The following is a 72,089-nucleotide window of genomic DNA, read 5'->3' on the forward strand; positions in this document are numbered from 1 at the left end:
AGCTTTAGTTGTTTAATTCCCATACTACTGATGATATCTTGAAAACAATTTGGCATAAAGTTTGATCCTTATCAGACCGTACTTTCATCAGTAGACCATAACGAGTGAAAAATGGAGAGGTTTTCTGATCCCACCTTAGCTCTGATTGTTCTTAAGGGAATAAACTCAGGAAATCAAGTAGTCATACCCATAATGGTAAGGATATATTCATTCCAGATCTTGTTTTAGGTAACGATCCTAGACAATCCACTATCATAGAATCCCTACTGTGTGGAAGCAGGCCATTCAGCCCATCGAGGTCACAATGACTATCCCATCCAAAGCCAACCCCTGTAACCCTCCATTTCCCATTGGATAATCCTCCTAGCCGGTACATCTCTGGACACTACTGACAATTTAGCATGGCCAATCCTCCTAACCTACACATCTTTGGACTGTGGGAGGAAAGCAGAGCACCTGGAGGAACCCCACACAGACACGGGGAGAATGTGCAAACTCCACACAGACAGTCACCCTAGAGTGGAATCAAACCTGTGTCCCTGGTGCTATGAGGCAGCAGTGCTAACCACTGAACCAACACGCCACCACAAGTGCACGTGAATGGGTATTTTGCTTCTGTTGCCCCCTCTCTCTTTTTTCATGGAGATTTTTCTTCGTGTTCCAGAATCTTCTGAGAAATCCTGGAAGTTGGCAACCCTGGGGATTGAGCAAACTCAAATACTGAGTACCTGAATCTGTTAGTCAAAAACAGATTCTTAATTGCTGGGGCCCTCTAAGTGATGGAAATATAAAATACAAAGGTCAGATAAAAAGAAACTATGCCACACAATCCTTTTCAGTTTCAATGCAGAGTGAAGGGCTAGCAATTTTCGGACTAGAGATTATACCACATACAGACCCTGATATTCCTGGTTAGAAAACTAATGGTGGATTTGGATCAGATGTTTTAAAATAGGTCTTACTAGTATGGCCAAGCATATCAGATCGAAAAACACAGTCAATACGTTTGCACAAAAATGCCATAGTTACACCTTGTCAGTTTGTGTAAATTTTAATGTTTTAATTGTAATTTAATTTTAATATGAGCTGGTCAATGTTGCCAAAAACAATACACCATCTGCTCGCATCTGTACAACAAGGAGAGAATTCTGAGATAACAAGGTGTAGAGCTGGATGAACACAGCAGGCCAAGCAACATCAGAGGAGCAGGAATGCTGACATTTCGGGTCTGGACCTTCTTCAGAAATGGGGGGTCCAAACCTGAAACGTCAGCTTTCCTGCTCCTCTGATGCTGCCATGTTCATCCAGCTCTACATCTTGTTATCTCAGATTCTCCAGCATCTGCAGTTCCTACTATCTCTGAAGGAGAGAACTCTGTTTTCGTAACGGTTGCCGAGGTTTTTTTCAGGCTGTGATGCTCCACCCTAAAACCTTGAGATTCTCATAGAAAACAGAAACCAATCCTTCCCGAGCATGAGCCGGAACTCATTCAGTTTAACTTTCGTTAAGTTGGAGCCGGGGATTTCGCGCACAGCGATTTGATCAGCTCTGTTGTTGTTCTGTAGCTCTGTCTCTCAGTTTCATTTTCCTGCACTAGGAGTCGCATCATTCGCTGGTGCAGTTTCGTTTCTCTCGGAGTTTTTAATTCCCATGAGAACTGGCGTCAGCATTGAATTCAAGAATCTGTGATATAGATCAGTGAGCGCTCCCCATGAAGAACATGAAACTCAACTTAAAGCATTGCAATGGATATATGAAGGAGATCCAAAATTTAACCCCGCCTCTGTCAGCAGGGAGAAAAATGATCAAGGTTCTAATGGAATTAGGATACAAATAACACCAAGGACTGTATTTTTGTTAATTGATTTGCGGGATGGGGTTATCATTGAGGCCAATATTTATTGCCCATCCCTAATTACCCTGGAGAAGGTGGTGGTGAGCTGCCTTCTTTGACTACAGCAGTCCATTTGGTGTGGTTTTGCTCGGAATTAAGGCAGTTCCAGGATTTTGACCCAATGACAGTGAAGGAACAGCCATATTATTTCAGGTCAAGATGGTTTGTGGTTCGGAGGAGAACTTGCAAGCTTTCACAGTATCTGCTGTTCTTGCCTTTCTCGATGGTGGTAGTTACACGTTTTGAATGCTGCTGTAGAAGAATACAAGGCGAGGTGGATTGGCCATGCTAAATTGCCCGTAGTGTTCAGGCATGCATAGCTTCTGTGGGTTATGGGGGTTGGGTCTGGGTGGGATGCTCCAAGCGTCGGTGTGGACTTGTTGGGCCGAAGGGCCTGTTTCCACACTGTAGGGATTCTATGATACGTGTCAAGGGACAGTTAATGTTGTAGGAATATTACTCAACTCGTAACCCAGAGCCCTTGACTAATGCTGTCAGAGACACAGCTTCAAATTCCACACAGATTAATAAAAAAAACAAAAAGCTTATCTCACTAATGGCAGTCAATTCCATGAATCATATTGTTGATATCCACCTGGTTCAATAATATCCTGCAGGGGATGGGGGCTGGAGTTCTGCCCTCCTTTTCCGGATCTGGCCTACACCTGACTCCTGGCCCAAGATGTAAGTGCACAGTCACTATGTACAAGATTCACCGCCTCTTCTGATAGCATGTGTCACATCTACCAGCTGGAAGGAATCGTGGGAATGTTGTAGATTTCTCTGAGTCACACACCATGCTGGCACTTTGCTGTTGGGGATTCAGAAGCCCCTAACTCCTTAACAGTCCCATGTGAACTGCAACAGTTCAAGAAAATGGCTCATCCCCACCTCCTGAAGGTAAATTAGGGATCGGCAATAAATGCAGGCAAGCCCACATCGCTTGAAAGAATGAAGAAATTAGGTTGGCAATTTTAGGGAAATCATTAAACGTTGGGGGAAAAACAATTGGAAGCAATGATAGATCACTGCCCTGCCTGAACACAAAAGATACCACACTCCACAAAGTTGATGAACGGCAGAGGTTTCTCCCAGCGTCCTGACCATTTATGCACCAACTAACATTTAAAGAAATGCTTATAGTCCTGATCACAATCTGGGAGCTTGCAATGAACAACTTAGCTGTTTCCTCTATTACACGTCAATAAAATTGCCATTGGTTGTAAAGGAGATCCAGGTGGATTTAAAGGTGCTTTTGATGCCAGTACTTATTTTGTCTTCATATTTATCTTAAAACATATGCACAAATAAATTTTCTTTTAAATGAAACTTGCATGGTCCCTTTAAAAGAATAGAAACTCATGCAAAGTAGTTTGGTAAAACGTCAGTGGGCGGAGACATGTCAGAGAGTATTTAACTTGTCTGTTAGTTTCGTGTTCTCCAGCACAGACTGATCAGATACTCTGTCAGGTTTGTAGCTTTTCATCTCAAGGTATTTTGTCAACTAATTGCTAATGCAGATGTGAGAGGGTGACAGTGACAGTGAGGGTGAAGGGTGTGTGTGTGTGTGTGTGTGAGGGTGAAGTGGGGAACAGTGTTTGACTGAGGGGAAAGGTGGCTGAATAAGGTTGGGGGATGTGTGAGGGAGTTGAGGTGTAGGGAGAAAGTGTAGAGAAGGAGGGATGTGAGTAAATGAGCCTTGAGATGCAATTGAGTAAGGATCAGGGGGCAATGAGAGTGGGCAAGGTTACAAGTGAGAGAGGGAGAGAATGTGGGGGGAGTGCGTGAGCATGTGGCAGAAGAAGTGAGAGAGCGAAAGACAGCACTTGAGAGAGGGAGATAAAGGGATCCTAGAAGAAAGCAAAGCATTATGCAAGAGAGAGAGAGCTTGATTGAGTGATGGAGCAAGAGAAGGAGGGTGTAAGGGAGGGAGAAGGTGTGAGGGAGAGAGCATGAGAGTGAGGGAAGGAGAGTGTGAGGGAAGGAGAGAATAAGTTAGGATAGAGTGTGATAGAATGAATGGAAAGTATGTGAGTGGAGAGTGAATGAAAGAGGGGAAGAATGTAAGTGGAGGAGAAATGGTGAGAATGTGTGTGAATGAGGGAGAGAACTTGGCTGGTAGTGGATTGCAAGTAAAGGAATTTGTGGAATGTCTATGAGGTGGCTTCTTGGAGCAGATTGTGGTGGACCCCATTAGGGAACAGGCAATACTGGATTTAGTGTTGTGCAATGAGGTGGACTTGATAAGCGAGCTTAAGGTGAGGGAACCCTCAGGAGGCAGTGATCATAATCTGATTGATTTTGCTCTGCAATTTGAGAGGGAGAAGATAGAATCAGAGGTAATGGTATTACAGCTGAATAATGGCAACTACAGAGGCATGAGCAAGGAGCTGGGCAGAATTAACTGGGAAAGGAGCCTAGCAGGAAAGACAGTGGAACAGCAATGGCAAGAGTTTCTAGGAATAATTCAGGAGACACAGCAAAAATTCATCCCTCGGGAAAAGAAGCATGGTACAGGGAGGATGAGGCAACCGTGGCTGACTGCGGAAGTCAGGGATAGCATAAAAGCAAAAGAGAAAGCATATAATGTGGCAAAGGGCAGTGGGAAACCAGAGGATTGGGAAGCTTACAAAGACTAACAGAGGGCAACACAAAAAAGAAATAAGGAGGGTAAAGATTAAATATGAGGGTAAGCTAGCCAGTAATATAAAGGAGGACTGTAAGAATTTCTTTAGCTATATAAAGGGCAAAGGAGAGGCAAAAGTGAACTTTGGACCGGTGGAAAATGATGCTGGAGAGATAGTAGTGGGGAACAAGGAAATGGAACTGAATAATTACTTTGCGTCAGTCTTCAAAGTGAAAGACACAAGTAATATCCCAAAAATTCGAGAGAGTCAGGGGGCAGAGCTGAGTATGGTGGCCATCACCAAGGAGAAGGTGCTAGAAAAACTGAAAGGCCTAAAGGTGGATAAATCACCAGGACAAGATGGACTAAACCCCAGAGTTCTTAAGGAGATAGCTGAAGAGATAGTGGAGGCGTTACTGATGATCTTCCAGGAATCGCTAGAGTTAGGAAGGGTCCCAGAGGACTGGAAAATTGCTAAAGTGACACCCCTGTTTAAAAAGGGAATAAGGCAAAAGGCTGAAAATTATAGGCCAATTAGCCTAACCATGGCCGTGGGTAAGATTTTAGAGTCCATTGTGAAGGATGAGATTTCTGAATACTTGGAAGTGCATGGTAAAATAGGGCAAAGTCAGCATGGCTTCATCAAGGGAGGTGATGCCTGACAAATCTGTAGGAATTCTTTCAGGAAGTAATGAGCAGGTTAGACCAAGGAGAGCCAATAGATGTCATCTACCTGGACTTCAAGAAGGCCTTTGACACGGTGCCGCACAGGAGGCTGCTGAGTAGGATAAGGGCCTATGGTGTTAGAGGCAAGGTGCTAGCAAGGATAGAAGATTGGCTGTCTGGCAGAAAGCAGAGAGTGGAGATAAAAGGGCGGCACAGTGGTTAGCACTGCCGCCTCACAGTGCCAGGGACCCAGGTTCAATTCCAGCCTCGGGTGACTGTCTGTGTGGAGTTTGCACATTCTCCCCATGTCTGCGTGGGTTTCCTCCAGGTGCTCTGGTTTCCTCCCGCAGTCCAAAGATGTGCAGGCTAGGTGGATTGGCTGTGCTAAATTGCCCGTAGTGTTCAGGGAGGTGTAGATTCGGTGGGTTATAGGGGGATGGGTCTGGGTGGGATGCTCTGAGAGTCAGTGTGGACTTGTTGGGCTGAAGGACCTGCTTCCACACTGTTGTGATTCTGTGATCCTCAGGATGGCAGCAGGTGATAAGTGGTGTTCCACAAGGGTCAGTGTTAGGACCACAACTTTTCACTTTGTACATTAATGATCTAGATGAAGGAACTGAGGGCATTCTGGCTAATTTTGCAGATAATATAAAGACAGGTGGAGGAAAAGGTAGTATTGAGGGTGTGGGGAGACTGCAGAAGGATTTGGACAGGTTAGGAGAATGGACAAAGAAGTGGCAGATGGAGTACAAAGTGGGAAAGTGTGAGGTCATGCACTTTGGTAAGAAGAATAGAAGCATGGGCTATTTTCTAAATGGGGAGAAAATTCAGAAATCTGAAGTGCAAGGAGACTTGGGAGTTCTAGTCGAGGATTCTCTCAAGGTAAACTTGCGGGTTGAGTCAGTAGTTAGGAAGGCAAATGCAACTTTGGCATTTATTTTGAGAGGACTTGAATATAAAAGCAGGAATATATTTCTGAGTTTCTTAGGCTCTGGTCAGGCTACACTTGAAGTATTGTGCGCAGTTTTGGGCCCCATATCTCAGGAAAGATGAATTGGCCCTGGAGTGGGTTCAGACGAGATTCACGAGAATGGTCCCAGCAATGAAAAGCTTAACCAAGTGTGGAACGTTTGAGGACTCTGGGTCTATACTCGATGGAGTTTAGAAGGATGAGGGGGGATCTAATTGAAACTTACAGAATACTGAATGGCCTGGACAGAGTGGATGTTGGGAGGATGTTTCCATTGGTAGGAGGGACTAGGACCCAAGGGCACAGCTTTAGAGCAAAGGGAAGACCTTTTAGAACGGAGATGAGGAGAAACTTCTTCAGCCAGAGAATGGTGAATCTATAGAATTCACTGCCACAGAAGGCTATGGAGGCCAGGTCATTGAGTACATTTAAGACAGAGATAGATTGGCTCCTGATTGTCAAGGCAATCAAGGGTTACGGGGAGAAAGCAGGAGAATCAGATTGAGCCATGATTGAATGGTGGAGCAGACTCGATGGGCTGAATGGTCCAATTTTTGCTCCTATGTCTTATGGTCTAGAGCATGTTCTGTATTCAGTAGATGGTGTTCTGGTCAGAATCGATTCTTTATTAAAGTACCATAAAGTGGCTGCCTACTGTGTGCACATTGTAATAATGCTTTTATTTCATACATGGGATGAGGGTGGGGGGGCCTGGCAGCATTTATTGCCCATCCCTAACTGCCTAGAGGGCACTTGAGAGTCAACCACATTGCTGTGGGTCTCGAGACACAAGTAGACTAGACCAGTAAGGATGGCAGTTTCTTTCCCTAAAGGACTTTAGTGAACCAGATGGGTTTTTCCTGATAATCAACGATGGATTCGTGGTCATCATTAGACTTCCAGATCTTTTTTGTTTTTAATTCAACTTCCACCATCTGCTATGGTGGGATTTGAACTTGTGTCCCCAGAACATTATCTGGGTCTCTGGATTAACAGTCCAGTGATAATACCATGAGGCCATCATACCCCACCTTTGGTAGACCAGGAAGCATGTTTTAACTATTGCATTTCTATTCAGACTTATATTATAGAAAGAAACCCAAAATATACATGTTAACATTACCAAGTTACCTACCAGGGGAAGTGATGGCCTCATGTTATTGTTACTGGACTATTAATCTGGACACCCTGGAAATGTTCTGAGGAGCCAAATTCAAATCCTGCCATAGTAGCTAGTAGACTTTGAGTTCAATAAAATTGTGAATTTCAGAGTCTAATGGTGACCCTGTAATCAGTTGTGAATTGTTGAGGGGAAAATCCCATCTGGTTCACTGCTGTCCTTTAGGAAAGGAAACTGTCATCTTTCCCTGGTATGGTCTATGTATGATTCCAGATCCACAACAATATGGTTGACTTTCAACTACCCTCTTGGCAATTAGGGTTGGGCAATAAATGCTGGCCTAACTAGCAATGCCTTCATCTTGTGCATGAATAAAATAAAGTTACCCAATGTTCACATGCATTAACAATTTGTTATTCTGATCAGTCTCTGCATATGTATTGCATTCATACTCTTTAAATTGGGCTGGTCTGTTAATGGTTGGTGTGGATGTCTGGAACTATGGCTCCTATGCTGGTTGCTATGTGGACGATGGGTGATGTTATGGTTCTATATTAAGCAAATGAAATTATTTTAGCCCACCCAGCAGATCATAAAAAAGCAGCAGGCAACGATTTTGAACATGCAGAAAGAAGATTCAGATTCTTCATTCCCTTTGTTTGATCTTGAATTTCAATCAACCAGCAAGGTATGTCAACCGATAGCAACACAATAAGAGGTATTGTATGGAGCTCATGGCATCAAAACAAAAATTAAAGGAAAGCACAACCTATATAAGTGGTTAGTAAAGGAAGAGTCATACAGTCATACAGCATGGAAACAGTCCACGCCGACCATGTTCCCAAACTAGACTAGTCCCACCTGCCTGCGCTTGGCCCATATCCCTCCAAACCTTTCCTATTCATGAACTTATCTTTTAAACGTTGTAACTGTATCTGCAGCTACCACTTTCTCTGGCAGTTCATCCTGCACATGAACCACTCTCTGTGTTTAAAAAAAAATTGTCCCTCACTTCCTTATTAAATCTTTCTCCTCTCATCATAAAATTATGCCCCCTAGTTTTGAACTCCCATACCCTAGGCAAAAGACCTTTATCATTCACCTTATCTACATCCCTCACGATTTTATAAACCTCAATAACTCTGGTTCGGCCAGATCTGGAATATTGTGTCCCGTTCTGGTCACTTCATTACAGGAAAGATGTGGAAGCATTGGAAAAGATGCAGAGGAGATTTACCAGGATGTTGCCTGGAATGGAGGGAAGGTCTTATGAGGAAAGGTTGAGAGAGCTAGGGCTTTTCTCTTTAGAACGACGAAGGATGAGAGGTGACTTGATAGAGGTGTACAAAAAGATCAGAGGTATAGATAGAGTGGACAGCCAGAGACTTTTTCCTAGGGTGGAGGTAGCTATTACGAAGGGGCATAGTTTTAAAGTGAGTGGAGGTAGATATAGGGGAGATATCAGAGGTAGGTTCTTTACTCAGAGGGTGGTAGGGGCGTGGAATGCATTGCCGGAGAGGGTAGTGGAGTTGGCCTCATTAGGGGCATTTAAGCGGCAATTAGATAGGCATATGGGTGATAGTATAAGGTAGGGGTGGAGGTTAGATAGACCTTAGGTTTCGGGTAAAAGTTCGGCACAATATTGTGGGCCAAAGGGCCTGTACTGTGCTGTGCTGTACTGTTCTATGTTCTATGTTCTATGCTCTATATAACATTATCCCTCAACCTCTTGTGGTCCGGTGAAAAATGTTCCAGCCTTTCCAGTCTATTTTTATAACTCAAACCCTCCGTTCCTAGAAACATGCTGGGAAATCTTTTCTGAACCCGCTCCAGCTCAATGATATCCTTCCTATAACAAGGTGGCCAGAACGGTACACAGCACCCAGAAGAGGCCTCACCAATGTCCTGTACAACCTCAACATAATGTCTCAACTCCTGTACAGAAGTAACCCTTTGTTTTATCACCTTCTTCCTGGGGGAATGAATCTGAAAAAGCCACATAAGATGAATTACTTATTCTGGCCAATTAATGCAATTCTGCCATTTCTTGTGGGTTGAACAAATGGTCAACTCATGTACCAGACCACTGACATTTAATCCTCTGGCATGATTTGATCCTAACTATTCTACAACCCTAGCCAGAGCAATATCCAGAACAGTCCTCTTCACTATATTATAGGGTGGACTGTGATGCATTTAAGAAAACCAGACACTTTCCCCCACCAGCACCTGTAATGTGTCTGAGCAAAAATGATAATGGGCTTAAGACCAGACTGGTATCATCAATTAAAATGAGCAGTGAAATTGTATTTGCATTTGTGTTTTATTTATTCCTTCCCTTGAAGCACATGTCGTTGGTAAGGCCAACATTTGTTACCGAACCCTAGTTACCCTGGAGAAGGGGCTGGTGGTTTTTTTATATCGTATATTTGGTGGTTGGTTTGCAATGAATGTCAGGTCATACTGAACTTGTTTCTTCTATAATGCTGTCATCCTAAACTTCAATCATACCTGTTACCTTTGTGCCAACAAAATCTTTTACTGTTGTCAATTCTGCTGCGGTTACCCTGAGTGCACAGATCTAGAGTACCCTATCCATTGCTACCTCATGTCAGATCGTAGAGGCTTAGGCAAGGAGGAAGCTTTTTTGATTGCAGGAGGAGATGGTGGCAGTGAGGTAAAGTCACTGGGCCAGTGATCCAGAGACATGGCTAATTGGGAATGTTACAACAGAATTTGGTTCTGAAAGAGTTAATGACGAAGAGCTCCACCAACATGATGATGTCATAGGAACTTGGGGTTTTTTGGACCTCAAAGAGGACCTATCATCCTGTGTCTCCTCATATTCTTTAGGACAATGCCTGTCTCATGAATGTAACTTGTACCTGATTGTGATCATACAATGGCCTACGTCTGGTTTAAGACAAGAACCTCTTCACTCTGGGGTAGTAGTTATATAACACCAGGCTAAGCAGGCCCTGTAGGTCAGTGTCTAAAAGGAGAATGGTGGCACCAATCTCAAGGTGAATAGTAGTATTAGGGTAGCACTGTGTAGTATGGTGGTCAGCAATCAGATAGCTCATACAAAAGGGCACATGGATTCAACTGTTGCCCCCTGTTCCCAACACCTTTCCCCACCCCCATGGGAGCTTGTGGAACTTCAATTCACTTAAGTCATGTAAACCTGGAATTAAAAGCTGGTTTCGTTAATGGTGATCATTAAAAATTTAATGTTGTATTTAAAAACCCAGCTGATTCACTAAGGTCCTGAAGGGACAGCAATCTACTACCCTTTCCTGGTCTGGCCTGCCTGTGAACCACAGCAAAGTGATTGATTCATCACAAGGACAAGTAAGGATGGACAATAATTTCTAGCTTGTCCAGCTATGTCCATGCCCCATGATCAAAGAGCTGCAGCATATGAAAAGAACACGGCACCTAGAGAGATAAAAAAGTTTAGAGGTGGAATGCCAGACTTTAGAATTGATATAAAGTGGTCAGTTAAGAAATCGAGGACTTAGTTAGCGTTAATCACGATATTAAGTTCTAACTCAGAAATATTTATACGATCATTTTGGACTCTTGAATTTTTCTCGGTTTATTTTCAGAGAATGGAGATGATGTTTTATAACTGCTATGAGGAGAAGATACGTCCTTGCATTGATCTTATCGACTCGCTGAGAAAGCTGGGAGTGGACAAGGACCTGAATCTTCCAGCCATTGCAGTGATTGGAGACCAGAGTTCTGGGAAGAGCTCAGTATTGGAGGCATTGTCTGGTGTGTCACTTCCCAGAGGGAGTGGTAAGATTGTAGCTAAGAACATCATCAATTTAGCTGTAATGTACTCAGTTATTATCGAATGTTATCAAATATAATTTGACACTGAGTAACAAGTGAAGATGGGCAAAGTGGTAGGGTTTAAGGGGCATCTGAAAAGGTGAAGAACGGCAAAGAGACATGGGGCAGGAATTCCTGAGCTTAGGGAAGTGGCAGCTGAAGACATGACCAAAAACAGTGCACAATTAAAATCAGAGATGCTCACAAGCTCAGTATTAGATCAATCAGATAGCATGGGGAATTATACTGAAAGAGATAGGAAGGGTTGAGGCCGTTGAGAGATTTGGAAATGAAAAGGTTCATTGTCAAACTGAAGTATTTCTAAATGGAAGGTAACATAAGCCAGTGAGCACCAGGATGATGAATGGTCGGGAGCAGAGTTTTGGATGAATGGAAAATGGGAGTTGGCCTGAAGTGCTTTGGATCAATCAAACCTGGAGATTAAGAAAAGATATCAATAAGGTCTTCAGCAGCATTGGAGCTGAAGCAGAGACAGAGTTGAACAAAGTTACAGAGGTGACAATAGGTGCTCTTGCTGATGACATGGATACTGTAAGATTGGGTTATTCAGCATACACTGGGTTCCGCTGGTTGCAGTAAATTAAAAACACTGGCGAATCCATTGCTGTTCATGGTGCTGATGGGAATTGAATGATGAGATTTTTTTTCCTCCAACTTGCAGGAACTTAGAGCTTTGTCCCCTTTGACACTTCTCACTGTAAACACTGAAGGGAAAAAATGTTAATCGTCCACCTGTTCTTTTGCAATTGCTTCAGACTGATAACATCAGCTTTTTACATTGTCCCAGTGACGACTGGGTAAACTATTGATGATTCGGTCGGAGAAGCATTACATTTTGTGGGATGTGAGATAACACAAATTTTATTTTGGATGCTCATCTTGGAGTTAAATATAACAAGATTGTGAAAAGTCTGGTTCAGTCGCTGGCCAGGAAAAGGGCTGGTGCTGATGGCTACAGAATGCAGTTTGTGGTGAAGACCAAAAACAATGGCTTCAATCTAACCAAAAATAATTATTAGCAAGGAATTTCTGCTGATCCAGTACTGGATGTCAAACCAATAGTCTGAGAAGAAGGGAGGTTTCCTGGTGAACTTGACTTCATCCTTCCTTCGGTTGCAGATTCGCTCCTTCCTCTTTGATTTTTTTACCCCTTTTCTGGAATCTTGCTATGAGTGAATTCTATCAGAGCACTGCTTTCCCAGTGATTTTTTTTTATATGTGAACCACGCAAAAACATTTCTGAGTGATGGGATAAGTTACTATATAAATGCATTTCTTTCTTTGAACATAAGAACATAAGAAATAGGAGCAGGAGCATCTGGCCCCTCTAGCCTGTTCCAACATTCAATAACATCATGGCTGATCTTTTTATGGACTCAGCTCCACTTATCCATCCACTCACCATAACCCTTAATTCCTTTATTGTTCAAAAATCTATCTATCTTTGCCTTAAAAACATTCAATGAGGTAGCCTCACTGGGCAGGGAATTCCACAGATTCACAACTCTTTGGGAGAAGAAGTTACTCCTCAACTCAGTTTGGATTTTACACTCAGCCATTAGCTGGTGTATGAGAAATTCCTGGGAAGGGGATGGAGTAGGATTTGGCTGTTTCACGCCTTGAGCTTATTTCACCATTCAGTTAGATTTTGGCTGAATTCTGTTTTAAATGCTCCTGTCCATCTTAGTTGCATTCCCTTAATAACAATCCCAAACAAAGAGTGATCTATCTCAGTTTTGAAATTCTCAATTTCAAACTCTCAATAACTCTTTGTGGAGAGAGGTTTAGATTTTCACTAACCTTTGTGTGACTAAGTGCTTCCTGATAACACTCCTTCACAGCTAAGCTCTAATCTTAATGCTATACCCTCCCTTGCTCTCAGCTCCCATGTCAGAGTAAATAGTTTCCCTCTATCTACCTTATCAACTGCTATTAAACTCCCCAATTAGATCAGGCTCAGTCTATTTTACAAAGGCATAGGATGGTTTTTTGATCATCCCTTCAGACACCCTCATTTGTCTTCCTAACTGATCAGCTGGGTTTCATTTTCTGTAGAATGGCTTAGGTCAGAGGTTGATTGTGGCACATTTGAATGTCAGCATGTTGCCGCACCTCAGTGCCCAGTGCTATTGTGGATGGGTAGTTAAGAGTCAACCACATTGCTATGGGTCTAGAGTCACATGTAGGCCAGACCAGGTAAGGATGGCAGTTTCCTTCCCTAAAGGACATTAGTGAACCAGATAGGCTTTTCCTGACAATCAACAATGGATTCGCAGTCATCATTAGACTGTTAATTCCAGATATTTATTGAACGCAAATTCCGCCATCTGCCATGGCGGGATTCGAGCCCAAGTCCCCAGAACATTCTCTGGATCTCTGGATTAACAGTCCAGCGATAATACCACTAGGCCATCACCTCCCCGAGAGAGTTTCCCCACAGACGAGTCAAGCAACAGTTTGCCATGGAACTGTACCTTACAGATAATATCTCAAACAGCACTGTCACTTTTGGTGGGTACACCCTGCCTCATCAACAGATGTGGCAGCACAGTGGTATACCGTCGGGGGGGAGTTGGTCAACATTGACTCCAGGGATCATGAGGTCTTATGACATCAGGTTAAAATGGGAAAGGAAACCTATAGCTGATAACTACCTGCTGCCCCCACCTCCTCCCCCTTGGCAATGAATCAGTGATCCTCTATGATGAACTCCATTTGGGTGAAGAATTCAGGGCAGCAAGGGCACGGAATATAAACTGAGTGGGGCATTTCAAAGTCGACCTCCAAACATGGCTTGGTCGCACCACTACTGACAGAACTGGCAGAATCCTGAACAATGTAACTGCAAGACTTGGTCAGTGGCAGACGGTGAGGAATGAAAACCAGGAAAGAATATACTTGAAATCGTCCTGACCAACCTACCTGTTGCAGACGCATTTGTCCATGAGACCACAGTCTCTGTCCTCATTTTAAGATCTCCTCCATGGGTTTTGTGTGGCACTGCCATTGTGCTAATTAGGACAACATTTCAAACAGGTTTAGAAACTCAAAACTGGGCATCATTGAGGTGCTGTGGTGCGCCAGAAGCAGCAGAATTGTATTCAACAACATCTTGTAAACCTATTGGCTGACATATACCCCCACACTACCATTAGCATAAGTCAGGGCTGATCTCCCAGATTCAATGAAGAGTGTAGGAGAGGATGCTAGGATCAGGAGTAAGCATAAGTAAAAACGTGGTATCAACCTCATGAATGTACAACATACAGGACTACTTGTCCGCTGAACAGTGGAAGTAGCATGCAATGGACACAGTGAAGCAATTCCACAATCAAAGGATCAGATCTAAGCTCTGTTGTCCTGTCACATCTAGTCATGAATGGTGATGGATAATTAAACAAATAACAAGGGGACACTGCTCCATAATTATCCCCATCCTAAACTGAAGGGGAGAAAAGCACAGCAATGCAAGATTTGAGGCTGAAGCATTTGCATCTATCTTTAACCAGAACTGCCAAGTGAATGATTCTCTGTGGCCTCCTCCTGAGGTCCCCTGCATCACAGGTGCACGTCTTCAGCCAGTACAATTCGCTCCATGTGATATCAAGACCCAGCTGAAGGCAATGGATACTGAAAAGGCTTAGGGCCCTGACTCATTCAGGCAATAGGACTGAAGACTTGTGCTCCAGAACTAGCTGCATCCCTGGTCAAGGTATTCCAGTAGAGCTACAACACTGGCATTTACCTGACAATGTGAAAATTTGCCCAGATTTGTCTGAAACTGAAAAAGGTAGGACAAATTGAACTCAGCCAATTCCTACTGTATCAGTTTGTAATCAATAGTCAGCAAAGTAAAGGAACAGGTCAGCAATATTGCTATCAAGCTGCATTTACACTGCAATATCCTGTTCACTGACCACTAATTCTGGTCTCTCTATCTAAGGAAGGAAAAGCTTACCATAGAGGGAGTGTAGTGGAAGTTCACAAGGCTGACCCAGGGAATGGCAGGACTGTTGTATGAAGAATGATTGGTCCAACTTGGCCTGTATTCACTAGAGTTCAAAAGGATTAGGGGATCTGATTGAAACATATGAAATTCTAACAGGGCTGGAAAACTACATGCAGGGACGATGTTTTCCCTGAGTGGGGAGTCTAGATGTACGTGTCACAGTCTCAGGGTCAGTTGGCTGGATAGCTGGTTTGCGATCAGAATGATGCAATCTGCATGGCTTCAATTCCCACACCAACCGAGGTTACCATGAAGGTCCCATATTCTCAGCCTTCTCCCCTTACCTGAGGTGCGGCGGCCTTCTGGTTAAACCACGACCAGTTGTATCTCTGTAAGAATGGGAACAAAAACTCAGAATGGCTCTGAGGAAGGATCACCGGACCTGAAACGTTGACTCTGAATTTTTTTCTTCACCAATGCTACCAGACTAGCTGAGCTTTTCCAGCAAATTCTGATTTTATTTCACATTTACAGTCTCAGGATAGAGAGTAGGCCATTTATGACTAATATGAGGAAAAAGTTCTTCTCTCAAAAGGTAGTGAACTTGTGGAATTCTCTGCCACAGAAGGCTGTGAAGACTATCTCACTGGATGCATTCAAGTTTTTATTTGGATATTAAAGACATCAAGAGGTATGGGGAAAGATTTAAATATGGCATTGAGCTAGAGGATCAGCTATAAAGAACAAATAACAAAGAAAATTACAGCACAGGAACAGGCGCTTCGGCCCTCCAAGCCTGCACCGACATGCTGCCCATCACAACTAAAACCCTCTACCCTTCCGGGGACCATATCCCTCTATTCCCAGCCTATTCATATATTTGTCAAGCTGCCCTTTAAAAGTCAGGTAGTATCTGCTTCCACGACCTCCCCCGGCCGCAAGTTCCAGGCACCCACAACCCTCTGTAAAAAAACTTGTCTCGTACATCTCCTTTAAACCTTGCCTCTCGCACCTTAAACCCATGGCCCCTGGTAACTGACTCTTCCACCCTGGGAAAAAGCTTCTGACTATCCAGTCTGCCCATGCCCTTCATAATCTTGTAGACCTCTATAAGTCCCTCCCTCGACCTCCATCGTTCCAGTGAGAACAACCCAAGTTTCTCCAACCTCTCCTCATAGCTAATGCCCTCCATACCAGGCAACATCTTGGTCAATCTTTTCTGTATCCTCTCCAAAGCCACCAGATCCTTCTGATAGTGTGGCAACCAGAATTGAACACAATATTCCAAATGTGACCTAACTAAGGTTCTATAAACCTGCAACATTACCTGCCAATTTTTAAACTCAATGCTCTGGCTGATAAAGGCAAACATACCATATGCCTCCACCTCCGTTGCCACTTTCAGTGACCTGTGTACCTGTACATCCAGATCCCTCTGCTGATCAGTACTCTTAAACGTTCTGCAATTTACTGTATATTTTCCATCTGGATTAGACCTTCCAAAATGCATTACCTCACATTTTTCTGGATTAAATTCTATCTGCCATCTCTCTGCCCAAGTCACCAACTGATCTATATCCTGCTGTATCCTTTGACGGTTCTCATTGCTATCTGCAATTCCATCAACCTTTGTGTCAATGGCAAACTTATTAATCAGACCAGTTACATTCTCCTCCAAATAATTTATATATATTACAAACGGCAAAGACCCCAACACTGATCCCTGGGGAATGCCACTAGACACAGCCCTCCATTCAGAAACGCACCCTTCCACTGCTACCCTCTATCTTCTATGACTGAGCCAGTTTTTTTATCCATCTTGCAAACTCACCTCTGACCACATGTGACTTAACCTTCTGTATCAGCCTGCCATGAGGGATCTTGTCAAAGGCCTTAATGAAGTCCATGTAGACAACATCCACTGCCCCACCCTCATTGATCATCTTCGTCACTTCCTCAAAAAGACCTCCCCTTCACAAAACCATGTTGCCTCTCGCTAATATGCCCATTGATTTCCAGGTGGGAGTAAATCCTGTCTTGAAGAATCCTCTCCAATAATTTCCCTACCACTGACGTAAGGCTCGCCGGCCTGTAATTAGCTGGATTATCCTTGCCACCCTTCTTAAACAAAGGAACAACATTGGCTGTTCTCCAGTTCTCTGGGACCTCCCCTGTAGCCAGTGAGGATACAAAGATTTCCCTAAAGGAGCGAACAATTTCCTCCCTTGCCTCTCTCAGTATTCTGGGATATATTCCATCAGGTCCTGGGGACTTGTCTACCTGAATGTTTTTCAAGACCCCCAACACCTCCTCCCTTTTGATCTCAACATGACCCAAACTATCAGCTATAAAGAACAAATAACAAAGAAAATTACAGCACAGGAACAGACCCTTAGGCCCTCCAACCCTGCACCGACATGCTGCCCATCACAACTAAAACTGCCTATCCTTCCAGGGACCATATCCCTCTATTCCCATCCTATTCATGTATTTGTCAAGATGCCCTTTAAAAACCTTCCCCAGACTCATCATCCACCAAGTCCTTCTCTATCGTGAATACTGACACAAAGTATTCATTTAATACCTCGCCCATTTCCTCTGGCTCCACACATAGATTCCCTTCCCTGTCCTTGAGTGAGCCAACCCTCTGCCTGGCTACCCTCTTGCTTTTTATATATGTATAAAATGCCTTGGGATTTTCCTTAATCCTGTTGGACAATGACTTTTCATGACTCCTTTTCACCCTCCTGACTCCTTGCTTAAGTTTTTTTCGACTTTCCTTGTATTCCACCCTTGCTTCATATGTTTCCAGCCTCCTAGCCTTGATAAGTGCTTCCTTTTTCTTTTTGATTAGGCTCACAATATCTCTCATTATCCAAGGTTCCCTAAACTTGCCATGCTTATCCTTAATCCTTAAAGGAATGTGCTGGTCCTGAGTTCCGAGCAACTTACACTTGAAAGCCTCCCACATACCATATGTTGATTTGTCCTCAAACATCTGCCTCCAATCTACATTCTTCAGTTCCTGCCTAATATTGTTGTAATTAACCTCCCCAACAAGTTAACACCTTCATCTGACGACTACAGCGATCTTCATCCATCAGTATCTTAAAGCTGACTGAATTGTATCACTGTTCCCAAGCGGCTCCCCTACTGAAACATCAATCACCTGGCCAGGCTTATTCTCCAATACTAGGTCCAGTATGGCCCCTTTCCTGGTTGGACTATCTACATACTGTTTCAAGATGGCCTCCTGGATGTTCCTTACAAACTGCCCCATCCAAGCCTCAAGCACTAAGTGAGTCCCAGTCAATATATGGGAAGTTAAAATCACCCGCGACAACAACCCTTTTACTTTTACATCTTGCCAAAATCTGCCTACATATCTGTTCTTCTATCTCCCGCTGGCTTTTGGGAGGCCTATAGTAAACCCCAACCATTGTGCTTGCACCCTTCCTGTTCCTGAGCTCTATCCATATTGCCTCTCTGTATGAGCCAACTGAGGTGTCCTCCCACAGTACAGCTGTGATATTCTTGTTAACACGTAGTGCAGCTCCCCCACCCCAATATATATCCCCCTCTATCCCGCCTGAAACAACTGTACCTTGGAACGTTAAGTTGCCAATCCTGTCCCTCCCTTAACCAAGTCTCTGTAATAGCAACAACATCATAGTTCCAAGTACCAATCCAAGCTCTAAGTTCATCTACCTTACCTGTTACACTTCTTCCATTGAAATAGATACACTTCAGTCCACCAGATCCGTTTTGATCAGCAACGACACCCTGCCTGCTCTTCCTCTGAGTCTTGCTGGCCCTATCCTCTGGTTCCATTTCAGTCTATTCACCTTTATATTGGTTCCCACTCCCCTGCCGAGCTAGTTTAAATCCTCCCGAGTGACACCAGCAAATCTCCCAGCCAGAATATTGGTGCCCCTCCAGTTTAGACTCAACCTGTCCTTCTTCAACAGGTCCCACCTGCTCTGGAAGAGATCCCAATGGTCCAGATATCTGAAACCCTCACTCCTACACCATTTGGTTAGCCACATGTTGAGCTGTACTATCCTCCTATTTCTAGCCTCACTGGCACATGGCACAGGGAGTAATCCTGAGATTACAACCTTGGAGGTCCTGCTTTTTAACTTTCTACATAATTCCCTGAACTGCCGCTGCAGGTCCTCGTCACGCACCCTACCCTATGTCGTTAGTACCAATATGTACCACAACCTCTGGCTTTTCACCCTCTCCCTTCAGAATGCTTTTTGCCCGTTCAGAGACATCCTGGACCCTGGCACCAGGGAGGCAACACACCGTCCTGGAGTCTCTTTTATGACAACAGAAGTGCCTATCTGTACCCCTAACTACAGAGTCCCCTATAACTACTGATCTGGTGCTCTTTGTCCGTCCCTTCTTAGGAACAGAGCCAGCCATGGTGCCACCAGTCTGGCTGCTGCTGCTGTTACCCCCTGATAGGTCATCCCCTCCCCAACAGTATCCAAAATGGTATACTTGTTAGAGAGGCGGATGACCACAGGGGATTCCTGTACTGGCTGTCTGCCTCTTCTAGCGGTCAGCCATCTATGTGCCTGCACCTTGGGTGTCACCACATCTCTAAAACTATTGTCTGTGATGCTTTCCGCCAGCCTCATGCTCCGAGGTGCATCCAATTGCTGCTCCAACCTATCCATGCGGCCTGTGAGGAGCCGCAATTGGGTGCACTTCCTGCAGATGATCATATTGAATGATAAGCAGCCTGGGAGGGCTGAATTCCTGACTCCTGATCCTAGTTTTTAATGTTTCCATTAAGGCAGCAATTAACCAAGTGTGGAATTAAGAAGTTCCAGCAAAATTGGAGTCAGTTCTATCATGAGAAAGTTCTTTGCTGGTTGGAGTCCTACCCATCTCATAGGAAGATGGCTGTGGTTGTTGGAGGTCAATCATCTGCAATGGAGGACAACTCTGCCGGAGTTCCTCAGGGTAGTTCTTAGGCCTAACCATCTTCAGCTTCTTCATCAATGACCTTTCCTGCAACATAAAATTAGAATTGGGAATATTTGCTGATGATTATGTAATTTTCAGCACTATTTGCTACTCCTCATTCAAGTAATCCACATCAATATGTATCAAGACATGGGCAGCAACTAACATTTGCAATTAACAAATGCCAATCAGTGACCATTTCAAGTAGAAGAGAATCCAACAACATCACTGATGTTCAATCATATTACCATCACAGGATTTCCCAGAAGCAACATCCTGAGGGTTTCTATTGACTGGTAGCCACAGTATTTATATCGCTAATCAGCAGCATCTCAGAGGTTAAGAATCCTATGAACAGTAATTCATCTCCTGTTCACCATAAACAAGGGCACAATTCAGCAGCATGATACAATACCTTACCTGGTTGGGTACAGCTCCAAAAACGCACAGAAGCTCAACCAGCCAGGCCAAGCAGCCCTATCCACCTCCTTCAACATTCACGTACTGTAGCACTAAAGCACTGTGGCAGCAATGTGTACCACCCAAATGATGCAGTGCAAGAACTGACCAACACTTCTTCAACCTTCCAAACCTGCAAGCTCTCCCACCGATAAGGACAAGTGCAGCAGATAAATGGGGAATAGCACCATCTGCAATTTCCCTTCAAGCCATCGAGACCTGGGAGTATATCACTGTTCCTTCACTGCAGTTGGGTAAAAATCCTGGAAATCCCATCCTGACAGCACTGAGAGTTGTCAAGAAGGCAACTCAGCACAGCTATATGAATAATCTTCACTATTGGCCACCTTGATGGATGAGGCTGTCTGCACTATTGTTCACCATAGGGTTGACTTGTTTCCACCATTCATTTTAAGTGCAGGGATTTTGCTTTTATTTTAGACCATAAGAAATAGGAACAGGAGTAAGCCATTTGGCCCTGGAGCCAGCTCTTTTTATTAACAATCCACAGGACTTGCTTGGCCAGATGTGGCAGAGGAAAACTTTTTCAACTTAAGAAGAATAGGCTTTTGTCTTAAACAAGATGTTGTTTGTACTATGTTAGCAACACATTACTCATAGACATTGCTACAGACTATGAGGAAGACCTGGATGGTAGGTTTTCCTCCTTCAGGGTCCTGAGCTGTTCTTCCACCAAGTCTGAACGCTAAGCACCTCCCACTATGTAGGTAATGTACTCTACACAGTATTAAATCTTTTAGACTGTTATGCCATTATACAACATCCTCTCATGGATAGTTTGAGATGGATAATGCTAATCATTCTTAGCTCTTTTAAAATGTGCTGTGTACATTGATCAAGGTTTCCAAAATCATAAACGGGCTGGATAGAGTAGGTCGGAAGAAACTGTTGCTGCTCGTAAAAGGAGCAAAAATGAGAGAGTGTAGATTTAAAATGATCTGGAAAAGGCACAAGGGTGAAGTGAGGAGAAATGTCTTCACTCAGCGAATAATTAGGGTAAGGAATGCACTGCTTGGAAGTGTGATGGAGGCAGGTTCAATAAAGGTTTTAAAGAAGGCATTGGGTGATTAGTTAGCTCAAAATAACATGTATGGGGTGAAAGCAAGAAATTGGTATGGGTAATGCTGGTCATTTACCAAGTTAATACAATGGGCCAAGTTGCGTCCTCCTGTGCCATAACAATGATCTGTACTTTGATGATTCTGCCTGGCAGTATTGTGTGACTGTAATTCACTTTGAAATGATGTGGTCCTTTTCAATATTCCACGCCAGGTATTGTTACCAGGTGCCCTCTTGAATTGAAGCTGAAGAAAGCCAAAGGGAGCAATGTGTGGAAGGGCAAACTCACTTACGGACATTGTGAACTGGACCTGACAGATCCATCAGAAGTGGAGGATCAAATCCGAGCAGGTACCGTAAAACTCAACTACACTGCTGGTTTTAACTTCCTTTCACCCTTCATGTTTTATATTTAAAAAAACTAGTAATGTTTAGAGGTTAAAGAGACAAAGTCTTTATTATTGGGGGAAAAATATCAAGGACAAAAGATGCTGAAAAATCTTAGCAGATCAGGAAACATCTGTGCAGAGATTTCAGAGTTCATTTGTCAGATTGAATAATTTCATCAGAATTGAAGAAAAATAAAAGTGTTCGCGTTTTTAAGCCAATGGAAAGGGTAAGGGAACTGGAAGTACAAAGAAAAACATTTGTGACAGGGTGAAGGCCGATGTGGATTAAACAACAAAAGATTTCATGATGCAAAAGCCAAAGAGAGTTGTAATGGATAGAGTGAAGAAAGAAAGGCTGTGTCAAAACGAGATGTGAGTTGCTGCATTAAAAATATCTGAAAGGAACATAACAGGCTAAAGAAAGAAGCATTTGGTGAGCCTTTCAATGGTGTAGGCTGAAGCAGTACAGCATTGTATACGCCGGGAAGTATCTGATTTTATCTTCTGGTAGTGTTCAGTTAGTAAATCTCAGTGAAGTGACATTTGGATTTCTGAACTGACTTCAGGGTTCCTGGTTAAGGAAACTTGAAATCACCCAGGCTCTCAAGCCTCACTGTTGGACGTTACTCATTAAGGCTCCAACTAGAGACTGTTGCGGCCTCTCTGCATTTTGCCATTCCTAGTGTTAACCACACTGCACATGGAGACCACTCATTCAATAGAAGCCATCCTGCAGAAAGCCAGAGGTTCCATGCTCCAATTGTGTTTGAGGAATAGGAAACGCCACAGCCTCATTGTAAGTAACTAATCCAGTGGGGGTTTCTCATCGGCGCTAAGGGACCTATTAAGTTCAGTTCTGATCATTTTTGTTGTGGATCCACACCTGCGAGAGTGGGTCTGTGTTGAGGTGCCCACACTGGCCCTAAGCTGCCTCACCACCCCTAGTGTAGCTGCTGTGTCTCCAGGACTGCTACCCCCGGCTCTGTGTTCTCCCAGAGTAGGATGGAGCGCCACGGGTAGCAGCTCAGTGGTATGCAGTCAAGTGGAAATTGTCTTTGGAGGCCTCCACATTGACACTGAAGCCCAAGAAACCTCATGGCATCAGGTCAAAATGGGTAAGGAAACCTCCTGCTGATTACCTCCAGCTTGGCTGACAAATCACTACTCCTCCATATTAGATTCCACTCAGAAGAAGGGTACAGTATTTACACTGGGTGAGGGATTTCAATGCCCATCACTTACTGAGTAGCGCCAGGCGTGGATTTGAAATTGTAACATTGCTTCTCTCTGCACAGATGTTGCCCGAGTTGCTCTGGAGCTTTCTGATTTTATTACCACTTGCAGAATTGGCCAAGTCCTGGAGTAGCAACATGGTGGCTCAGTGGTCAGCACTGGTGCCTCACAGTGCCAGGAACCTGGGTTTGATTCCACCCTTGGGCAACTACCTGTATGGAGTTTACACATTCTCCTTGTGACTGTTTGGGTTTCCTCTGGGTGCTCCGGTTTCCTCCCACAGTCCAAAGATGTGCAGGTTAGATGGATCGGCTGTGCTAAATTGCCCGTAGTGTGCAGGCTTACAGGGATAGGGTAGGAGGGTGGGTCTGGGTAGGATGTTCTTCCAAGGGTTGGTGTGGGCTTGATGGGTCAAATGGCCTGCTTCCACACTGTAGGGATTCTATGAAAGACATATGTGCGAGCCTGGGCCTGCAGTAGGTCGTTCGACCTGTCACAGATGCATCTGTTCATGACAGAATTGGTAAGGGTGGCCACTGCACAGTCCTTGTGAAGGTAAAATCCTGTCTTCTCATTGAGGGTGCTTTGAGACACTCCCATCATGCTGAATGGAATAGACTTAGAAAAACCTAGCATGAGGGACATCACCAGGAGTAGAATTGTATTCTATCACAATCTGTAACCTCATAACTCGGCAACTCAATCATTGTACCATTACCATGAAAACAAAGGTTCAGCCTTGGTTCAAAGAAGAGTGCAGAACCAGGCATATCTAAAATTGAGATGCGAACCTGGTGAAGCAATAAGACAAGACTACATTCAAGTCTACACTGGAAGGAGTGCACAATAAACAGAGCTAAGCATTTCCATAATAGTGAATCAGATCAAAGCTTTGCAGTCCTGTCATATCCAGTCTCAAAAGGTGGTGGACTAAATATTCTTGGGGCACCTGCTATCCATGTGGTGCCAATTGGAGGTTGAGACAAGAATTTCTACCTTTGTTTATTTGACAGTGAACATTGTGGAGTAGTAGGGGTGATGTGCCTCTTTGGATACCCATAATTTAACTCATTTCAAAACATTTTATGACACAATCTAGATTAATTAGACTCCATTGCAATGAAAAATAGTCCATCATCCTTCTCATACCATTCCCTCCCTAAAGAAAATAAAGTTTGCAAGCCCCATTCTCAGGATATATGTTCCTCTATCACTGACTGAACCTTACCTGGGGAGAGTGACCTCTTCCTGTGGTGAATGCCTACAGTTCTCTGACTCTGTGATCACATCTCTCCAGCCCAGAACATCATGGCAGGTGAAGGATTGGGAATCAGTCACAAATTAATCAGTCTGCAAATTGAATCCAGCGACGTTCCTGACCTGACGCTGATAGATCTACCAGGAATTGCCAGAGTAGCTGTCGGGAAGCAACCCGTGGATATTGGTGATCAGGTATGGAGCCAGGCTTGTGGAAATATGAAACGGCTCTTTTAGTATTCAACATGTTCTTATTCTCAGCAAATTGAAGAATAACACTCGTCTGCTGTTTCAATCAGCAAAGGTCGTCTTGCAGATTAGACCTACTCCAGTGCTCTGTGTCATATCTTCCAAACTCATTCAACTTGAGCCGATTCAACATTCTGCTTCCAAGTTCATTCAAGTTTCATTTGCCGATCCCCTTTATCTCACTGAACTACGTTGGTATTCAGACCACCATTTGCTCAAATTCTTCGGCACTTTCGGCTTTCCCAAGTTACTTAACCTCCTCCAACCTTACAACAGACATTTCACCCTTCAGGATTTCTGCATTTCTCTAACACAGTACTGTCTTTATCCTCTGACTTTCTTCAGCTTACTCTTGGTGACTGTGCCACCTCCTGGACTCCTAAATTATGATACAAATTCCTTACCTTTCTGTATTCCCAATTCTCAACTCTCCTTTAAAATGTTCCTAAAAACCTATTTATTTTTGATCAATCTTTTGTCGTATCTGCAAATGTGCCTTTGCCAGTGAATATATGTCTAATTATGTTGGATTGATTAATTTAATTAATTAATTAATTAATTACATTTTGGAGAGGGTAGTGGAGTCGGCCTCATTAGGGGCATTTAAGCGGCTATTAGATAGGCATATGGATGATAGTATAAGGTAGGGATGGAGGTTAGATAGACCTTAGGATTAGGGTAAAAGTTCGGCACAACATCGTAGGCCGAAGGGCCTGTACTGTGCTGTACTGTTCTATGTTCTATGTTCTGTGTTTCTGTGAGAAACAGTCCCCTTGTCAGTACAGAACTTGTGTATTGCTGAAAAAAAAATTATCAACGGGCTTTTCATCTCACACTCATCAAGACAATTCACCAGAAATACCATCTCAGGAGTAAACCAAGAATTATTTTGCATGAGAGATGGCTACTGATTGGTTGGCAAGTAGACTGATTGTTGGAGTCATTGCCATGGAGAATGCACCCATAAGATCTGATTGGCAGATAACAAGGTGTAGAGCTGGATGAACACAGCAGGCCAAGCAGCATCAGAGGAGCAGGAAGGCTAACGTTTCAGGCCTAGACCCTGCCAGGCTTTGTTTAGATATTACACCAGGCAGGCTGACTCTAACTGGTCAGGAATTTGCCCTGAGACATGAACCAGCAATTTGCTACAACAATAACAGAAATGCTGGCGAATTTCAGCAAGCCTGGCAGCATCAGTGGGAGAAAATAGAGTTAACATTTCAAGACCAGTGGCTCTTCATCACAATCCAGCAAATTCCTGTCACCTACTTTGTTCAGTGGAAACAGTTGCAGTGTGTGTACATACTTTTCCTGTCTGCAATAAACAGGGCCCTGTGTATTGATAAATGTAGCTTCCAACTCTCACAGTAACCCTAAATGAGAATCTGAAATTGGTTGTCAGAACAATTCTTTACAATCTCAGTTTGGTCCAGTGAATGTTGTCCAATTGCAAAATCATGTTTAATGTCAGACACTCTGTTGCACATTTGTAAACAGGAGCTTGTAATGTATGGTCAGCACCTAACTTTGCAACAGCCCAAGGGACTTGCTGTTTGAAACTATCCACTGGTTTTTGGGATGTAGTACCTGACATTACAGATAGGTATGAGGTGTTGCACTTTGGAAAGTCAAACCAAGGTAAGACTTATATGGTAAATTGTAAGGAACTGAGGAGTGTTGTGGAACAGAGGGACCTAGGATTACAAGTATGTGGTTTGTTGAAAGTGGTGTCGCAGGTGGACAGGGTGGTGAAGAAGGCATTTAGCGTGCTGGCCTTCATTGGTCAAGGCATTGAGTGTATGAGTTGGGATGTTATGTTACAGTTGTATAAGTCATTGGTGAGGCCGCCCTTGGAGTATTGTGTACAGTTTTGATCACCCTGTTATTGGAAAGACCTAGTTAAACTGGAAAGTGTGCAAGGAAGATTTACAAAGATGTTGCCAGGACTAGTAGGCCTGAGTTATAGGGAGAGGTTGGCCAGGATAGGACTTTATTCCTTGGAATATAGAAGAATGAGGGGTGACCTTATTGAGGTGTATAAAATCATGAGGGACATTGATAGGATGAATGCATATAGTCTTTTTCCCAAGGATGGGGAACTGAAAACTAGAGATAGGTTTAGTGTGAGAGGGGATTCAGAAGGATTTGAGGAACAACTTCTTCACTCAGAGTGGAATGGGCTGCCAGAGAAAGTGGTTGAGGTAGATACAATAGCAATATTTAAAAAACATTTGGATAGGTACATGTACAAGAAGGGTTTAGAGGGATGCGAGCAATTGAAACTAGCTGAGTGGGCACCATGGTCAGCATGGACCAGTTTGGGCTGAAGGGCCTGTTTCCATGCTGTATTACTCTATGACTCTATATAACACCAACACTGAAATTTTTATTTTTTTTATTCATTACCGGGATAAAGGTGTTGCTGGCCAGGCAGCATTTAGTGCCCATCCCTAATTGCCCAGAGGACAGTTTAGAGTCAGCCACATTGCTGTGGGTCTGGAGCCACATGTAGGCCAGACCAGGTAAGGATGGCAGTTTCCTTCCCTAAAGGACGTTAGTGAACCAGATGGGATTTTACGACAATGAGCAATGGATTTGTGGTCATCATTAGATTCTTAATTCCAGATTTTTTTTGAAATCAAGTTCCACCATCTGCTCTGGCGGGATTCAAACCCTGGTCCCCAGAACGTTACCTGGGTCTCTGGATTAACAATCCAGCGATAATATCACTAGGCCATCGCCTCCCCTCTAATATACTATTTTTATACTACTATACTCAATTATATTGATAGGTTTCTTGATAACATCCCTTTCATGGTGTATACCAATTGTATTGCTCCTGTATTGTAACAATATTAAACAGCTGGCTTCATGTGTTGCTCAAACTTTGGAGATACCTTACATTTCCATGGTAATCTGAGGTATACTGAGCACTGTTCAGGACCTAGAATGATTGGCTTTGTGCCTTTCATGAGTTTGCATGATTAATAGTGAGAAATCATCTGATCAGTGTAGCCATTATCGCACGGGATGACTTTAATGTGCCCTATTTCAGCATCACGTTTGGAAGGTGAGCAAACGGCTTGGGATTTATTTGTGAATTTCCTGATAAAGCCAAACTTAGAGTCTGTGGAACTCTAGCAATCCCAACATGTATATTGACTTGTGAAGTATAGTAGAAAGTTGTAGAGAACCCCCGGGCAGATTTCTCAACTAGGGAGCCAAGGAAACCCTAGATAGACCCCACTTGGAGTCCTGTGAGCAGATCTGGGCACCACAACTTAGGATGGATCTATTGGCCTGAGAAGGAGTACAGTGTAGGTTTACAAGAAGTGTTACATGGAATTCAGGGCTTTAGTTGTGACGTGAGATTATATAAACTAGGCCTGTTTTCTCTAGAATTTATAAGGTTAAGGTGTGTCTGATTAAAGTCTTCAAGATACTAACAGGAAAAGACAGGGTAGATAAATATAAACTCTTTCCATTGTTCTGAGATTCTAGACCCAAGGGCCAGAATATTTGGGAGAGATGTTTGGAAGCTCTTCTACACACAGAAGGTGGAAGAAGTTTGGAAGTATCCTCCATAAATGGTAGATGATGCTGGATCAGTTGTTATTTTTAAATGTGAGATAGATACATTTTTGCTAAGCAAGGAGACGAAGGAATGTGGGCCAAAGGTGGGTATGTGGAGTTAGGCTACAGATCAGCCATAATCTCATTGAATGATGGGATAGGCTCGAGGGGCTGAATGGTCTACTAATCTTCTAAAGTTCCTCTGAAAGGGAGCTTATTTAACTGCTCCATTTGATTTGAATATTGACAGCAATGCAGTCTCAAAAAGCTTCACAAAACGTACATTTTTTCAGCAATAGTCAACAACAGTAAAATAAGGAAACATATAAATAATTGTTGTGTTTGCTGCATGAAGTGATTCCTGCTCATGAATTATTTTATTACTTCCCATTAACTTTGTTTTGCTTACTTCCAAATTCTAATACTTTGATACTTTATCGCAGATTAAGGAACTCATTAAGTCCTTTATTAAGCGACAAGAAACGATTAACCTCGTGGTTGTGCCATGTAATGTTGACATAGCAACCACAGAAGCTCTGAAAATGGCCCAGCAGGTGGACCCTTCTGGAGAGAGAACTCTGGGTAATTAAAACAAAAAATGTCCATGTAGCCATGCGAATGCTGAGACAGTTTAAAAAAAACCACACACAGTCACATTTGCTCAATCATCGGGCATACTAGAACTAAGAGCTAATGAATTTTCGGGTCTTATGAGAATGAAAGGATTTGGGGATACTGAGAAAAGTGCAAGTTTTTTTAAAATTTGTTGATGGGATGTAGGTATCTATTGCATATCTGATATTACACTTGAAAGATGGTACTGAACCACCTTCTTGAACCACAGCCGTCCATGGGTTGTAGGAATGCCCACAGTGGGAGTTTCAGGATTTTAACCCAGTGACACTGAAGGAGCAGCAAAATATTTCTAAGTCAGGATGATGAGTGGTTTGGAGTGGAGCTTGCAGGCGGTGGTGATCCCATGTATCTGCTGCCTTTGTCCTTCTAGATGGGAGTGGTTGTGGGTTTGGAAGGCGCTTGTAAGAGTCTTATTGAATTAAAAGACCAGCTATAATCTTTTTGAATGTTAAAAGTACTGAATCCAGATTTCAATTCTTACGTTCATGTAAAAGTAGGCAGCACAAGGATAGGATTGGACGGTTTCTTACCAACAAATAATTTGCAGTATGTGAAGAGAGGTAGGAAGGTAGATAGATATGTAGACCAAATGTTTTATCCTGAAAAAAACAATTGATATGTGGCACTTTTATTTTGTGCCAATATGTATAGTGAAAATTGTTAAATGAACATCAATGCTATATGGAGGCCTGTAGATCGGCATTATGACATTAAAAATCACAATGTGCTATGAAAATACTTCAACTCCTCACGTGACATACTCTCAATAGTTATTTTAACAAAGAAGTTGGCCTGTTTAAAATCAGGACTCGGTGGCATCATCTATTAAACTTTAGCATGTTAATGTCACAGAGTATATTTAATGTTTACAGTTAATGGTTTAATCGCAGAGGCTGTGAGTTTAATTCTCATCCTGACACATTCTGTCATTGAATTCACTAAATGGGAAATGTATTGCATCTATATTTTAGAAGAGTAGAGTTGCATCTATATTTTAGAAGAGTAGAGTTTGCAAATTTACCCAGGATATTGGAAATTCTGGTGCAGAATTCTGCAGGTTCTGTAGGAATTTTGTTTGTTTTGTTTGAATGGATAGAAAATCCTCTTGGGTCCACTGACATCAGCACTGAAAGCTTGTATACTTGCTCCTGGCCAAAGAACTTCATAGATAACACAAACAGCACACACTCACTGGTGTATAGCTGAACACAGCTGGCTGATTACGCATATGGATCTGAAAGGGTTAATACTGAGAAGTGCCATAAGCATTGATATTGTATGGACTTGGGGCCATTACAGCTTAGGTTCTCAAAGTGAGAGCTAACATCTGGACCACGTCAGAGACTCTGTAAACAATGTCACTCATAGAGTCATAGAGATGTACAGCATGGAAACAGACCCCTCATCCATGCTGTCTAGATATCCTAAATGAATCTAGTCCTATTTTCCAGCATTTGGCCCATATCCCTCTAAATCCTTCCCATTCATATACCGATCCAGATGCTTTTTAAATGATGTAATTGTGCCAGCCTCCATCACTTCCTCTGGCAATACATTCCAAACACGCACCAAACTCTGCGTGATAAAGTTGACCCATAAGTCCCTTTTAAATCTTTCCCTCTCACTTTAAACCTATGCTGTCCAATATTGGATTCCCCTACCCTGGTGTAAAGGTCTCGGCTTTACACCATATCCATGCCCTTCATGATTTTAGAAACATCTGTAAGGTCACTCCTCAGCCTCCGACGCTCCAGGGAAAATAGACTCAACCTGTTCAGCCTCTTACTATAGCTCAAACCCTCCAACCCTGGCAACATCCTTGTAAATATTTTCTGAACTCTTTCCAGTTTCACAACATCCATCCTATAGCAGGGAGACCAGAATTGAACGCAGTATTTCAAAAGTGGCCTAACCAATGTCCTGTGCATCATGACATTTCAACTCCAATACATATCAAGTCAGCCATTAACTAGCTGCGAACATGCTTTGAGCTATATCTTGTTAACTACAAGAGACTCTTCATGTTAGTCCAGGAAGTGGTTTCCTCTAGCCCTGTAGATTGAGGAGGGCCTCCACTTAAAGAGGAAGGTGGCATCAACTTTCATCATGAGCAACAGCAAACCCAGTGCAAGGAGCTAGCATGGCCATACAACAAGTGGAAGAGGAGAGGAATTCAAACTTGAATGGAAATAATGGAACAGCACTGTGCCATTGTTTTCTCATCAATTGTCTACAATCAATTGTTGGGATTGCAGGTATTTTAACCAAACCTGACCTGGTTGATAAGGGAACAGAAAGCAACGTGGTCGATATTGTACAGAACCTTGTTGTGGAGCTGAAGAAGGGTTACATGATTGTCAAGTGCCGTGGACAACAAGAGATTAATGACCAACTGACGTTGAATGAAGCGATAGAGAACGAGAGGAGGTTTTTTGAAGACCACAAGGACTACAGGTAAAACCAAAACAATAAAGAGCTTACGTGATAACAAAATCTTGAATTAAGTCTATCTATATCCTCTCTGGCATCAAGTCCCTTTATCATTTCAACCCTGTGCTCTCTGGTGAACACATAGTCCTACTCCAGTAATGTTTTGATTTTAAAATACTTGTCCTTCTTTCAAATGTTTCCATGACTTGAGGGTCTGAGCTCTGGAATTCTCTCCAAAAACCTCTCTACCTGTCTCTTTTCTCATTTACAACACATCTTAAAATGTATCCTATTGACCAAGTCCTTATTCACCAGCCCTAATTTTTCATAATATCGTCATTATCAAAATTGAGATAATTTCTGCGATGCTGCTTGGGAAATATTACGTCAATAAATGTTCTGTATAAATTTAAGTTGTTGTTCTTCTAATCCAAAATGCTTATTTTCTTTATTTTTATTCCCTGACTTGGTCTCTTTCTTTGTTCTTCCTTTATTTCCTGCCTTCTTTTCACTCTTACATTCCAGCTTCTTTCCAATAAGTAGCAGCTCTATAATCTCTAAGTTCCTCATCCGACATCAATATTGTTTTGCTGTTATGGTTTACCAAACTTCACTATGAAAACATCATAAAGTTTTGCACCAGTAGAAGAAAGGCCCATCACCATTTTCACAGGCCAACAATGGATAACCGATAACAGTAGTCTTGTAAGCATCAGTAACATCCTGAGAATAACATTTCAAACTCACTTATTTCCTTCAATTAATGTTTTGTTTGTGTTCTTGCCCCAGAAAACCAACATGAAATAAATCTACAGCAGCTCTGCCCTTGAGGGGTGCGGTGGTTAGCACTGCTGCTTCCTAGCACCAGGGGACCTGGGTTCAATCCCATCCATGGGTGACTATCCGTGTGGATTTTCTCTGGATGCTCCAGTTTCCTCCCACAGTCCAAAGATGTGCTGGTTAGGTGGATTGGCCGTGGGAAATGCAAGGTTACAGGGAAAGGGGTGGGTCTAGGTGGGATGCTCTTTGGAGGGTTGGTGTGGACCCAATGGGCCGAATGGCTTGCCCCCACACTGTAGGGTTTCTATGATTTGAGGAAACCAACCACAACTCTCAGAATCTTAGGGTTAATTCCATCAGGCATCATGGATCAAGTTATTTTATGCCACTCTTGGAATCTTCCACCCTTTCTGGGATATTTTTGCTGAGAGTCATGAATTATCTCCTTAAATATCTGCCACTGCTTAATTACTGTCATTTCTGCTAATGTCTCCAACCAGTTTAATTAATTCTATCCTCAACTCATTGTAATTCATTTTCTTTAAGCTAAACATAGCTGTTTCTGATCTAAATTTCTCACTCTCAAACTGAATGTTAAATTCTATCATGTTATGATCATTACTTCCGATGGAATGTTTTATTCTTTTATCAGGTCCAAGCCTGCTTCCTGGTTGACTCCATAACCATTTGCCCTCGGAAATTATCCAAAATGCAGTCTGTGAATTTGTTATTGTAGCTACCTTTCCAATTTGATTAACATAATCAATATGAAGATAAAATCACCCATAATTATTGCTCTATTCTTTTTCCATGGTTCTATTATTTGTTGATTTATAGCCTTTCCTACAGAATAGCTACTGCTTTTTGGGTCTACACACTACTCCTATTAATGTCTTATGTCCCTTGCTGTTTTTCATTTCCCCCTAAATGGAATGTACATCATCTGAGCCGAGATCATCTCTCACAATGGTCATCATTTCATCTCTACGTAAAAGTGCTACTGTGCTACCTTTTACATCCTTCTATCTGTCGAAAAGTTCAAATGTCCCTGAGTGTTAAGTTCCCAGTTTTGATCTCCTTGTAACCATGTTTCTGTAATGGATATGTGATCATATGCATTTACCTTGATTTGAATTGTCATTTAGTTACCATATTCCGAATCAATTTTGCTTCCATATATCTGTATTCCTGGAAATGACCTACCATGTGGTTAATTTGTGCGATTTCTTGCTCTTTAGACCTCTTTTGGATAATAAGAAGGCCACCATCCCATACCTGGCTGATAGACTCACAACAGAACTTGTGGCACACATCATAGTAAGTTTTTGTCAAATGTTTTATAGTTCAACCGTATCCACGTTTCCAGAGGTTACATCAGTTACTTTCACTTGGGATTTTGTACATTGTTGATTTTAGACCGTGATCATCTTCTTGCAATTTTTTTTAAGCAAACATTGCCTGAATTAGCAAAGGAAGTTGAAGAGAAACTGTCTGCAACAACCAAAGAATTGGAAAGATGTGGAGAGGGAGTTCCAGACACTGTCCATGAGAAAATAACTTTTTTGATTCAGGTTGGTATTGCAACTACTAAATCCTACAAGGATTGAAAAGCATCCAAACTAACAATGAGAGACTGCTAATGTGATTCCAATGGGAATTCCCAAATTAGATCTGAACCGTGACATCAGGGATTCCATCGAACGTTAACAAGGCAAAACCTGCACTGCTCCATACAATCCAATAGCATAAAAAAGTTAAACCACGGTCAGAGACTCCCTAAGATAAGGCTTCCTCAATTTCTATCAATCACAGGGACCAGGTGTAGCATTGCTAATATACTATGTTTCCAGACAGCTGAGGTCCAGTCCATCTGTGGGATTGCTGCTGGAATTGTAGCCTTAATCCTCAAACAGAAAGCATATTTTAGTTTTATAGTTCACAGTTCATCCAGAAGCAGGAACCTGGTCACCTTGTACAGGGACTGTTAATTTTGATCGGACAATACCTGGAGATTTCCTCATATGACATTCCCCATCCCCCTGCCCACTATTTAATAAGACCATCTTCTCCTTTCACCAATATTCCTATAATTAGTATTCCAATACGCAAAGAAAGTGGCAAAAACAAACATTTTTCGAAAATTGCCGTGTTTGTTTTTAACTCAGGAGGATTGTCAACTTGACCCCACAGCTACCTTCAAAGTGGGACCTTATGTGGATCTTTCTGGACCAAAGATGTGAACAGATGCTCCTCGTGCTAGTGATGCCTGTCATTGGCTTAGAATTTAATGGATCACCCCTGGGTTTTGCATCCTGAGGAGACAGTGGCAGAGGTTCTAGGTCTGTGAGATCCAATAGTCAGAAGAGAATATGTCTCCCCTGACCTAATCCATCACCACTTTCATAAACCCTAACCCAACCGATCTTGTCCAATATGAGCACTGCTGAGATAAGGGAATCTGCAGTGTGTGAGAAGGTCATGTTTAGAATACTGCATACAATTCTGGTCACCCTGCTATAGGAAGGATGTTATTGAACTGGAAAGGGTGCAGAAAAGCTTTACAAGGATATTACCGAAACTGGAAGGTTTGAGTTATAAGAAGAGGTTGGATAGACTGGGACTTTTATTCCCTGGAGTGCAGGAGGCTGAGGGGTGACCTTACAGAGGTTTATAAAATCATGAGAGGCATGGATACGGTGAATAGCCAAGGTCTCTTCCCCAGGATAAGGGAGTCCAAAACTAGAGGGGCATAGGTTTAAGTTGAGGGGGGAAAAATTCAAAAGGGACCTGAGAGACAACTTTTCACACAGTGGGTGGTTTATATATGGAATGAGTTGCCAGAAGAATTGGTAGGTTGGGTGCAATTACAGCTTTTAAAAGACATTTGGATAGGTACATGGTTAAGAGAGGTTTAGGGGGATATGGGCCAATTGCAGGAAATGGGACTAGTTCTGTTTAGGATATCTGGTAGGTATGGATGAGTTTGGCCGAAGGGCCTGTCTTCATGCTGTATGACTGTATGACACTGCTCCATCATACTTGTCACTATGCAAACTTGTTTTATTCACCATGCCCCTTTAATACCTGTTGGCATCACAAGATTTTTTTTAAAAACGTCTTCGAGTGCACATAAGTCCAAGTGGTTCACTATTTACTATTTCATCCAATTAAACACTTCCCCAGTGCAACCACTCCCAACAGTTGCATTAACCCAGAGAAATGAACAACTAGAGATCACCATTATTCGCTGTCTTGTATTTTGTTCACAGAAACTCAATGATTTTGGTCAAAACCTCAGGAGTTTATCTTCAGGGGAGGAACCTGATGATTGCATCAAGGAGCAGAGGTGCTACGCAAAAGTACGGAATGAGTTTGAAAATTGGAAATGTCACCTTGACAGAATGAAATATCAATGTGAGTGCATCGAGGGAACAGTTATGTTGTGAGTCCTTTCAGTGTCAAACAGGGCTTTTGATTGAAAGCTGGACAAAAACTGCTGTTGAAACCATCAGGCCTACGCAGCTCCTGGGTTCCTGAACTGTACATCCATACAGCTTGTGTACTCACCTTCCCTTTTTAATTTGAAATGATTCAAGTTAAAACAGACTAGCATTCAAGTCATGTTTAAACAGACTTAAGGTTTATTTATTACAAGTTATTGCTGAAGGCTCCTTTAGTATTAAAAAAAACAAAATTAATAACAAGAAAATACAGGTACCAAAATTAAAACAAATCAGACAAAAAAGAATATTGAGAAGAAACAGTCTGAATAATTCTCAATGGTCTAACTTTGGGGTCCGTTGCTCTGAGTTCCTTCTTATTTGAAGTTGAGAAATCAACATTTGAGGTAAATTATGCTGAGTCCCTTTGAAATTCTACTTCCTGTCTGCTGTTCCATTGCAAACTTTGAATTCTCACATCTCCATTGCCTGTTTGGAAACCCTGGTATTTAAATGGTCTTTACGTGTCTCTCTGCAACCCACTTCAATCTTATAGCTGTATCATCAGATGACTTGTAATAGCCATGCTTTTAGATTTTTGCCTAGCTGCAGCCAGTTTATCCTTTTTTTAACAACAGTTTTCTTTTCCTGAAAAATATGAACCATGATTACACAATTATGATACTGAGACCAGGAGCAGAAATTAGGCCATTTGGCCCATTGAGTCTGCCCCGCCATCCATCATGGCTGATGTTTCTCAAACCCATTCTCTCGCTTTCTCCCCGTAAACTTTGATCCCTTTGACAATCAAGAACCTATCTATCTCTGTCTTACATATACTCAGTGACCTAACCTCCACAACCTCCTCATCTCCATTCTAAATGGTCTTCCCTTTACTCTAAAGCTGTGCCGTCAGGTCCTAATCTCTCCTACCAGTGGAAACATCTTCCCAACGTCCACTCTGTCCAGGCCGTTCAGTATTAGAACATAGAACATAGAATATTCTGTAAGTTTCAATTAGATCTCCCCTTATCCTTCTAAACTTTCATCGAATATAGACCCAGAGTCCTGAAACGTTCCTCATATATTAAGTCTTTTGTTCTTGGGATCATTCCCATGAACCTCCTCTGGACCCGCTGCAGGGCCAGCACATCCTTCCTGAGATATGGGGCCCAAAACTGCTCACAATACTCCAAATGTGGCCTGACCAGAGACTTATAAAACCTCGGAAGTACACTCCTGCTTTTAAATTCCAATGCTGTCAAAATAAATGCCAACATTGTATTTGCCTTCCTAACTACCGACTCAACCTGCAAATTTACCTTAAGAGAATCTTGGACTAGGACTCCCAAGTTTCTTTGCACTTCAGATTTCTGAATTTTCTCTCCATTTATGCCTCTATTCCTCCTACCAAAGTGTATGAACTCATACTTTCCCACATTGTACTCCATCTGCCACTTCTTTGCCCACTCTCCTAACCTGTCCGAATTCTTCTGCAGCCTCCCTGCCTGCTCAATATTACCTGTCCCACTACCTATCTTTGTATCATCTGCAAACTTAGCCAGAATGCTTTGAATTCCTTCATCTAGATCATTAATGTAGAAAGTGAAAAGTTGTGGTCCCAACGCTGACTCTTGTGGAACAGCACTTGTCACCCGCTGCCATCCTGAGAAAGACCCTTTTAACCCCACTTTCTGCTTTCTAACAGACAGCCAACCTTCTATCCATGCTAGCACCTTGCCTCTAACACCAAGGGCCGTTATCTTACTCAGCAGCATCCTGTGCGGCACTTTTCCAAAGGCCTTCTGGAGGTCCAAGCAGATAACATCCATTGGCTCCCCTTGGTCTAACCTGCTGATTACCTCCTCAAATAATTCTAACAATTTTCTCAGGCGTGACCTCCCCTTGATGAAACCATGCTGACTTTGCCCTATTTTACCACTATTTTTCCAAGTATTCAGAAATCTCATCCTTCACATTGGACTCCATAATCTTGAGGTCAGGCTAATCAACCTGTAATTTCCTGTCTTTTGCCTCACTTCCTTTTTAAATGGAGGTGAGGTGGGATGGGATTACATTAGCGATTTTCCCGTCATCTGGGATCCTCCCTGACTACCATGAGTCCTGGAAGATCACCACAAATGCCTCCACTATTTCTTCAGCTATCTCTTACAGAAGTCTGGGGTTTAGTCCATTTGGTCCAGGTGATTTATCCACCTTCAGACCTTTCAGTTTTTGTTGCGCCTTCTCCTTGATGATGGCCACCATACTCACCTTTGAACGCCCCGCTATCTTGAAATTTTGGGACGTTACTCATGTCTTCCACTATGAAGACCGATGTAAAGTACTTGTTCAGTTCCTTAGCCATTTCTTTGTTCCCCATTACTACTTCTCTAGCACCATTTTCCAGTGGCCCAATGTCCACATTTCCGTCTCTTTTGCCCTTTATATATCTAAAGAAACTCTTGCAATCTTCTTTGATATTCCTGGCTAGCTTTAATTTTCTCCTTCCTTATTTCTTTTTTTGTTGTCCTCTGTTGGTCTTTGTAGGCTTCCCTATCCTCTGGCTTCCCACTGCCCTCCACCACATCATATGCTTTCTGTTTTGCTTTTATGCTGCTCCTGCCTTCCTTTGTCAACCATGATTGCCTCATCCTCCTTTTAGTATGCTTCTTTTTTTTCACTCCTTTCTTACTGCCATGACAAGCTAATTGGAGCAGGCTGGATGATGAGTGAAGGAACTCATTGATGCAGAGGGTTGTGCAGGCCAAGTCATTGAGTGTATCTAAAACAGAGACAGATGGACTCTTAACTGGTAATGGGGTGAAGGGTTATGGGGAGAAGTCAGGAAAATGGGGTTGAGAAACATATCAGCCATGATTGAATGGTGGAGCCAAATGGTCTAATTCTGCTCCTATATCTTTTGGTCTATGCATGCTTCTTTGTCTTTTGTCACATTCCTTCATAACCAGTTTTTGTCCAAGTGTCTATCAACATCAAAGATCCCTGCTTTGCTTCCCACCAACACCCCTCCCTTAGACAAAAGTCAAGTTTTCCTGGTTGTTCAAGGATATGTTCTCCTTTCTGATGGTTGTTTGGCCTTTGTATTTTATGTTTCAAGTCTGTTTCTCTTTCAGAGACCGGCTGATTATCAGAAATAGAATCATAAGCAGTAGGAGAAGGGGTAGACAATTTGTCCTACCGCGCATCTCACAATGTGTTTCATGTTTCTCTTTCTTTGTCGGCCTGTTTCGTGACCTCATTGCATGTTGAAGGAGGCTTGAGGGCTTGGATGTCCTACTCCTAATTCTTGTGTTCTTTTGCAATTTCTTGGATCCTACTGGTGTGTTGGGGAGAGGGGATGTAACATGTGGTATGAAAGTTCTTCGCTGTGGTTTAGTTGGTATTTCTCAGGCCTCTGAGTCAGACATTTGCAGGTTCAAGTCCCACTCAAGATTTGAACAAAAATCTTTCATTGATTCACATAGTCTCCTCAACCCAATCCCAAATAATCGGCCCTTTACCCCAAGACTATTTCTCCATGCTTTAGATTCCCCAATCAGAGGAAACAATCTCTCCATTTCAGTTTGAAAAATACTTAACTGCTCATGAAGCACTTTGGGACCTTCTGAAGTCATAAAATCCACTCTAGAAATAAAAGATATTTCTTTCTGATTGATGATCTGTGATGTGACCATAATCATTAGTCTCTTGCCTACGTCCAGAGCAAAGTATATTGCTGCTACAGTATCACCAGTGAAGTATTACCTGTTTGTGAAAATGTGGCAATTTCCAATTTATTTATTTTCAATAACAGTCTATGACATGATGCATAATAAAGTGATGGAATATGAGAAAGCCTACCGTGGACGGGAGTTGCCTGGGTTCATCAACTACAAAACGTTTGAGACAATAGTGAAGCAACAGATTGTTAAACTGCAACTACCTGCCATTCAGACATTAAAAAAAATTACCGGTGAGTCAATTGAAACATTATTTATCAAAGAATGAAATCCACAGCTTCACTGAGTATTGAATCTTCGACTACACCAGAATGATTTATTCGCTTTTCTCTTAGTTATCCTGTCTTTACCTTAAATTTATTTTATGCCCATTAGGTCTTTCTCTGCTCCACTCAGTGGTCAAAGGGTGCAAACTGCTCATATGCTCCCTGGCCTTGATTAAATACCATGATGAATCTCTTTCCCTGATCTCACCACAGGAGTAATTTCACGGTTCATAATTTCCTCAGAGCTTCTCTTATTCCTCATGTAAAGAGATTTTTAGTTTTCTATGACGTTACTGGTGCTGTTACAATGTCTGAGCAGGCATAGGTTGAAGAAATATCGGGTCGTGCACAACACAGATTGAAACATACTACTTGCCATTGGAAAGGTTGATGCTAATGTCCTGGGAAGAGCAGTGTCGGAGAGCACACTGTCTGAACCATGACGGATGGGAGTCTTACTTAGTTTGATTCAGTGTTATGATCCCTGTAAAGGATAAGTATAAACCCTTTATTTCCTCTTAGACCAGATGACACTCAGATTTCTTTCTTTAAATGTTTATTCATCCATACATGGGAGTTGTCCATGCATTGAAACCAAAGGAAGTTCTTAAGCTCTTCCCAGTTCCATGATGATGTAGCCTGCTATAGATTGCGCTCCACTCTACCTCCATGATTTACAATTCTTCTCTTTGATTGGGCAGACTAAATGGGTTTTACAGTCTTTCAGTGTTCACTGATTACATTTAACATCAAATGTAGACCTTATGTCTCCAGCTCAACAAACACACCGACTTTACGTTAGGTGACGTTAGTGACATTAGGTTAATGTCTGGAGAGGTTCATTGCAGTAGATTGTTCATGTGCTGAGGCAAAACCAGAGGGTGTGGATGGATATGGATTATGCGCAGCAGGAAGTGGTGAGCTGGGTCACTGGCAACTCCCAAGTTCATACCACTGCTTTCAATTATTGTCGGCTAAGTGTAATGCAGTATCAGCAGACATGAGCGCCAGAAAGCTGAGGTCAGTTCATTTAAACTCAGCAGGCCTTTACAGATAGCACATGAGGATTCCATGACTGCCCTAGCCCAAATTTGACCACCGGCCCCAGAATGGAAAGGACGGTGAACAAAGGCAATTGATCACCTGATCTGATAATTATATCCATGAAATGTGATTGTAATGGCTAGGACAAAACGTACTACTCATTCTAAGTTGCCTTTGAGAAGATAGTGGTGAACTGCCGTTTTGAACCATTGCTGTCCTTGTCAGGTAGATAAACCTACAGTGAAGTTGTAAAAGAAATTCCAGGATTTTGACCAAGAAATAGTGAAGGAATGACAATGTAGTTCCATTCAGTGCAGGTGGTGTTTCCATTTACTTCCTGCCCTTCTCTTTCTACATGGTAGAAGTCATCGGTTTGGAATGTACTGTGGAAAGAGCCTTGTTGAATTGCTGACAAGCATCTTGTAGGTGGTGTACTCTGCTGCTACTGTGCATCATCACTGATTGATGGGACTGTTCAAAGTAGTTGCTGGGATGCCAATCAAGTGGGCTGCTTTGTCCTGGATGGTGTTGAGCTTGCTAAATGTTGTTGGAGCTGCGCACATCCAGGCAAATGGAATGTATTCCAACACACTCCTGACTTAAGACCATAAGACCATGAGAAAAAGGAATGAGAGTAGGCCATTTGGCCCCAGGAGCCTGCTCTGTCATTCAATAGGATCAGAGCTGATCCAGCATTCCTCACACTCATTTTTTTGCCCTTTCCCTGTAACCCTTGATTCCAGTACTGATCAAGATTCTATCTGTCTCAGCCTTAAATGTACAAAAGGACTGTGCCCCTCCAATCCCCCACCACACAAACACACACACACACAGCTCTCTGTGGCAAGGTCTTCCAAAGACTCTCAACCTTCTGACAGGAGAAATCCCTCTTTATCTCAGTGTTAAATTGGTGCCTTTTTATTCTGAGACTATGCCATCTGGCCCTGGACTCTCCCAAGAGGAGAAACATCGGCTCAGCATTTACCTCATCAGGTCTCTTAAGAATCCTATATGCTTAGGGGTGGCATGGTGGCACAGTGGCACAGTGGTTAGCACTGCTGCCTCACAGCACCAGGGCCCCGGGTTCGATTCCACCCTTGGGCGACTGTCTCTGTGGTGTTTGCACATTCTCCCTGTGACTGCGTGGGTTTCCTCCAGGTGCTCCAGTTTCCTCCCACATGCCAAAGGCTGGGTGGATCGCCCATGCTAAATTACCCGTAATGTTCAGGGATGTGTAGATTAAGTGGGTTATAGGGGGATGTGTTTGGGTGGGTGCTCTGAGGGTTGGTGTGGACTTGTTGGGCCAAAGGGCCTGTTTCCACACTGTAGGGATTCTATGATTCATTGAGATCACCTCTCATTCTCCTAATCTCCAGTGAGGAGAATCCTAACTCGTTCAGCAGTTGTTCATAAGACAATCCCTCAATACCAGGGATTGTCCTTCTCTGAACTGCTTCCAATTAAATTATAACTTTACTTATATAAGGGGACCAAAACTGCTCACGGTACTCTGGATGTGGTCTCACCAGCACCTTGTACAGTTACAGTAAGACTTCCCTACTCTTATACTCCAAGCCCCTTGAAATAAGGGCCAACATTCCATTTCGTGATTACCTGGTGTATCTATGTGCTGGCTTTCTGTGTTTCATATAAAAGTGACCCCAAATCTCTTTATGTTGCAGCTTTCTGCAGTTTTTCTCTATTAAATAATACTCTGTTCTTTTGTTCTCCATTCCGAATGAACAACTTCACATTTTCCCACATTATACTCCATTTGCCCACTTCTTGCCCACTTATTCAACCTATCAATATCTCACTGTAGCTGTTTGTATCCTTCTCACAACTTGCCTTTCCACCTATTTTTGTGTCATCTGTAAATTTGCGTACAGTACATTCCCTTCCTTCCTTCAGGTCATGAATATTTATTGCAAACAATTGCAGTCCCTGCACTGTTCCCTGTGGAACTCCATTGATTAAAGTTGCCAACCTGAAAAAGAACTGCTTATCCCATTCACTGCTTCCTGTCCATAAGCTAACTCTCCATCCCATTCACTGCTTCCTGTCCATAAGCTAACTCTCCATCCATGCCATGGGCTATTATCTTATGACAACTTTTTGGGAGATACTCTGTCGAACGCCTTCTGCAGATCCAAATACAACACATCTTCTGGTTTCCCTCTATCTACTCTGGTTGTGGCTTCCTTGAAAAGCTCTAGTAACTTGTTCAGATTTCCCTTTCATGAAGCCATGCTGACTGTGCTTGATTAGATTATGATTTTTCAAATTTGCTCCTATTACTTCCTTAATGATTCCAATACATTTCCAAGAATAGATGTTAGGCTAATCGGCCTATAGTTGCCTGCTTTTTGCCTCCCTCCCTGTTTGAATAGGGTTGTCATGTTGACTGTTTTCTAATCCTCTGGTACATCTCCAGAATCCAAGGATTTTTGGTAAATTACAAACAATGCATCCACAGTCTCTGTAGCTATCCCTTTTAGGATCTGAGGTTGCAGGCCATCAGGACCAGAGGACTTATCTGCATTTAGCCCCATTAGTTTGCCTAATACTACCTCTCTAGTGATGGTGATGGCACTTAATTCTTCCCTGTATTCTTCAGTATTAATGGAATGTTCAAAGTATCTTCCAAAATAAAGACTAATGCAAAATATCTGTTTAACTCCTCTGCCATTTCCTTGTTCCCCATAACTATCTCCCCAGATTCATTTTCTAAGGGGCCGATGTTCATTTGACTGTCTGTTCCTTTTTGATATATTTGAAGAAGCTCTTAGTATCAGTTTTTATATTCCTCACTAGTATGGCCTCATAGTTTATTTTCCTTGTCTGTAATATCTCTTTAGTTTTCCTTTGCATGGATTCTTAACTTATTGCAGTCTGTGGGGCTATCACTGACTTTTGCACTCTGATATGGTTTTTTTCTTTCACTTTAGTACTCTCCTTATCTTCCTCGGTTGGCCATAGTTGATTTTTCCACTTTTGGAATCGTTCCTCTTTACTGGGATGTATTACCTCCTTAAATATTTGCCATTCCTTGCTTACTGTCATTCCTGCTAATCTATGTATCGAGACTTATGTCTTATAAATGGTGGATAGGCTTTGGACAGTCAGGTGGTGAGTTACTTGCTGCAGAATTTCTAGCATCTGACCTGCCCTTGTGGTCACTTATTTATATGACCAGTCCAGTTCAGTTTCTGGTTAATGGTGATTCTCAGGATGTTGAGAGTGGAGATTCAGTGATTGTAATGCCATTGAATGTGAAGGGGAGATGGTTAGATTCTCATTTGTTGGAGTTGGTCATTGCCTGTGAGGTGCAAATATCATTTGCCACTTATCAGCCTAAGCCTGGATCTTATCCAAATTTGGCTGTATGTAGTCATGGACTGCTTCAGTATCTGTGGAGTCGTGTATGGTCTGAACATTGTATAATCATCCACAAATTTCCTCACTCTGACCTTTATAATGGAGGGAAGATCATTGATGACGTACCTGAAGATGGTTGGAAGTACAACACTATCCTGACGAACTTCTGCAGTGGGACTGAGATGACTGCAACTATCTTCTTTTGTTCAAGGTTATGACTGCAACTAGAAAGTTTTCCCCCTGAATCCCAGTGGCCTCAGTTTTGCTAGAGCATCTGTGTTTACACCAAGAATGAATGTTGTCCAGCTTTTGCTGTATTTTAACATGGACTGCTTCTGTACATGAGGGGTCAAGGACGTTGCTGAAAACTGAGAGAACATCACCACCCTTGGCCTTTGATAGAGGGTAGATCACTGTTGAGGCAGCTGAGGACAGTTGGGTTAAGACCAATCTTCCTATCTAATTGTTAATCCTCTGCATTCATGTCAATCTTTAGTATTTTTGATTACATTTGTAATTTGTATTTTTAGCATTTGTAATTATGTTCCTGAGCATGTCATTTTATTTCTTTCTCACTTGCACTTATAGAAATTGTGCGGGATGCTTTTTTGGATGTCGCTGCCTACAATTTCAAGGGACTCCCTAATCTCATGAGAACTGCCAAGGTACAGTACAGACATTAGCTCATTGATTAAAAATTACTGCTTTTCGCCTGCAAAGCTGTTTTACAAGATTACTTGAGGTACAAGTTACCTCATGGAGCAAGAGAGAGTTTGGGTTGAGGAAGTCCTTTCTAGAATTTATTATTTAAAATAAATTGTTCAATATCTTAGTTTAGGAAACATACAAAATAATGGCATCTGGATTGGTCAAACCTTCATGTGTTACTATCATCACTATTTTCAAGCCTCTTATGTTATTGACACATTTTCATCGATGTTGTCACAGAGCAAAAGAACACTTTTTTCATGCTATTATTGACGTTTATGAATACCCCATGATGTAATGTTAGCATTGTCTAGAATAGCAAATCTAATATTAGCAGGAGGTCTGTTTAAAGGATGGCATGTTCATTGAGAGATATTGAGCAAACTTTTTTTTTCATTTCTTTGAAGGGCAGCGCAGTGGAAAGCCGCTGCTGCCTGACAGTGCCAGGGACACAAGTTCGATTCCAGCCTCGGGTGACCATCTGTGTGGAGTTTGCAGATTTTCCCCGTGTCTGCACGGGTTTCCTCTGCATGCTCAGGTCTCCTTTCACCGTGCAAAGACATGGATTGGCCGTGCTAAATTGCCCATAGTGACAAGGGATGTACTGGTTAGGTGGATTAGCCATGGGAAGGTGCAGGGTTGCAGAGATAGGGTCAGGGTGGGATGCTCTTCAGACGGTTGATGTGGACTCGATGGACCGAATGGTCTGTTTCCATACTGTAGAGATTCTATGAATCGCATGATGTAGTGACCTGTGTAATGCTGAAATACATCAAAGCAGCTGAGAAACTTACAAGGAGTGCATTCATTCCACCACGTAAGTGCTAATTCTTGGATTGAGCTATCCGATGAGTCCCACTACCCTGTTCTTTCCAGAAGGGACTTTTAAAAATCTATTTCAAGTATTTATCTAATCTCCATTTAAGTGTTGTATTCAGATTATATCACTGAGCAAAACAATTTGAACTCATGTCAATCTTGATGAGAGGTGATTCCATATATTCCCCTTTCCATTTAGTGAATGATATTTCGCTGCTAAGTATGAATTTACAGCATACCCCAAGTGAACACTTCCCTGGACTGACATTTTCTGAGGTTTTCTCTCTAAAATGAGCTTCAACGGCCCCAACTCCTCACACTACAAACCACTGAATGAAACTCATGATACCTTAAGCTACAGTTTGTAATTACGACCGCATCCAGTGCATTCAGGTGCTGGGGGGTTTGGGGGGGGGGGGGGGGGGGGGTGCAGTAGTTTAAAAGAGATGTGTGAGGCAAGTTTTTCACACAAAATGCAGTGAGTGCCTGGAATGCACTGACAGAGGAGGTGATGGAAGCAGACACAGTAGCAGCATTCAAGAAGCACCTGGATGAATACATGATTAGAAAAGGAATAGAGGGATACGGATCCTGTAAGTGAAGACAGTTTTCGTATGGAAGGGCAAAATGTGTCAGCCAGCCGAAGGGCCTGTTCCTGTGCTGTACTGGTCTTCATTCTTTGTTTTTTCTTTGCATCAGTCACACTTTTGAACTTAACCCAGGTCAGCTCAATTAGCACTGCCCTGTTATTAGAGATGGGCACTTCTTGGCTTGGTTTAAACAGTTATTGTTGAAATACTTCAACCATCAAGATGCTGGTGCTTCTTTCAGAATGTGAGCTGGAATTCAACATCCAGTGGGGCTTCCTATCCCAATCTGTAAACCCATTGTTGGGGGGTCCATGAAATTCTGCCCATAGCAACAGGAATGGTTCATTCATTCCTTAGAGCCTGTACCCCCATCCAATTCGACCATGGCTGATTTATATCTTAACGACATTTAGCATTAAAATGAAGCCTTCTTACTTGGGGTTACCTCACTAGAGCCAGTAGTCTCTCCCCATCAAACAGTTAGTTATCATAATCACGCCAATCGCCATTGCTCCTTCATTTACTGCACTCAAAGTTATAAAATGCTGGTCAATTCATACTTGCCTCATAATTTAACTTTTTCATCCTCAGTACTATTCTGGTTGACAGACATATTGTCCTGACCAATTAGAGACAAAATTGAGGTGAATGGCTGTATCAAATCTGGATTGCGGAATGACAATATTAATATTTTTGTCACTAGATAAGGACTGAAGATCTAAGGAAGCAACAAGAAAGCCAGGCAGAGATACAGCTGCAAATTCAATTCAAGATTGAAAATGTGGTGTATTCTCAAGACAGTATCTATGGCCAGAAGCTCACAAAGGCAAAATCTATATCCGAAGAAGATTCAGTCCAGGATGTCAAAAGTTTGAAATCAGACAAGTTCCGTTTTACATTTACATCAATGCCTAAAAATGGAGCAACGATCCATGAAATGACAACTCATCTGAAAATATACTTCAAGGTAGGTTCAAAACCCTTCTGAATGGGTTTAAATAAAAATGCATGTAGATTGTAGGAAATTAAAACAGGAAGAATGAAGAGATTATGTTCATGTAACTCTTAGCAAAATCTCCCATTGATTGATATGCGATTGGTGGAAATGACTGATGTGTTGAAGCCATTTCATGCAAAACAGAATCCAATACATAGTAAAATGATGAGTGGCCAATGAAATAGATTTTATTACCAACAGCCTTGGAAAAAGAATATTAGATTGCAAACTATTCACCAGCACATCACAGCCTATAATGACAGCTTTTTCTTTATAGAAGATTCCTCCTTCTCTTGCATGTTGAATATCTCAAGAATGTGCCAATAGAGTAATTAAAAATAATTGGTAATATTTATACACTAGGTTTCAGTGTTCTTAATCCCAGCATGATGTTTCTTGGCAACAGTGTTATAATTGAGAGACTGGGTTGATATTCTGAAGACCCATGAGTACAGGACACTTTCAAGACTAGATCAATAGTGGAGCACACGTGGCAAGTCAGTAATAACTGATTGACGGATACCAGATTTTAGAGGCAAGAGCCTTGTCAGTTATTGGAAGAAGAGATGAAGGACAGTAATGAGTTCAACAGCTTCTTGGTCCTGGGTTGTAATGAGAGACAGTCGGAAGCAGTGGAACGAGTCTTGCTATCAACATAATGAGGTGTGGAGAAGTAATTTAGATGATGCGTGAGGATCTTAGAACCGAGAGACCTAGGGCTTCAGGTACATAATTCTTTGAAGTTTGCATCACATATAAATAGGGTGATTAAAAAAGATGCTTAGCATGCGTGCCTTCAATGTTCAGGCCTTTCAGTATAGGAGTTGGGACATCATGTTGAGGTAGTACAGGACATTGGTGAGGCCTTTTCTGGAGTACTGTGACCAGTTCTGGTCTCCCTGTTATACGATGGATATTAAGCTGGAGAAGGTTCAGAAGAGATGTACCAAGATGTTTTAGGGTTTGAGTTATAAGGAGAAGCTGGATAGGCTGAGACTTTTTTCACTGGAGCCTAAGAGGTTGAGAGATGACCTCATTGCAGTTTATAAAGTAATGAATGGTATAGATAAGGTGTCTTTTCCCTAGGGTGGGGGATTTCAAGACAAGGGTGTTTTTTTTAAGGTGAGAGAAGAAAGATTTAAGAAAGGCATGAAGGGCTTTTTTTTACACAGAGTGTGGAATGAACTGCTGGAGGAAGTGATGCATGCGGGTACAGTTGCAATGTTTAAAAGATATTTAGATAACTACATGAATAAGAAATGTTTGGAGGAATATGGGTCAAGTGCAGGCAGGTGGGACTAGTTTAGTTTGGAATTATGGTTGGCATGAACTGGTTGGATTGAAGAGTCTGTTTCCATACTGTATGACTGTAAGAGAAGTCAGGTTAAGCAAAAACAAAAAGCTCTTGTATCAGGTATTTCTGATCCAAAGTATACTCATGGCTTCAGCTCCTCCGTCGCTAAATCAGCATAAACTCTGGTTATGATTGGGATTTCTGATCATCCGCAAAAGTCATTGCAGCAGAGCCAACAAAGTTCAAGGAAGTCCACCCCCATTGCTGTTGGTTTAAAGTTTATTCTTATAATCTTCTTGGTGGCATGCTTTTGAAAAATATGAACATCATGTTTCAAATACATTTTGTCAATGGCTTCATTTATTATTTCAGTGGCATCTTGTTCTTGCATTTTAGTTGGTTGGAATTGAAATTCCTGCCAATCCCTGTAACCAGTTCTAACCAGTTCTAAAAGAGTTGATGAGCCAGTTTTTCCTTTGATACAAATTGGTGTTCCCTTACTCACAGCATCCTGAAGATGTTGGCTGTGATAGAGTTCTACGGGAATTATTCATCAGTCCCCTGCTTCATTCCTTCCACAGGCACACTGAGCTGAATACTGTGAATGAGTGAAAAACAAACTGACATAAATAAGAAAAGTAAGTTAATTAACACATAATCAAGATGCCAGAGCTAGCAATGTTTTGCAGCTGCAGAATGTGGGAGCTCCTGGAAACCAATGTGATCCAGGGCAAACGTATCTGCAGTAAGTATACATAGTTCGAGCAGCATCAGTTCAGTCATTGAAGTAGCAGCTAAATGGCAGAAAATGCAACACAACAGGGACAGGGAACATTATCTGGTCACCTTGAATCAGGAGTTAGCCTCATGCCTCAGGATAGTGACCTCTGATTTGGAGGGTGTGAATACAAGTGAGATTGGTAAGAGGATTGAGAAGGTAGCCTTTGCACATGTCCAATAGGTTGAGGTGCTTTCAAACTGTATGGGATTTTTGGGTGGGGGGTGGTTTGGGAAGTGGGGTGCAGGATGAACAAGTGAACTGACCAGGAGACAATAGAAACAGCAGACAACTCAAGCAGGGGAAGTAGATAAGAACATAGTTAGTTGAGGATGGTATAGCCGGGGGATAAACTCTGTAGCCAAAATGAGAATCCAGAAAACCTGCCTGGTGCTAGTATTCAGTACATCTTCCATGGACTGGAGGGTAGACTAGCAGGGGAAGGGGAAGAATCCAGTGGGCATTTTCCACATAGATACCAATGACATTGGTAGGTCTAAGGAAGAGGTCCAGTTTTGGTATTGTGAATAGCTAAGGGCTACATTGTAATGCAAATATTCAAAAGTAATAATCTCTTGATTACTGGCTGAGCCATGAGGAAATTGGGGTAGGATAAATGTAATTAGACAGTTAGAATGCTGCCATCAAACCAATTTGGCATTCTGCATATCACAAAAATTATGAATGTGTTTTTTTAAATCACTCGTGATGTGGACATCACGGATTGGGCCTGCATTAATTGCCCATCCCTAGTTGCCCTTGAGAACATGGTGGTGGCCTGCCTTCTTGAACCACTGCAGTCCATTTGGTTTAAGTACCCCCACAATGTCAACAGGGAGGGAGTTCCATGATTTTGACCCAGTGACCCTGAAGAACCGGCAATATATTTGCAAATCTGGATGATGAGTGGTTTGGAGGGCACCTTGCAGGTGGTGGTGTTCCCATGCATTTGGGTGCTCTTGTCCTTCTGGATGCAGATGGTTGTGAATTTTGAAGGTGCTAAGGGGCTTTGCTGAATGGCTTCAGTGCATCTTGTAGATGGTGCGCATTGCTGCTATTGAGTGCCTGTGCGTACTGAGATTGTGGATGTGGTGTCAATCCAATGGGGTGCTTTGTCCTGGATGGTGTCAACCTTCTTGAGTGTTATTGGAGCTGCACTCGTCAGGCAAGTGGGACTATTCCATCACATTCCTGAATTCTGCTTTACCGATGGTGGACAGGATTTGGGGATCCAGAGATGAGTTACTCATTACTAGATTCCTAGCTTCTGACCTGCTGTTGTAGCCACAGTACTTTTATGACTGGTTCAGTTCAATTTCTGGTCAAAAGCAACCCTCAGAATGTTGATAGTGACCATTCAGTGAATGTAATCTCATTGAATGTCAGGGGTTGATGGTTAGATTCCACTTCGTTGGAGATGGTCTTTGCTTGCCACTTGTGTGGCATGAATATATTTGTCACTTTTTAGCCTAAGGCTGGATATTGTCCACAGCTTGTGCATTTGGACATAGACTATTTCTTAGAACCCATATGATGTGGAAACAGGCCATTCAGCCCATTGAGCCCACACTGACCTGCCAAAGAGCGTCCCACCAAGGCCCAGTCCCAGCCCCCTACCCTATCCGCATTACAACTGTGGCTAATCCACCTAACCTACACGTCAGTGAACACTATGGGCAATTTAGCATGGCCAATCCACCTAGCCTGCACACATTTGCACACGGAGGAAACCCAAACAGACATGGGGAGAACCTGCAAACTCCACACAGACAGTCACCTGAGGCTAGAATCAAATCCAGGTCTCTCACACTGTGAGGCATCACTGTGCCACCCTGAACATTGTGCAATCACCAGCGAACATCCCACTTATGATGGAGAACATGTCATTGATGAAGTGGCAGAAGATGGCTGGGCTAAGGTGACTACCCAGAGGAACTCCTGGATAGATGTCTTGGGCTTGAGATGAGTGGCCTTCAACCACCACAACCATTTTCCTTTGTGCCAGGTCTCACTCCAACAAGTGAAGAGTTCTCTCCATGATTTCCAATAGCCCCAATTTTGCTAAGGTCCCTTGATGTCACATTTGGAGAAATGTAGTCTTGATATCAAGGGCTGTCACTCTCATCTCACTTCTGGAAGTCTGCTGTTTTATACATGTTTGGACCACTGTAGTGGCTGTAGTGGGATTGGGAGCTGAGTGGTTCTGGAAGAACTCAAATTGAGTGTCAGTGATCAGGTATTGCTATTCAATTGCTGCTTGATAGCACTGTTGATGACACCATTACACACTTGACCGATGGTTGAGAGTAGATTGATGGGAAGGTAATTGGCCAGATTGGATTTGTCATTTTTTTTATGTGCAGGGCATACCTGAGCAATTTTCCACATTGTCTGATAGATGCCAGTATTGGAGCTGTATTGGAAGAGTTTGACTAGGAGTGTAGTAAGTTCTGGAGCATAGGTCTTCAATATTAATGCTGGAATGTTGTCAGTATCCAATGCCCCCAACTGCTTTTTGATATCACATAGATTGAATCAAATTGACTGACAACTGGCACCTGTGATGCTGGGCTGAAGAGGCGGAGATGGATCAATCACTGAGCACTTCCGGCTGAAGATTGCATGCATATGAGAAATTGCTGACCGTGTTCATGCACCCTGTACTTGCAAAACTCAGTCCAGTGGCCAACATTAAATGCTATTCTCTTTCTGGACAATATTTACAAAGTAATCCTGACTGCACCAAGAATTACATTGGAAAGCAATTTAAAATTTTCAGTTGGGCTCACAGAACGATTCATTTGTGTGTTCTACAAGGCACATTTATCCTCACACAGGGCTCTGTTCCTTGTACATAATATGCCCACATCTTGCGCCTTTTTCACTGAAGAGAGGACGATGGATCCAGCCAATCCCTGTTGCACAATTTGACAAATCAATCATCTATGACAGCTAATTGTTCCAGCAGCATCAACCTTTTGGGCCGCTGTCTGTGTGGAGTTTGCATATTCTCCCTGTGTCTGTGTGGGTTTCCTCCGGGTGCTCCAGTTTCCTTCCACAGTCCAAAGAGGTGCAGGTTAGGTGGATTGGCCATGCTAAATTGCCCATAGTGTCCAGGGATGTGCAGGTGAGGTGGATTAGCCATGGGAAATGCATGCCGGGTTATAGGGATGGGGTGGGTCAGAGTGGGATGCTCTTTGGAGGGCCAGTGTGGACTTGATGGGCTGAACGGCCTGCTCCCATGCTGTAGGGATTCAATTCTTATTCTAGCTGAAGGGACTTAAGGCATCAGCTCTGACAACTTTGCAATAGTGCTTGTGCTCGAAAACTGGTCACAGCCTGAGCCAAGATGCTGTAGTTCAAGTGCAGCTACCTGGAAATGGGGATAATTGCCCAGGTATGTCTTGCGTGCAAAAAGCAGGACAAATCTGACCTGGCCAATTACCTTCTCATCAATCTACCCTCGATTATCAGAAAAGTGATGGAAGGTGTCAGTGACAGTGCTATCAAGCAGCACCTGCTCAGCAATAACCTGCTCAGTGACGCCCGGTTTGGGTTCCGCCAGGGCCACTCAGCTCCTGACCTCATTACAGCCTTAGTTCAAACATGGACAAAAGAGCTGAATTCCAGGGGTGAGCTGGGTGTGACTGTGCTTGAAATCAAGGGCACATTTGACTGAATATGGCATCAGGGAGCCCTCACAAAACTGAAGTCAATGGCATTCGATGGGAAATCTCTCCACTGGTTGGAATCATACCTTGCACAAATTAGGATGACTGTGCTTATTGGGAATTTTTTAAATTTCAAAAATGTACTTTATTCATAAAAAATCTTTATATATACATTCACATAAAATCAGTTCGGTTCTGCATGGTTGCATATCAAGTGAACACAAAATGTAGGAGTTTGACTATACACAAAACCAAAGACACTGCTAATATTTACATGTATCTAACTCAGTAGGAGGGTCCGATAACTGAATGGACCCCCATTTACCTTTAGAAGGAAGACCTCAGACCATGGTCTTTTGGGACCATCCCTTGGCGGCAGCAGTCCCAGTCTTAAGTGTATTCCTCAGCACGTCATCCTGGACCTTGGAATGTGCTGGTCTGCAACACTTAGTCGAGATCAGCTCCTTGTTGTGGAAGACCAAATGGGTTCGGGCAGACCAAAGAGGGTCTTTCACCAAGTTGATGTTTGGTGCAGTTGATGTTTGTCGTGGTGTGTGTCCTGGGGAACAGACCATAGAACACTGAGTCCTGCGTCACTTCGTCCAAGCCCTAGTACCATACCACCACTGTTCCATCAGGGCATGTCCTAAGTCCAGACAACATTCACTCATGTCACCATTGATACACAGTGAAAGCAGCGTATCACATCTACGAGATACACTCAGCAACTCCCCAAGGCTAAGTACATAGCTTCTCAGTCCATATAAGCTGGAGCATTTCCAGGCACTAACTTGGAAGAAAATTCATGTTTCACTTCTGTTCTTTTTCCTCAGATTGCAACTGAGCGATTGGCTAACCAGGTCCCCCTGATAATAGGCTATTACATCCTCCAAGAGTTTGCCACCAAGCTGCATATCGAGATGCTTCAACTTATACAGGAAAAGGATCAAATTGATGAGTATCTGCATGAAGAGATAGATATTGCTGACAAAAGGAAGACCCTCAGAAATCGACACCAGCGACTGGCACAAGCTCATGATCACCTGTCCAAGTTTTATTGAATTTTAGTCAAAATTGAGGAACATTTCAAATTGAACCCTGTTCAATTGACCAAGGTCATTCTGCTTTCTTGTTGTTCTTCAGTAAACTTTACATTAAAAGAATGAAATATCAAAACACATCTTTATATGTTGAATATTATTTATTAGAAGAGGTGGGGGAGGCTGCAGGAGAAAGCCAGAGCTTAGATTACACAGCAAGCTTGGATTACACAGGGAGAGATCCAGTCGAATTGTGAAAAACCCAGATAAATTTCACGTTGTATTGTGAATGAGATAGTAATCACCCATGCCATCCCAGGAGAAACACAAAGCCTCCTCCTTAGAAGTTAAAGTTTTGCACACGTGAAAAAGTGTCAAAGTTACTGGTGTCTCAAGAAGAAAAGGCAAGTGTCAGCAGTAATACCAGCATTGACCCTACAATCAGCGTGAGGACAATGGAAAGTATCACTGTACATATAGCTCACTGATGGTCTGTAGTGTGCTTTCTCACTGACGGATAACCTGCTTTTAATGGGGGCCAACAATAGATGACATTCGTCTCAACAAGTATGGAAGTGACCATCATTCATACTGATATTTCCATGCCTAACAATAATCAGAGGTAAATTCTTGCTTTTGATGGACTTCACAGTGTGGTTTTGAGGCCCCTCAGGTCAATCCAGGTGGGTTTACATGTCCTGTTTTCTGCGCTTGTCATTGGGACAGGTGATAAGAACAGAAAGGGAATACTGGGGACTGAAGTATTGGATCAATGTGAGGATATGGTAGTTTCAAAGATACACAATCAGGGTTAAGTATTGTGAAAGGCAAGGCCTTTCTGCATTTCCAAAATTCTGTTCTTACTGAACTTAGGTGGGAGGGGATTGGGATTTTACTGGACATTGGGTGCGGTACCTCGAGGACTGGTGAAATGTGGGGGTCCCAGTTCAGGAGAGCTACTCCATTAAATCCAGCGGTGACCAATAAACAGGCGGCAGCAGTAAGATTTCCGACATGGCCCCACTGCTCCCTGGACTATTAATGGCTTGGCAGCCACAGAATTACCCTTCTTGGTGAAGTACCTATTTCGTCATCACAAGGGCCAGGAGGTGTTAGCTGAAACTAAGCACAACTATGAGTGAACAGAAAAGGAAGAGTCCATGATTTGAGCCACCCATTCTGCAAATCCACAGAAACCCTACATCCAGAGAATGTCATCCACGTACAATTCCTAATAAAAACCGAAAGTACTGCGGCTGCTGTAAATCAGGAACAAAAACAGAAGTTGCTAGAAAGGCTCAACAGGTCTGGCAGCATCTGTGAAGGAAAAAACAGAGTTAAGGTTTCGGGTCCGGGTTCCGGTCCTCATCTGAGGAAGCGTCACCAGACCCGAAACGTCCACATACAATTCCTATTCAATCAATGAAACGACACAGTGTTATTTGAGCTTAAGCATTTACTCCAACCTCCTCGATCCAGCTGGTGAAGAAAGTTGACAGGAGCTGTTGATTGACTGTCGACTAAAACGGCAAATCCACTATTGTTCTTCTCTCTCATTTGAAAGAGGTGACTGGTGGTGGTTTAACCTGCAGGTTACCAACTCCCCGAAAGAAGGGGTGTCCTTCAGGATAACCTTCCCACACTGTTAGTATTTACCCTACATTGTAAGCCAGCCATCAAGCCAACTGAGGTAACTGAACCCAGAGTCCTAGGATAATGGGACATAAGTTCTTATCCAATAATATTGGTTGGTGTTATTTAAATGCAATTAATAAATTGTAACTTAAAAGCCAGTAGCAGCGATGGTGACTATGATGAGCATCATCATATTGTCACTAAAAAAAACCCATCTGGTTCATCAATATGGAAGGAAATCTGCCAATCTTACTTAGTCTGACCTACATGTGACTCCAGACCCGCGGATACACAATTGAATCTTCACTGCCCTCTGAATTATCTCAACTAGGTCATTAACCTAAAAGGAATAATGCTAATGGTCAGATTGAGAAAACATGCCGAGCTATTGTCTTTGAATATTTTCATAATGTCTACTTGAAAGATACAATGTGACAGTTGGGTTCAATGACAAGATACTTCAATGCATTTTCTCATGCCCCTACTGTCTGTTCCAAAGTGTTTGCAGAGAATGTGACTCCAGTTCCACAGAAACAGAAGCAATCTGGATGTGACATACGATCAAGGGAAACATGCTGTGAAGAGCAGTACTCCCAGTGAAGAAAATGAAGGATGCTACAACAGACTATGATATGTTCCAGATTCAATGTGAAGCAGCAGTTTGTCAGGCCCTGGAAATCACCAATCCAGTGGAGACAGAGACACTGAATGTAACAGATAAACATCTCAAACAAATCAAACTTTTTTACTCAGAGAGTTGTGAGGGTTTGGTATATGCTGTCTGGGAGTGTGGTATAGGTCGATCCATAGGAGGTTTCAAAAAAAGAGGGGAAATACAGTCATTCCTCAGTATCTGTGAGGGTTCCATTCCAGAGAATCCCTGTGAATGATGAAATTTGAGAGTGCGAAGCCAGTTTAAAAGTAGGTTAAGAATACTGTGGATATGTGATTTATGCCCACAGATGTTGATCTTTGTTGTTACTTCCAGGTATTTTTTAGCACAGATAGACAAATTTGCAATTTGCGATTTTGCGGATACAGAGGATTTACTGGATATTTGAAAGTGATGAATTTAGAGGGCTGTGGAGATGGGCTGAAGGACAGAACTTGCTAGGTTGCTATTTTTGGAGCCAGTACAGACACGATGGGGTTGTAGATTTGTTTGCTGAGCTGATGTGTTTGACTGCAGATGTTTCATCACCCTGTTAGGTAACATCGTCAGTGCGCCTCCAGTGAAGCGTTGGTGTTCTGTCCTGCTTGTTAATTACATGCCTCGGTTTGCTGGGGTTGTTGGCATCACTTCCAGTTCTGTTCAGTGGCATGTATCTTGGGTCCAGTTCAATGTGTTTGTTGATGGAGTTCCAGTTGGAATACCAGGCCTCCAGGAATTTCCTGGCATGTCTCTGTTTGGCTTGTGCTATTATGGATGTGTTGTCCCAGTCGAATTCGTGTCCTTCTTTGTCTGTGTGTATCGAGATCAGTGAGAATTGATCGTGTCTCTTGGTGGCTAGTTGGTGTTCGTGTATCCTTGTTATCAGTTTTCTTTCGGTTTGGCCTATGTAATGTTTCTCACAGTCCTTGCATGGTATTTTGTATATTACGTTGGTTTTGTTGGTTGTGGATATGGGATCCTTTACGTTCATCAGTAGCTGTTGCAGGGTGGTTGTTGGTTTGAGGGCTACACTGATACCTAGGGGTCTGAGTAGTATCCCTGATTAGGCATGGATTCCCTTTCACAGAACCATGCTGACTATTCCTGAATATCTTGAGATTATCCAAGTGTGCAGCCATTATCTCTTTAGTGATCACTTCTTACACCTTCCTCATGACGAACATGAAGCCTCTTTGGCTTTTTTTTTTAATCAAGTTAACTGACCTTTTCATTTCCTTTTCTCCTACCCTCCCTCTCTTCTTAAATAGAGGTATTATATTTGCTACTTTGCAGCCTGATAGAAATTTTATAGAATCTAAGGAATTCTGGAATAGTAAAACCAATGCATCTACTGTCTCATTTGCCACCTCTTTTAAGACATTTGAGTTAGACCACATCAGGACCCAGAGCCATGTCAGTCCTCAGCTCCAAAAGTTTGCTTAGGTGCATTCCTAGTGAATGTAATTTTACCAAGATTCTCTCTCCCTTCTATCTCCAGTATTACAGCTAGTATTGGAAGGCCATAAGACACAGGAGCAGAAGTAGGCTATTCACCACATTCAGTTACTCTGTTTACTCTTTTAAGTACCTGTGGAAATGCTTGATATCCACTTTTACTTTCTAGCTGGCTTCTTCTCTTACTCTACTTCCCTCTTCCTAATTAGCCTTTAAGTCATTCTCTACTGTTCTCACCAGTCACCTGACCTGCAATCCATTTTTGTGCAATTGTCTGCTTTTCCCTTAAGTTTTCCTGAACTTCTTTAGTTAATCACGGATGGCGAGTTGTCCCTTCAGAATTTTTCATCAAAAAACGAATATCGAACCCAGTTCCCTGGTGCAGTGAGGCAGCAGTGCTAACAATTGAGCCACCATACTGTCCCTAAGAGCCACTTGTGGCACAGTGTGTCCCAACCTCCAAGCTTGGGGACCCAGGTTCAAGTCTCAGCTGTTCGACCGGTATGTCATAAGATCCCTAACAAGGTTAAACAGGAACAAATTATTGGGGTGGCATTGTGGCTCAGTGGTCAGCACTGTTGCCTCACAGCACTAAGGGATCTACGTTCAAATGTTCTTATTCAGTGTATATGGAAGTATCTTTTCAAATGTCTGCACTACTTGTCTACTGGTAGAGAATATTTAGGCACTTTACCTGAATGCTCGTAGCATTTGTAACAAGGTTGATGAGTTAACGGCACAAGTCATCGTGAATGAATATGATTTGGTAGCCATTACGGAGACATGGTTACAGGATGGTCACAACTGGGAGTTAAATATCCAAGGGTACCAGACTATTCGGAAGGACAGACAGGAAGGTAAGGGAGGTGGTATTGCTCTGATATTCAAGGACGACATCAGGGCGGTGCTGAGAGTTGATATAGGTTCTAAAGAGAATGAGGTTGAATCCATTTGGGTGGAAATGAGAAATTCTAAGAGGAAAAAGTCACTGATAGGCATAGTCTATAGGCCACCAAATAATAACATCACATTGGGGCGGGCAATAAACAAAGAAATAACTAATGCCTGTAAAAATGGTACGGCAATTATCATGGGGGATTTTAATCTACATGTAGATCGGTCGAACCAGCTCGGTCAGGGTAGCCTTGAAGAGGAGTTCGTTGAGTGTATCCGTGATAGTTTTCTTGAACAGTATGTAATGGAACCAACGCGGGAGCAAGCTATCCTAGATCTGGTCCTGTGTGATGAGACAGGAATAATTAATGACCTCACAGTTAGGTATCCTCTTGGAAGGAGTGATCACAGTATGGTTGAATTTAGAATACAGATGGAGAGTGTGAAGATAAAATCCAATACCAGGGTCCTGTGCTTGAACAAGGGGAAGTACAATAGAATGAGGGAGGACTTGGCTAAAGTAGATTGGAAACAAAGATTTTATGGTGGGACAGTTGACGAGCAGTGGAGGACTTTCAAAGCAATTTTTCAAAGTGCTCAGCAAAAGTATATTCCAGTGAAAAGGAAGGACTGTAAGAAAAGGGGTAATCTGCCATGGGTGTCTAAAGAAATAAGGGAGGCTATCAAATTGAAAGAGAAGGCATACAAAGTGGCCAAAAACAGCATGAAACTAGAAGATTGGAAAAACTTTAAAGGTCAACAGAAAGCCACAAAAAGAGCTATAAAGAAAAGTAAGATAGAACATGAGAAAAAATTAGCACAGAATATAAAGACAGATAGCAAAAGTTTCTATAAATATATAAAACGAAAAAGAGTGGCTAAAATAAACGTTGGCCCTTTAGAGGATGAGAAAGGGAATTTAGTTATGGGATATGATGAAATGGCCGAGGCATTGAACAGGTATTTTGTATTGGTCTTCACAGTGGAGGACACTAACAACATGCCAGTAATTGACAAAGAGACGAAGGTAGGTGAGGACCTGGAAACAATCATTATTACGGAAGAGGTAGTGTTGGGCAAGCTAATGGAGCTAAGGATTGATAAGTCTCCTGGCCCTGATGGAATGCATCCCAGGGTACTAAAAGAGATGGCGGGAGAAATAGCAGGTGCACTGGCGGTAACTTTCCAAAATTCGCTGGACTCTGGGGCAGTCCCAGCAGATTGGAAAACAGCAAATGTGACGCTGCTGTTTAAAAAGGGAAGTAGTCAAAAGATGGGGAATTATAGACCTGTTAGCTTAACCTCTGTAGTGGGGAAGATGCTTGAGTCTATTATCAAGGAAGAAATAGCAAGGCATCTTGATAGAAATTATCCCGTTGGGCAGACGCAGCATGGGTTCATGAAGGGCAGGTCATGCTTGACAAATCTTTTGGAATTCTATGAAGACATTACGAGCGAGGTGGACAATGGGGACCCAGTGGATGTGGTGTACCTAGAATTCCAAAAGGCCTTTGACAAGGTGCCGCACAAGAGGCTACTGCATAAGATAAGGATGCATGGCGTTGAGGGTAAAGTATTAGCATGGATAGAGGATTGGTTGACTAACAGGAAGCAAAGAGTGGGGATAAATGAGTGCTATTCTAGCTGGCAGTCAGTGACTAGTGGTGTGCCTCAGGGATCGGTGTTGGGACCGCAATTATTTACAATTTATATAGATGATTTGGAGTTGGGGACCATGTGTAGGGTGTCAAAGTTTGCAGATGACACTAAGATGAGTGGCAAAGCGAAGTGTGCAGAGGACTGTGAAACTTTGCAGAGGAACATAGATACATTGAGTGAGTGGGCAAAGGTCTGGCAGATGGAATACAATGTAAATAAATGTGAAGTCATACGTTTTGGTAGGAGTAATAGCGAAAAGGATTATTACTTGAATGGTAAAAAGTTGCAGCATGCTGCTATGCAGAGGGACCTGGGTGTCCTTATGCATGAATCACAGAAGGTAGGTCTGCAGGTACAACAAGTAATTAGGAAGGCAAATGGAATTTTGTCCTTCATTGCTAAAGGGATTGAGATTAAAAGCAGAGAGGTTATGTTGCAGCTGTACAAGGTGCTGGTGAGGCCACACCTGGAGTATTGTGTGCAGTTTTGGTCTCCTTACTTGAGAAAGAATGTACTGGCACTGGAGGGGGTGCAAAGGAGGTTCACTAGGTTGATTCCGGAGTTGAGGGGGTTGGCTTATGAGGAGAGACTGAGTAGATTGGGGTTATAAAATGCGGGTAAGTGGATCTGAGTCCACGAAAAGATCAGCCATGATCTTATTGAATGGCGGAGCAGGCTCGAAGGGCCGGACCGCCTACTCCTGCTCCTAGTTCTTATGTTCTAATATTCCCAGTTCATCCAGTCAGCTCAGCTTTCATGCCCACCTAACTGCCCTTTTTTACATCTAAATACTAGTCCTCAACTCACACTTCTCCCTTTCAATCAGGATGCAATATTTAATGATCTAATGATCGCTGTGACTGAACAGTGCCTTTAGTTTGAGATTATTAATTAGTCTCGTCACATTGCACAATACCAAGTCAAATATGACCTGTTCTCTGGCCAGTCCCAGGACCAGCTGCTCTAAACAAAACCATCTCAAAACCATTCATCTTCCAGGCTACTGTATCCAATCTGATGTTTCCATCTTAAGTGTACATTAAAGTCACCCATCATTTTTGCTATCCCTTTATGACAAGCTAATATATCTTGTTGTATATTTCATCCTACATTGTGGTTACAGTTAGAGGGCTTGTAGACCACCCCCACTAAAGACTTCTTTCCTCTACTGTTCCTCTTATTTTTATTCATTCACAGGATGTGGGTGTTGCTGGCTAGGCCAACATTTATTGCCCATCCCTAACTACCCAGAGGACAGTTAAGAGCCAACCACATTGTTGTGGGTCTACATGGCTCACATGTAGGCTAGACCAGGTAAAGACAGCTGATTTCCTTCCCTATAGGACATTATTGAACCAAATGGGCTTTTCGAAATGGTCATCATTAGACTCTTATCTCCAAATTTATATTGAATTCAGATTCCACGTCTGCCATGGCTGAATTTGAACCCAGGTCCCCACAACAACACCTGGGTCTCTGGATTAATAAATCTAGTAATAATCTAGGCCATCATCTCCAATGGTCACTCAAACTGATTCTACATTCTGATGTCCTGAACCAATGTCATCACCACCGATGCCATCCTTGAATACACATGTTCCATGTTTACCCAGCTTAAATGTCATGTCGACCTCAATATTCAGAACTCAATCCTTGTTGTTATGTAGCCACAATTCTGAAATAGTTATCGGATCTCATTTATTTACTTCAACTGTGCCCAGTCAATTACTTTGCTTTGGATATTACATGCATTAGGATACAGAGCCTTCAGTTTTGTCTTCTTGTTATTTTAATAATATCTAGTCTTGAACATTGCTGTATTCTGAGATTTATTCTGCCTGTCCCTTCTTGCCAGATATTTCTGAATTCAACATACACCAGCTACCGTGGCAGGATGTCCCTGAGCCCATGTCCCCAGAACATTACCTGGTTCTCTGGATTAAGAGCCCAGTGAGACCTGTGAAAATTATTGTAATTGTAAAGATTGTTGCCTTATCACAAGTAATTTTCATCCATTTTATTTTCCAGATCCATACACGGAGCCACTGCTGATGAGCAAGGGTCAAAACAGTTATAGGGCAGCATGGTGGCTCAGTGGTTAGCACTGCTGCCTCACAGCTCCAGGTATCTGGGTTTGATTCCACCCTCGGGCGACTGTCTGTGTGGAGTTTGCACATTCTCCCGGTGTCTGCATGGGTTTCCTCCGGGTGCTCCAGTTTCCTCCCACAGTCCAAAGACATGCAGGCTAGGTGGATTGGCCATGCTAAATTGCCCCGTAGTGTCAGGGATGTGCAGATTAGGTGGGTTATAGGGGGATGGGTCTGGGTGGGATGCTCTGAGGGTCGGTGTGGACTTGTTGGGCTAAATGGCCTGTTTCCACACTGTAGGGATGATATGATATGATATGGATTATCAAAGGGACCCTCTTCTCTCTGAGCGTGCACCTTCAGAGACATCCACTAAGGTATTCACACCTCAGTGGACCAATTATACCGTTATCAGGGATTTCATCTGAATAATTCACAAATGAGGCCTATTATAATTAGTCAAGATCATCACTGCTACCTGGGGGTGTCAAAATAATGGAGGGGTCTGCTTGAGGGATTTTCTTGAGAGTTGCTTCTGATTTTCGGTGGATACTTTTTCATTCTCACTAACTCCTCTATTATGAGTTGCAGCTACATTGTAATATTGTCTTCTGTATTTGTGTTAATGGATTGTTATTTGAACTCGAACATTGGAAGAATTCTGTTGTCAAAACATAGTATCCTCAAAAAATTATCGCTGCTCCATTAAAAATAAAGCTATAACACACATAGACAACATTCATTTCAAATGGCACAGTCTTTAAATTAGCATAAGTTAACAATTTTTTATTTAAAAGACTGTCATTCATCTGCTGTTCCAGTTCTGCAGCTTACTTTCCCTCCCTGAACTTTGTTACTCCTCTCTCGCCCGACTTTATTGCCCTTCTCTCACCCTCTTTTCTGCTCCTATTTTAGTTTATTATCCCTCTGTAGATTCATTTCTCCCCCTTCCACCTCGCTAACTCAGGCCTCAGAGTTTCTACTTGCTCCACTTCTGTTTGCTCCAGTCCAGCTTACTCCAATCCCAGCTTTCTTCAGTCCCAGTTGCTCCAGTTCAGTTTACTCCAGGAACAAATACAGAAGTTGCTGCAAAAGCTCAGCAGCATCTGTGAAGAAAAAAAATCAGAGTTACCATTTCGGATCTGGTGACCCTTCCTCAGAACTGTTACTCCAGTCCAGCTTTCCTCAGCTTTGCTAACCTTGCTCACTACCGTCATTCACCTTCTCACTGCATTTCTATTCACACTCCACTTCCCTTCGCTGTTTACTGCTGATAACAAAGGCAAGAAAGAATGAGCTTCTGATTTTACTTTTCTTATTTTTTTCATAGGATGTGGGTATCACTGGCTGAGCCAGTATCTGGTGCTCATCCCTCATGGACCAGAGAACAGTGAGGTGTCAACCACATTGCAGTGGGACTGGAGTCACATGTAGGTCAGATTGGGTGAGGATTAGGGATGGGACATGTCTGGAGCACAAGTCTTCAGTACTATTGCTGGAATGCTGTCAGAGGCCATAGCCTTTGTAGTATCCAGTGCCTCCAACCATTTCTTGATATCATGTGAATTGAATTGGCTAGAAACTGACATCTATGGAGCTGGTGACCTCTGGAGAAGGCCATGTTGGATCATCCACTTGGCAATTCTGGCCTATGAAGGTTGCTTCAGCCTTCTGTTTTGCACTGATGTACAGTATTGAGGATTGGGATATATGTGGAGTCTCCTCCTCCTCCAGTGAGTTGTTTCATTGTCCATCACCGTTCATGACTGGATGTTGCAGGACTGCAGAGCTTAGATCTGATCTGATCTGTTGTGTGTGGAATTACTTAGCTCTGTCTATCACTTGCCGTTTATGCTGTTTATTTTATGCAGTTTTGTAGATTCACCAGGTTGACACCTGATTTTCGGGTATGCCTTCTGCAGTCTGATCCCCTGGCATGACGGTAATGGTTGAGTGGGGGATATGGTGGGCCATGAGGTTACAGATTGTGCTGGAGTACAATTCTGCTGCTGTGGATGGCCCACAGCACCTCATGGATGCCAGTCTTGATTTGTTAGGTCTGTTTGAACTCTATCTCATTTATCACAGTAACAGAAACATGAAAACATTGTAAATAAATTCAGGAGTAGGCCATTTGGCCCTTCAAGTCTGCTGCACCCATTCAATATGATTATGGTTCATTGTCCTATTTAGTACTCTGTTCCCTGTTTATCCCATACCGTTAGATCGGGAGGTGATGGCCTAGTGGTATTATCACTAGACTGTTAATCCAGAGACCCAGATAACATGCTGGTGACCCAGGTTCAAATTCCGCCATGGCAGATGTTGGAATTTGAATTCAATAAGTATCTGGAATTAAGAGTCTAATGATGACCATGAATCCATTGTCAATTGTTGGAATAGCCCATCTGGTTCATTAATGTCCTTCAGGGAAGGAAACTGGCATCCTTACCTGATCTGGCCTACATGTGACTCCAGACCCACAGCAATTGGCCCTCTGGACAATTAGGGATGGGCAATAAATGCTGCCTAGCCAACGATGCCCTCATCCCATGAATGACTAAAAAAATCCCTTTAGCCCTAACAACTAAAAAGGCATTCAATGTTTCATTGGGTGATTATTTGAATAGAAATGACATGATATAAGGAATATAAGGAAAAAGCAGGAGATTAGCATTAGGTGGTAGAAATGGCTACTAGGCACGATGGGCTGAACAGCCTCCTCCTGTGATTCCGTGAATGAGAACATTTTATGTTTTTTTCTTGAGAACATTTTATGTTTTGGCTTAAGCAACTTTGTGGCAGAAAATTCCATTGGGTCCCACTCTCTGGGTGAAGAAATGATTTCACAACTCAGTCCTAAATAGCCAATTCCGTATTCTTAAACCGTGAACCCTAGTTCTGGACTCTGCAGTTATAGATATCTTCCTGCATTTACATATTCTAGTCCTGTTAGAACTTTGATGATATCTATGATATTCCCCTTCATTCTTCTGAACACCAATGAATAAAGTGCTAAATGAAAACTGAGATTGCTGGAAATGCTCAGCAGGTCTGGCAGCACCTATGAAGAGAAATCAGAGTTAATGTTTCGGGCCCAGTTCTTAGGAAGGGTCACCGGACCCGAAACATTAACTCTGATTTCCTTTCGCAGATGCTGCCAGACCTGATGAGTGTTTCCAGCAATTTCTGTTTTTGTTTCTGAATAAAGTCCTAACAGTTCCACTCTTCTATGTCAGTCTCATCATCCCAGGATTCAGTCTGGTAATCAGACTGTGTCAGTCTTTGTTACACTCCCTCCAGAGCAGGAACATCCTTCCTTAGGTTAGGACACCAAAGTTGCACACACTATGCCACGTGTGGTCTCACCCAAGGTCCTGCACAATTACAGCAAAATATCCCTGTTCCAATGCACAAAACCTCTTCTCACTATGGAGACCAACATACCATTTGCTTTCTTCATTGCCTGCTGCACCTGCATGCTGACTTTCATTGACTGATGTAGAAGGACACCCAGGTTTCTTTCACCTCCCCCTTCCTTAATCTATTGCATCCAGATAATAATCTGCCTTCTGGTTTTTGCTACCAAAGTGGATCACCTCAGATTTGTCCACATATACTTCATGTTCCATGCATTTGTGCACCCACTCAACTTGTCCAAATCACCTTCCCACCCAACTTTGTGTCACCTGTAAACTTGGAGTTTTTTTTACATTTAGTTCTTTGATCTAAATCATGAATACATCTTAAAAATGGCTGGGGTCCAAGCATGGGTCCCTCCAGGGACTCCTCTAGTCACCGTCTACCCTTCAGAATCAAACTTGTTTATTTCAGCTCTTAGTTTCTTCTCTGCCAACCTCTCTCTTTCAATATCACTACACTACCCTCAATCAATTGTTGCATATGCCCCTGATCCAGCCCTACAAAGCCACTGCCCATAGTCCAAACTAACAATGGACTATGATCGCAAACTCTTGTCTTAACATTTTCTGGAGTTTATTACATTACATTCTGCTCTAACCAGCCCCAACAAATTAAACAGCCTCCTTTCCATTTCTAGTCTTTTTTTTACAACACATAAATAAAACACTAATTTTAATGCCCTGTTGAGGTTTCTCCCTGGTTGTCTACAACAATGTCCAGAGATTTATCTTCCATTCCTGGAGACTCTAGTTCAATCCTGGAAGGTTAAAAGCTCTACCATATGTCCAAGTCCCATCACTACCTTAGAACAATGTCACAGAAGTATTTTTAAAACATTTATGAATGGGATGTGGGCATCACTGGCAAAGGCAGATTTGTTATTGCCCCTGAGAAGGTGATGGTGAGCTGACTTCATGGTCAGAGTGGTTTGCTAGGCCATTTCAGAGGCAAGAGTCGACCACTTTGCTGTGGCACTGGAGTCATCAATAATCCAGGTTGGGTAAGTGAGCTGAATTTCCTTTCTTAAAGGGTGTTCGTGAACCAGATGGATTTTTCATTCAAGCTGGTAATTTTATTGTTCCATGACAAACACTAGGCTGTTTAAATTATAGATTTATTAAATAAATTGTCCTCCTAGTTGTACTAATGGGATTTGAATTCCTGGATCATTGGTCCATAATATAACCTCTGTGCTCAGCTCTTATTCAAAACCTGTTACTGTATTGTCAACTTTGCTTTTGTTTTCTCAGACCATGGATGCAGCACTGTACAATCACTATGAAGGGAAGGTTCGACCCTGTATTGATCTCATTGACTCACTGAGAGCATTGGGTGTGGACCAGGACCTCTCTTTTCCGGCCATTGCAGTGATTGGTGATCAGAGCTCTGGAAGAAGCTCTGTGCTGGAGGCACTGTCTGGAGTCGCTCTGCCCAGGGGCAGTGGTAAGACGGTTCTGAATGTCAACTTCCTTAACCTCTTTGTGATTCACCCCTACTCCCTGTTGCCCTTAGTATGAAGAGCTGGGATAAACAGTGGTGGAAACTAAGTTTCAATTATATCAAAACTTAGTTGAATCCCATTTAAAGTATACTTTTCATTTTGGGTACCATAGAACAGGAAAATGTATTGGTAAAGGAGGAGACGAGTGCAAATTTTCCAGAACCTAAATATGGAAGAGCTGGAATATGGTGAAAGTTTGTACTTGCTTGTGTATATTGTGTAAAGAATGATCTAATTGAGGTGTAAAAGGTGATTTGAGGAGTTACTGCGATAGATTGAAATTGCTTCCTGAAATGAGGAAGTTGAGAATAATTTTGGCAGTAGTTTAAAGCGGGGCTCCACTATTCAGGATAACATCAAGGAACTCATCCTATTTCTTTCTTTTGGAAACTCGGAACCCTATCTATGAAAGAGCTGTTTGAGACTGGGAGTTTATTGAAAATGCCGAAATTGAGAATGATCGAGTTCAGAGATTGTAGGAACTGCAGATGCTGGAGAATGTGAGACAACAAGGTGCAGGGCTGGACGAACACAGCAGGCCAAGCAGCATCAGAGGAGCAGAAAGGCTCAGGGCTGGATGAACACAGCAAGATCGAGTTCAGATCTGTTTATGAACTCTAGGTGATAAACGGACACATGATATAGCTTGGCCCTGACCCGAAAACAACAATGCAACAGGACTGAGAGGGTGAATAGCCAGTTCCTGTTCCTAGGTTCCTGCTTAAAAGAAAATTGGATGGTCAGTTTTTTAACTTGGATCTTAATGGATGATCAAGGAGCCTCCTCCCTTTGTATAGTTGGCAACTTGGCTAACTGAAAATGTGCATAATGATGTATGAGATAACAAGTGCTGGAGTCAGAGATAACACAGCATGGAGCTGGAGGAACACAGCAGGCCAGGCAGCATCTGAGGAGCAGGAAAGCTGACGTTTCGGGCTGGGACCTTTTTTACTCCTTAGGTATCAAAAGGGTCCACGTTTGGGTTGAAATGCAATCACATACAAATGTCTGTCATAGTCATGCAACCTCTATCATGAGGGTAACTGTCTGCATGGAGTCTGTGTGTTCCCCCCATATGTCTGTGTGGGTTTCTGCCCACATTTCAAAGATGTGCAGGTTAGGTGGATTGGCCGTGAGAAATGCAAGGTAACAGGAACGGGGCCGGGGTGGGGTGGGGGGTGTGGTGGGGGAGGGGTGTTGCATTTGGGTGGGATGCTGTTTGGAGGGTTGGTGTGGACTTGAAAGGCCGAATGGCCTGCTTCTACACTATTAAGGATCCAATGATTCTGTGAAGCACACATCTATAGGCAGACATCTTAAGCTTCCCTTTAATAAAGCTCTCATGTTCAGCACACTGCTGTCAGAAGAGGTACTGAGCTCAGGTCCACAGCTGAAGTTAAAAAAAAACACAGCTGCAGAACTGGGAACTGCACACAAAATGAAAAACGAAATCACAGCGAAAACCTCGCTTAAGATAAATCAGCTGCAGATTTTCTCCTCCCAGCTCCTGTTCAAATTACTGCAGATTTGAGGCAGATCTGGGAGTTCCTTCCATTTACAAGGCAGAATTATGAAACAGCTGCAGATTTTTTGAGCAAACTAGGACAAGTTCAAGTTGCTACACTTTTATCACTTTTGTGGAGAGACTGTTTCAAAATATAAAATCCGAAAGAACTCCGAATGCTATAAATCAGAGACAAAAAATAGAAATTGCTGGAAAAACTCAGCAGGTCTGGCAGCATCTGCAGAGAGAAATCAGAGTTAATGTTTTGGGCACGGTGACCCTTCCTCAGACAAAGGGTCGCTTGACCCAAAACGTTAACTCTTATTTCTCTTCACAGATGCTGCCAGACCTGCTGAGTTTTTCCAGCAGTTCCTGTTTTTCCGACTTGCATTACATTGACAGATACTCCAGCACAGAGGACAGAAGGATTAGAGACAAAAGGCAGAATACAAATATTGCAGAAGGCATCATACAAATGAATAGAAAGCATGTCCAGCATGGGAAAAACAACATTTTTACTGCAAGAAGCTGAATTATAAACATGTGTATACTTTAAAAAAAATGCAGCAAATAAGCACAAATGCTCACTGGAGAGTTAATAGCTGAAGATTTTGATGAATCACTGTATGCTATACAACAGTTTGGTTCAGTCAAAATGAGACATGTGGCTGTCAGATTGAGGACTCCAGGAGGGGAATGTCAGGTCAATGTAACATGCCAGGCAGTTGCTGATCTATCATGCAATGTCATGATCTTTCAGACTTGAACAAAGTGGCTCAACAAGGCAATCCAAAAATGAATCCCTTGGGAGTAAGGTTAAGTCATTATAAGATGACACCATAGATGTGTCAAAAGGACAGATTACTCTGCAAGCCCGCTGCAGAAAGATGAATGAGGACCTGGACTTCCAGATCATTGACAGTAAGCAAATGCTATTCATCTCAGCCAGAGCAGGTATAAAGTTAGGGCTAGTAACTCTCAATGTGCCAAAAGATATTTGCAACGTGTGACAGCATACTAAATCACTGATTGCAGAACTTATCTAGATGAATACAAAAAGGTGTTCACAGGGTTAGAAGTCTTCCAGGAGTTTATCATCTCAAGGTAGATGAGGATGCAAGATCATTAACATCTGGCGAGGAAAGTTCCTCAAGGCCAGCCTGAAAGAGAAGACAGAAGAGCTGGAAAAGAAGGAAGTAAACAAGAAAGAGACAATTCTTACAGAATGGATTAGCAAAACAACCTGGGAAACTGAAAAACTGTATTTTTGACACAAATAATGTAAATGAAACCTCGAAGAGATCTCATGACCCCCATGACAACCACTGAAGAAATTTAGCTACAGCTTACAAAAGCAAAAATTCTCACTCCCCGAGATAGAGTCATAGAGTCAAAGAGCACAGAAACAGAACATTCGGTCCAACTCGTCCATGACAGGCAGGTTTCCCAAACTAAACTAGTCCCATTTGCCTGCATTTGGCCCATATCCCTCTGAACCTTTGCTATTCATGCACCTGCCCAAATGTCTTTTAAATGTTGTGACCAGACCTGCATCTATTACTTCTTCCAGCAGCTCATTCCATATATGCACCACCTTCTGTGTGAAAAAATTACTCCTCAGGTCCTTTTTAAGTTTTTCCCCTCTCACCTTTAACCTATGCCCTCTAGTTTTGGACTCCCCTACCCTGGGGAAAAGACCTTTGCTATTTACCTTCTTTATGCCTGTTATGATTATATAAACCTGTATAACTTCAGCCTCTTAACTACGAAAGGAAAGGAGAAAAAATGTGGATACTGGGACTTCAGACAATCTTTTACAGAATAAGAAACCTAATACAATATATGAAGGATGGTTACTGCCAAGTGAAGGTCAATGACAGCAGTAGCTTTTTAAGTACATGCTGGATACCCTTTTGGAGATGTAGATGGTACTATATGTCATTTGGCATTTCCACTTCTCCCGAAGAATATCAGCACAGCCAGCATGAGATAATTTTTGATCTTCCCAGAGTGGAAGTTATAGTGGATGATCAGGTATGTTATGGATGCAGAGTCGCAATGGAAGAAGCCATTGCTGACCATGATCAAAATCTAGTGCAACTGATTGTCAGAACTTACCAGATGAACCTTAAGGTGAACGAGAAAAAAGCTCCAGTTCATTATGTTCAAAGTCAGGAAATAAGCCATTTACAGCAAAAGTTTTCACCTAGATTCCAAAACGTTGAGATCTGTAACAGCAAAGCAGAAAACAGAAGATGCAAACTTCAGTGCTGAAATATTAAGGTAAGGTCACCAAGTCCTACTGACATTTGTGAGAAAGGCCACCTGAGGGTCAACATACTTCAGGTAGGGAGAGGGGTTGTGAACGGGAGTCCTCTATGGTAACCTCAGTCTGTGCAGGAACCGAACCCAAACTATTGGCATCTTTCTGCATCACAAGCCAGCCTTCCAAGATAATGATATAAATGATGCAGTTACCCTGCAGTGTGATGCGAGTGAGATAGGATGATTAATACCCCAAAGGCTGCAAGGTCAACTGGTTACAATCACATCCAGGGTGCCAACCAAGAAAACAAAAAGCCATTATGCCCAGAATTTGTAAGTGTGCCAGGCCATTGTCTTTGATTGTGAACATTTTTATCAATACCTACACTGAAGAGACAAAGTGACAGTCAAATTTGACTTCGGTTTGGAGGGCTGAAGGGCCTGTTCCTGTGCTGTTATTTTCTTTGTTCTTTGCTCTTTGTTCACAGCCACTTCCTACCATTTTCCTCGAGCCTTTACTATCTTCTCCAAAGCGTTTTCCAAGCATGTATTTCCAGAAATATAATATACAGAGATATCATCTGAATGCTGGCCCAGCTAGCGATGCCCACATCAGGTGAATGAATTTAAAAAAAGGTGTTATAAAATGATAGAATCATATGCATGTTGCAGATATACAGCTGGGCGCAGTCCACTTGATGACAAAGGTGAAGGCAGCTACACAAAATGTGAAATCTTCCAGATTCCAAATGAAACAATGGCTTATCATACTCCGGAAGGCATCAATTAACAGAAACACTGAATATATCAGACTGGTGCCTTGGTTAGATCAACCAACTATCCAACAAGATGCAAATCTCTTACTGTGGGCAAGAAGCTGTGATATTGGGTGGCCAGAAAGTATCAAGGACACATCTCTTGCTATAAGTGCATATTTGGCATACAAAGATGAATCGACAGTCCAAGATGGCATATTGTACAAAAAGAATAGAGTAATTTTCTTGAAGGAGTTGAAAGAAGAGAAGCTAAAGAACATCCATGAAAGCCACTGAGGCATTGAATCCAATCTGAGGAAGAAAAGAGAGGTGTTCCACAGG

General features: G+C 42.5%; 1 protein-coding gene across 1 annotated transcript; it reads left to right on the forward strand.

Annotated features, from left to right (window-relative positions):
- Positions 1 to 3,330: 3,330 nt before the first annotated feature.
- LOC109929367 (interferon-induced GTP-binding protein Mx3) lies at positions 3,331 to 54,053 on the forward strand. Its single transcript, XM_020529040.2, has 14 exons — positions 3,331 to 3,364; positions 7,854 to 7,964; positions 10,885 to 11,077; positions 21,813 to 21,950; positions 24,519 to 24,673; positions 28,747 to 28,885; positions 31,195 to 31,393; positions 33,388 to 33,466; positions 33,598 to 33,720; positions 35,419 to 35,563; positions 39,407 to 39,565; positions 44,609 to 44,685; positions 46,841 to 47,104; positions 53,711 to 54,053. Exons 2-14 carry the CDS (start codon positions 7,899 to 7,901, stop codon positions 53,936 to 53,938), a joined length of 1,965 nt encoding a protein of 654 aa, XP_020384629.1. The 5' UTR covers positions 3,331 to 3,364; positions 7,854 to 7,898; the 3' UTR covers positions 53,939 to 54,053.
- The last annotated feature ends 18,036 nt before the right edge of the window (positions 54,054 to 72,089 follow it).

Source organism: Rhincodon typus, chromosome 11 (genome assembly GCF_021869965.1).
Source record: "Rhincodon typus isolate 14 chromosome 11, sRhiTyp1.1, whole genome shotgun sequence".
In the NCBI taxonomy this organism is placed as follows: Eukaryota; Metazoa; Chordata; class Chondrichthyes; order Orectolobiformes; family Rhincodontidae; genus Rhincodon; species Rhincodon typus.

Excerpts from the sequence above, each read along its gene's own strand:
- LOC109929367 (XM_020529040.2), top strand. The coding sequence starts at position 7,899 with ATGCAGAAAGAAGATTCAGATTCTTCATTCCCTTTGTTTGATCTTGAA. Across the intron at positions 7,965-10,884 it reads AATTTCAATCAACCAGCAAG|AGAATGGAGATGATGTTTTA; the intron begins GTATGTCAACCG and ends GTTTATTTTCAG. Across the intron at positions 39,566-44,608 it reads GACATTAAAAAAAATTACCG|AAATTGTGCGGGATGCTTTT; the intron begins GTGAGTCAATTG and ends TTGCACTTATAG.